Genomic DNA, 71,170 nt, shown 5'->3' on the forward strand with positions numbered 1-71,170 from the left:
TCAAATTTGATAGATATCATTTGATCAATCAAATTGGATCCACTAGTGTATAAAACACTTTAATGGTTGTTTTGTTATTCTTACCCTGGGTGACAGTTATTGAATTGTGAACCTAAGTATTATATTTTAACTCTGCACGTAGATTTGTGTATTTGCCCACTGGTACCATTATAGTTTGAGATCTTTCTATAGCCAAAACCTTTAAAAATGACACATTAGCCAAGTGGGGTGGTGGCATTTAGCCTGCACAAACAATTAAGTTGTGTAACATGCAAAAGTTTCAATTTTCTGAACATGTAATTTTCTGGACAGGGGGGTGGGGTGATGAACCATTAACTGACGACAACATATCTGACATTTCAAGGTATTACATGTTCTGTACGGAAGGTACAAAAAGCATAGATGGTATGTGATATTAATTTATTCAACCATGTATTTATTGTATTTTAAATGTGATTTACAGTTTTCTTATGCCTTTTTCGTTTGTATAAATACGAGTTTATATGTCTCTGTTTTATTGCAGATGCAGAACTTCTGTCTATGATGAACAAGGTTAAGCATGACCGCTCCTTTTATGTTGTGATGGACTTTTGTTTTAGTGGAGGAATTTTCCAAGGGCTCGCCAAAGAACAGCTTAAGCCATACATTGAAAATCCAAAACCAAACAAGTCCCTTTCTTCTAACGCCATAATGATAACAGCTACTAGAAGGACTGAATATGCATGGACGAAACTCTTTAGGAAATGAGGCAAATTAAGAGGTTTGCAATATAATTACTTGCTCCGAAAATTTAAGCAGAAGTATAGGATGAAAAAAATGTCATGGTATATAGGTTGGGGAAAAGTACTGTGTTTGTTGAAACATTCCGTAAAGTTGCAAAGAAATTTGATGGTGACCGGAAGACAAATTTTTTTGTTGAAGCATCGAAGAGATAACAGTGACTAACGTAAATGTCATGAGACCTCAATTGTACTGCAGTGACGTTCAAGCAGATTTAAATTTTTTAGGTTGAGTAGGTATGTGAAGATTTGAGTAGGTATATGAGAGTTACAGATCAACACTACAGTTGTCAAATTACTAATTAGTCTGTAGTTTTGTTTCAAATTTGATAGATATCATTTGATCAATCAAATTGGATCCACTAGTGTGTAAAACACTTTAATGGTTGTTTTGTTTTTCTTACCCTGGGTGACAGTTATTGAATTGTGAACCTAAGTATTATATTTTAACTCTGTACGTAGATTTGTGTATTTGCCCACTGGTACCATTATAGTTTGAGATCTTTCTATAGCCAAAACCTTTAAAAATGACACATTAGCTAAGTGGGGTGGTGGCATTTAGCCTACACAAACAATTAAGTTGTGTAACATGCAAAAGTTTCAATTTTCTGAACATGTAATTTTCTGGACAGGGGGGTGGGGTGATGAACCATTAACTGACGACAACAGATCTGACATTTCAAGGTATTACATGTTCTGTACGGAAGGTACAAAAAGCATAGATGGTATGTGATATTAATTTATTCAACCATGTATTTATTGTATTTTAAATGTGATTTACAGTTTTCTTATGCCTTTTTCGTTTGTATAAATACGAGTTTATATGTCTCTGTTTTATTGCAGATGCAGAACTTCTGTCTATGATGAACAAGGTTAAGCATGACCGCTCCTTCTATGTTGTGATGGACTTTTGTTTTAGTGGATGAATTTTCAAAGGGCTCGCCAAGGAACAGCTTAAGCCATACATTGAAAATCCAAAACCAAACAAGTTCTTTTCTTCTAACGCCATAATGATAACAGCTACTAGAAGGACTCGATATGCAAGGACGGAATTCTTTAGGAAAGGAGGCAAATTAAGAGGTTTGCAATGTAATTGCTTGCTCCGAAAATTTAAGCAGAAGTATAGGATGAAAAGAATGTCATGGTATATAGGTTGGCGAAAAGTACTGTGTTTGTTGAAACATTTCGTAAAGTTGCAAAGAAATTTGATGGTGACAGGAAGACTAACAATTTTGTTGAAGCATCGAAGAGATAACAGTGACTAACATAAATGTCATGAGACCTCAATTGTACTGCAGTGACGTTCAAGCAGATTTAAAGTTTTTGGGTGGAGTAGGTATGTGAAGATTTGAGTAGGTATATGAGAGTTACAGATCAACACTACAGTTGTCAAATGACTAATTAGTCTGTAGTTTTGTTTCAAATTTGATAGACATCATTTGATCCATCAAATTGGATCCACTACTGTGTAAAAAACTTTAATGGTTGTTTTGTTATTCTTACCCTGGGTGACAGTTATTCAATTGTGAGCCTGAGTATTATATTTTTACTCTGCACGTAGGTTTGTGTGTTTGCCCACTGGTACCATTATAGTTTGGGATCTTTCTATAATCAAAACCTTTAAAAATGACACATTAGCCAAGTGGGGTGGTGGCATTTAGCCTACACAAACAATTATGTTGTGTAACATGCAAAAGTTGCAATTTTCTTAACATGTAATTTTCTGGACAGGGGGTGGGGTGATGAACCATTAACTGACGACAACAGATCTGACATTTTAAGGTATTACATGTTCTGTTCGGAAGGTACCAGCATAGATGGTATATGATATTAATTTATTCAACCATGTATTTATTGTATTTTAAACGTGATTTACAGTTTTCTTGTGCTTTTTCGTTTGTATAAATACGAGTTTATATGTCTCTGTTTTATTGCAAGTGCAGAACTTCTGTCTATGATGAACGAGGTTAAGCATGACCGCTCCTTCTATGCAGTGATGGACTTTTGTTTTAGTGGATGAATTTTCCAAGGGCTCGCCAAGGAACAGCTTAAGCCATACATTGAAAATCCAAAACCAAACAAGTCCCTTTCTTCTAACGCCATAATGATAACAGCTACTAGAAGGACTGGATATGCATGGACGAAACTCTTTAGGAAAGGAGGCAAATTAAGAGGTTTGCAATATAATTGTTTGCTCCGAAAATTTAAGCATAAGTATAGGATGAAAAGAATGTCATGGTATATAGGTTGGGGAAAAGTAGTGTGTTTGTTGAAGCATTGCGTAAAGTTGCAAAGAAATTTGATGGTGACAGGAAGACTAAATTTTTTGTTGAAGCATCGAAGAGATAACAGTGACTAACATAAATGTCATGAGACCTCAACTGTACTGCAGTGACGTTCAAGCAGATTTAAAGTTTTTGGGTTGAGTAGGTATGTGAAGATTTGAGTAGGTATATGAGAGTTACAGATCAACACTACAGTTGCCGAATTACTAATTAGTCTGTAGTTTTGTTTCAAATTTGATAGACATTATTTGATCCATCAAATTGGATCCACTAGTGTGTAAAACACTTTAATGGTTGTATTGCTATTCTTACCCTTGGGAACCGTTATTCAATTGTGAACCTGAGTATTATATTTTAAGTCTGCACGTACGTTTGTGTATTTGCCCACTGGTACCATTATAGTTTGGGATCTTTCTATAGCCAAAACCTTTAAAAATGACACATTAGCCAAGTGGGGTGGTGGCGTTTAGCATACACAAACAATTAAGTTGTGTAACATGCAAAAGTTGCAATTTTCTGAACATGTAATTTTCTGAACAGGGGGGGGGTGATGAACCATTAACTGACGACAACAGATCTGACATTTCAAGGTATTACATGTTCTGTTTGGAAGGTACCAGCATAGATGGTATGTGATATTAATTTATTCAACCATTTATTTATTGTATTTTAAATGTGATTTACAGTTTTTTTGTGCTTTTTCGTTTGTATAAATACGAGTTTATATGTCTCTGTTTTATTGCAGGTGCACAACGTCTGTCTATGACGAACAAGGTTAAGCATGACCGCTCCTTCTATGTAGTGATGGACTTTTGTTTTAGTGGAGGAATTTTCCAAGGGCTCGCCAAGGAACAGCTTAAGCCATACATTGAAAATCCAAAACCAAACAAGTCCCTTTCTTCTAACGCCATAATGATAACAACTACTAGAAGGACTGGATATGCATGGACGAAACTCTTTAGGAAAGGAGGCAAATTAAGAGGTTTGCAATATAATTGCTTGCTTCGAAAATTTAAGCAGAAGTATAGGATGAAAAGAACGTCATGGTATATAGGTTGGGGAAAAGTACTGTGTTGAAGCATTCCGTAAAGTTGCAAAGAAATTTGATGGTGACAAGAAGACTAAAATTTTTGTTGAAGCATCGAAGAGATAACAGTGACTAACGTAAATGTCATGAGACCTCAATTGTACTGCAGTTACGTTCAAGCAGATTTAAAGTTTTTGGGTTGGGTAGGTATGTGAAGATTTGAGTAGGTATATGAGAGTTACAGATCAACACTAGAGTTGTCAAATTACTAATTAGTCTGTAGTATTGTTTCAAATTTGATAGACATCATTTGATCCATCAAATTGGATCCACTAGTGTGTAAAACACTTTAATGGTTGTTTTGTTATTCTTACCCTGGGTGACAGTTATTCAATTGTGAACCTGAGTTTTATATTTTAACTTTGCACGTAGGTTTGTGTATTTGCCCACTGGCACCATTATAGTTTGGGATCTTTCTATAGCCAAAACCTTTAAAAATGACCCATTAGCTAAGTGGGGCGGTGACATTTAGCCTACACAAACAATTAAGTTGTGTAACATGCAAAAGTTGTAATTTTATGGACAGGTGACAGTTTGGTGACCTGCCAAAATTAAAACATTAAAAAAAGGAAACATTACAATGAAAAATATTTCACAGCACCCTTAGAAACACGTGCTACCAGCTTGTTCTCACCTTAGTTTTCTTTCCCCCATCCTTCATGTTTGACAGAATTCATCCCCATGTTCTTCATATTTTCAGAAATTTTTAGACTTAATTGCAGTTTTAGCCCCCTAACTTTTCCAAAGTTGCGATTTTGGGCCCCTAAGAAAAAAAACTACAAAACCGCCCCCTAAATTTTGCACCTGTGGCAGTTTTGGCCTCCAAGGCCAATTTTGACTTGGTCTACGCTGACGTGGCACCATAAGTGAGGTGCCACGTGTTATTTTTTTATATTTTTTTTGGCTTTGGGGGGCCAAAACTGTTATAGTTGCAAAATTTAGGGGGCGGTTTTGTAGTTTTTTTTTCTTAGGGGGTCAAAATCGCAACTTCGTAAAAGTTATGGGGCCAAAACTGTAATTAAGCCAAATTTTTACTCACTATCAACCTACCCATTAGCTTATAATAAAATTATGTTTTTCTCTTCTTGGCATGTGTTGGTATTAAGGTTAAATTGCAAGTTTGAATGATTCCTTTTAAGTTTCATTTATTTATATATATTGCAATAATTTGAATAATATACTATTATGAAAGCTTCTTTCCCTAGGACATTTGTTAATTTGCATAAATTTAATAAAAAAATTCTGCTAAATTGTTTTGATGCTGGCCCCTTTAGCAAAATTCTTGGCTCTACTGACATCATGCATCCCTAAAGTTAATTTACTTAAAGTGAAATGATTCTTTGTTCTTGCATGAACTAGCTGACCTAATACACCTCTGAAGAGTCCGCAGAAGATACCCAACTTAAGGAACAAGAGCAATCTTTGTACCATAATTTACCATACAGTTTTTACAATCATTTATGCAAAAATATAAAGACGCAAATGTCAAGTGGGTGACCATACTCTCAAGAAATTGGAATAAAATTAAATGATATTGACCAAACTCTTGGACTTGGACGACAAAGGCCAATTTTTTTCATTCGATAGCATGTGATGTCATATGAGGCTGAGGCAATGTCATGAAATCTCATAAGGTAGTTTGGCTTTTTTGGTTCAATTATAGATACATGGTTGTAGATAGTTCCTCTTTTGGACTCACAAATGCACAAACCGTTTAGGAGATTGGTCCAAACGATATTTTTTTTTGCTTTTAAAGGTTTTGAGAGATAACTCATGAATATTGTTTTTTTAGGATATGGTGCAAATAAAGGGCAGCACTCGTCATTGTTGAATTATAAACTTACATTTGTTTAATTATTGGTTTTAGTGGGTTGCTTACGCTTCACGTATTGAACTGAGTGGCTGTTTTTTTTTTGTTACAATGCATGGGATGGGATAATACTTCAGTGACATAATGTCACGGTGACATTAAATCTGGGCCACACAAAGGTTTGTGTTATGTGGCCCAGATGTGTTGTATGGGTGACATTAAATCTGGATCACACAAATGTGTGTGTTGTGTGGCTCAGATTTAATGTCACGGTGACATTATGTCACCAAAGTGCCACCCCATGGGATGGATGCATTAGGAAATACCGTTGGGGAAATGACCAAAAATGAACTAACTAATATTATATTGCATGTTGGATAGGTTAAGTATTGTCAAATGTCAATCTGTGTTACCTAACTCAAATTTGCGGTAAGAATTTGCTTTAAAATTGGTAATCTAATTAGAGGCTGAGAATCATATTCCAGTTGATTGCTGGCCCAGCTTCATTCCAGTAGAGATTTCCAAAAATATTAATATTAATCAAATTTAATTTACTTTTTTTTTGTGAATTAATCAAATTTTAACTTGAAATTAAAATATTTTCTAAAAATAAAAAAATTAGTTTTACTCAAAAATACTAAAATGCATATGATCAAATTAAAATTTTTATTCCAAGTTTTATTTTTAATCAGTCCAAGCATACCCCTAGAATTAATGAATTTTAACATAAACTAGACTTTTGACCCGTGCGACGCACGGGTCTTCTCGACTATAACAGAGACCAATAAATAATCTTTAACCCATAAGATTATGAGTCGATCAATAAACGCAAATTAGATTATTAGAGATACAATATTACAATCAAATGATAATAAAAAAAGATAAAGAAAAAAGATAAAAAGAATACAAAATTATATTGTTGCACGGGTCAATTTTATTTATTACTTTTATAGTTAGACATAAAAAATTAATGTAGTAAATAAAATAATTTAGATTAATGTAAACAAAATAATATAGAATAAAGTTAATAAAATAATTTAGAATAAAGTAAATAAAATAATTTAGAATAAAGTTAATAACAGCACGTAGCGTGAGTTAAGTCATGCTGCGTGACTTAAGTCACGCAAGTCACGCTACTCTTATAACTGGCGTGAGTTAACTCACGCTACATGACTTAAGTCACGTAGGGGCATTTTGGACATTTACTTTGGGAATGAGCGAAACCATTTGGGTAAAAAACAGAATTCGGCTTGTAGCACATCAACATAAATATAAATAATATTGATGATTAGTCAATTACATACACAATATATATTCCAAAAAGAGAACCATTAGTGCTATACTATATCCGTTAGTGCTATACTTTATCAATCCAAAAAAGAAGCACTATATCCAAAAAAGAACACATCAGTACTCAATAGTTAAATTATTTTAGTTAACATTAATTGGGAAATATCGGAACAGGTATCAGTGCATGATAATTATCGGATACTCTCCTGATACGTATCGGGAAGTATCAGATAATTATTTTTAATTTAATCTTCAGATACTCTCTTGATACGTATCGGGAAGTATCGGTCAGGTATCATTGCAGGATACGCAAGGGATACAATACGTCATCCGTTTTGAAGTATCGGGGCTTCACAATAAAGGCCTAAAGGGTCTTTTTTTTTGTAATATGTCGTAAACATTCAGATTACATAATCCGGAAATCATGGGAGGTGTCTGGAGTATGTAATTCGGACAATGTCAAGATGTTTTTGACGGTGGTCTACACCAAAAGAACCACATTTTTCAAAGATTATGTAATCCGTACCTTTTTTGTTCGTATATTTGTGTGTTTTATTTGCATTTATTTTATGAATTTAGCATCTAAATAATATAAAATAAGGCAAAGTGTAAGAAAAGTGTGTAAAACTGGTAAAAGAGGTTTCCGGATTATATAATCCGGAAATTTTTGGAAAATTATTTATCCGAATTATATAATTTGAAGGGCTTTTTTGTACATTTGCAGGGCGCGCGAGAAACCGACAGGGTTGGAAAAGTGTTGAAATATAGTTAGTTATACTCATTTTAGAGTTAGTTAGTGCACTAGTTCAGTCACTATATAAGTCACTAGTTGACTCTTTTGTATCTCTCTTTCACTTTTGTATCATTTTCACTATTATCAATACAATAACTTTGTAAACTTTTCCTCTCTATTTTCATGGATGACATGTTTCTCAACAAAAAGTAATAGTCTAAAAAAGGGTGTGTCGCGCACAAGGGTAGTAACTCGTAACTCACTAAGATCAAGGTCTACTAGCCCAATTACTTCGAATTTCTATTTGCATCTCCACAAATTGAAAAAATGCTTATACTTCTACGTTAAATGTGTATGTAAATTTAAGCAAACATAGATCACAAACAATTCCTACAAAAGAAAAAGATCATAAATAGTTAAAACGTACTACTTTAAATTTACTAAAGTCAACTTAGGTTTTATTATACTATTAGAGAATAGTATAAATAAGATTGGAGGAAGTATTGTCTATTCTTTTTTTTTTGTAACCAAAAAAAGAGAATAGACAATACTTTCTCCGGTCTTATTTATAAGAAATATTTGACTTTTTAGATTCATTGAGTAATTGATGTATATTGTTTACAATATAGACCAAATATACCATTTAAGCAATGGATCAAAAAGTCAAATATTTCTTATAAATAGGACTGGAGGGAGTATTACACTATCTATCCTCTCTGACGTGTGAGCCTCCTCTAAAAAAAAGTAAATATATATTTTTTAATTTACATTTATGATAATGAAAATACACAAATGATTTTTATTTTACATGAAAAAATCACCAACAATACAAAAATTATATAGTATTTGATAAAATTCATGTGTCCCACCAAATTATGTACGTTCATATGAATTTTAACCAATAAAAAAAAGTGCGTGGAAGTTTTGGTTATCTAATTCCATTTTAGTTCATAAAAAAGTACATGGATTCAATTCTTATTCATTCTATTCTACATCTCTCTTAAAATTTTAATTTCTCAGTTACATAATTAAAAAATAATCAGCGAGCTTGAGAGTAAGAAGAGAGATATTGAGGAGAGTGAATAATTCAATTTTAAGATTGCGTTGGTGTTGAGATATTATTCATGTGGTTTTTTTTGTGGTGACCGGAGTTTGAACCTCAAACCTTACATATATTATGCATTGTCCTTACTAACTATTATTCATGTGTTTTTTATTTTAAGAGAGTGTGTTGATGATATTATTCAAGTAATAAAAATGTTGTTATCTCACGGCAGTGCTCGTGTAATCCAGTTAATTATTATTATATTTATTTTTTATAAATTATTCTGGTTAATTTTCAAAACCACAATTTTCTCATAGCACGCACATGTTAAAAATAGATAGATTTCTGTATTTTCAGGCAAGGGACCCCAATCATTTAATCAAACAATTAATAGACATTACAATAATGCACTTCACATACTGGCTTTCTGGGGTTTGATTTCTTTCAATGAACTGTACTATACTATCTATACTAGTACCACCTTTCATGACACCATGTGAAAAGCCATAGAGTGTGTGCAAAGGTCGTTTATTTCTATTTTCTTTTTCATTTTTTTTTCGTTACATGGAATTTATTTTATTTCATACAACTATAATGTTAGCAATTTATGAGTTGCTATTATAGACAGTATAATTAAAACCACCTGCAAAATTATGTTTAGTTTTCTTTGTTGGTTTTTGAGGAAACAATACTAGATTGAGGTACTATAGGATGGATGTCGTTGTAAAAATAACTGCAGGAGGATATATAGTTTCACTTTTCAACATTCAAAAAAAAAATCGTAATTATTTTATTTTTATTAAGCTGAAAAGTGAATTTTAATGCCCAACCCTATTCATTCAATTTAAAAGCAAATGGTTGAGATTTTGATTCAACTTTACTCTTATGATGACTAAGAAAATTTATTTTGTTTTGTTTTAAAGAGCTTAGTAGCAAAGTTCACACACACAATAATTTGATATTACGAGTTGTTGTTTTTTATGAGATATATTATGCAATTGTGGTAAAGTATTTATACTTAAATGAATATTGTGAGTTTATATATAACTTATAGACATTGTAAGTTTGTTCGTAAATTCATCATTTTATTTTAAACGACTTTAAATTTATGTTATCGATATGCTATATTAACTTAAATGAGTATCATTTATTTTTGTAAAAAATATAAATTAAATTATATAAAATATATTTGTTTGTGAACTAATTAAAAAATGTTAAACCACACATTTTGGAACGAAAATATGAGACGCATTAAAATTTTAGACATGGGTAGACCCAACTCTACCATTATACCAGCATACTAAATTGTTACCAACCCGACAACTAGATAGATAGGCATTGAATAAAATTCATGTTTTTCTCTCTTCTTGGCATGCGTTGGTATTAAGGTTAAATTGCAAGTTTGAATGATTCCTTTTAAGTTTCCTTTTTTTTTATGGGTCTTGTTATCTTGTGCCCTTAGGACACAAGTTAAGGAATCTAAAATTAGAAGTTTTTTATTGAAAAGATCAAAATTTTGACTTTAAAAAATTGAATAAGGTTGAATGCACAACTTTTAAGATCATTATTTCTATTTAAATTCCTTAACATGTGCCCCAAGGGCACATGTTAACATTAGCCTTTTTTTATTTATATATATTGCAATAATTTGAATAATATACTCTTATGAAAGCTTCTTTCCCTAGGACATTTGTTAATTTGCATAAATTCAATAATAAAAAAAAATCTACTAAATTGTTTTGATGTTGGTCCCCCTTTAGCAAAATTCTTGGCTCTAGTGACATCATGCATCCCTAAAGTTAATTTACTTAACAGTGAAATGGTTCTTTTTTTCTTGCATGAACTAGCTGACTTAATACACCTCTGAAGAGTCCGCAGAAGATGCCCAACTTAAGGAATAAGAGCAATCTTTGTACCATAATTTACCATATAGTTTTTACAATCATATAAATTAGGTTTAAATGTGTAATTGGTCCCTGCACTTTCAACATATTTTGGCATTGGTCCCTGCATTTTTTTTTGTTTGGCATTGGTCCCTGCACTTTGTAAAAATATTGGCATTGGTCCATGCACTTTTTTTTGTTTGCCATTGGTCCCTGCACTTTGTAAAAATATTGGTATTGGTCCCTGCACTTTGGACAAATATTGGTATTGGTGCCACGTGGCATGAAATGATTGGGATCAATACCAAAATTTTTACAAAGTGCAGGGACCAATACCAATATTTTTACAAAGTGCAGTGGCCAATGTCAAACAAAAAAAAAGTGCAGGGACCAATGACAATATTTTTACAAAGTTCAGGGACCAATGCCAAACAAAAAAAAGTGCAGGGACCAATGCCAAAATCTGTTGAAAGTGCAAGGACCAATTACACATTTAAACCTATAAATTATGCAAAAATATAAAGACACAAATGCCAAGTGGGTGACCATACTCCCTAGAAATTGGAATAAAATTAAATGATATTGACCAAACTCTTGGACTTGGAGGACAAAGGCCAGAGTGTTTTCGTTCGTTAGCATGTGATGTCATATGAGGCTGAGGCAATTTCATGAAACCTCATTCGGTGGTTTGGCCTTTTTGGTCTAATTATAGAAATATCGATGTAGATGGTTGCTCTTTTGGACTCCCAAATGCGCAAACGGTTCCGGAGATTGCTCCAAACGGCATTTTTTAAATATTTTTAAAGGCTTTGAGAGATAACTCATGAACGTTGTTTTCAAGATAAGGTGTACATAAGGGGTTAAAAGAGCACCCATCACCGTTGAATTATAAACTTACATAGGACCGGTCCTAAGATTTTTGATGTTGTGGACGAAACAATAAAATTGTACCCTTTTGATTATTCCAATAGTTTTATTCTTACATTTTTTGTTGCAAAAGATGAATTTATAATCAAAGTTTTCTAAAAATATATTCTCAATATAATTAATCTAACTGAATTAAAAAGATATATATCTATATAGTACTAACTACTAAGTAAAAATAATAATTTTAGTGCTCCTAAAATAATGGTGCCCTAGGCTGCTACCCCTTCCGCCCACCCTCAGGGTCACCCCTGAACTTACACCTGTTTAATTATTGGTGTTATTAGTGGGTTGCTTACGCTTCACGTTGTTATCGAACTGAGTGGCTGTTTTTTTTTTTTTGTTGTTGTTAGAATGCATGGTATGGATGCATTAGGAAATACCGTTGTGGAAGTGAGCAAAAATGAACTAACTAATACAAGTTTTTAGGGAAAATGATTATTGAGTCACTGCATATTAGATAGGTTAAGTATTGTCAATCTGTCAACCTAACTCAAATTTGCGGTAAGAATTTGCTTTAAAATTGGTAATCTAATTTTCCCGTTCCGAATATATATGATTCTCTTTATTAGAGGTTGGTTGACAATTATTTTCCAGTTGATTGCTAGCCCATCAGAGGTTTCCAAGAATCTAAATATGAATATAATCTTACTTTTTTTTTTTGGTAAATCAATCAAATTTTAACTTGACATAAAATGATAAGATGATTCTACATTAAAAGTCCTACCCAACTAAACAAAAATCAAAACAAACAACATAAAAAAAGAGCCAAAAGACTCAAGCACCAGCAAAACCTAGATGCCCTAGGAGTTGAATGAGTACTACTCATGAAAATCAAAAGAAAAGTCTTTCACATGAGATTTAAGCAACCCCGTGGGAGAAGGTTGATGGTCTCAATAATATGAATCACATTCACTTCATGATTATCAAAGATAATATTCTTCATTGATTTTTAAATAGAGCGAATAGTAGTCAACCAAATTATGATATTAACCTTGTTCAAAAAAGTCACGAAATTTTAAAGTATGATCCCAATATCAAACTTGACCAAATTGAAATTCAAAACATAAATGGTAGAGTAATTCCTCCACACCATAACACATCACACGTGATTGTGAATCCATTGATAAAATGTAACGACTAAACAAATTAACCATCTTGTACATTATTCAACAAACTCCTTACAAATAGACAATTTTTTTAGAAGATTCATTGTTTACACCTTTTCAAAACTATTAATAATGTCTAAAGCACTGTATTTAAGTTGTAACAGAAGATTTAAGTTTGTTATTGTTTTAGAAAGAATTTTTATATATTACTTTTTCTTGTAAAAATTACGGTACAAAAATATTTTTTATTACGAACTTATCTCAAACAACACCTCACAGGTTTCATACACGCACACTTTCTAAATCAAATATGTAAACTATATTTAATAACACAATAGGTCAAAAGGCAAGTATAAGAGAGAAAAAAAAATACAAGTTTAAAGGTGTTTCTAAGTTATATGTATTTGCAACGAAGAGCATTTGAACCAAAATATGATTAATATCTGTTTCTTCACCATCCAAAATAATAATGTAAGAATTCCAACAAATTTTATTCGAACCATCTTCCACGTTTTGTACATGTTTAGTCCCTTCCTTTTCATAAAAAATAATGTTGAAGTAGCATTTTTTACTAAAAGGGTTGTAGCAAGCCACCACATGTTGGAATTCAATGCCTGTCACTAAAAGCGTAAATCAGCAAATCCGTCATCCGTGTACTGTATCACCGGTGCATTACAACGCTGGGCCTCATGTCACATTATTGCTAACGGGGATGCATTGCATAATGTGGTTGACTGAACATGTATTAGTTTGTTAAGATTAAGGATTAATTAAGGATGTACAAACTTGGCGAAAACCTAGGTTTTTAGCATGGACGATCCTAAGAATTTGTGTTCCAAGTCAATCGATAAAGTTGTATCCTTTTAATCATTCAATATAAGTTTTTAATAAAATATATATTCATTCATAATCAAGATTTTCTCAAAATATGTTTTTAATAAAATTAATCAAAACAAGTTAAAAATAAATATATTTATATTGAACCGACTATTAAATAAAATAATAATTTTGATACCTTTAAAAAATGGTGTCCGAGACGGTCTCAAACCATCCTTGATTTTAGGTTAGATGTGATCCTAACCCAAACAAAGTTGAGGGCAAAAATTTGTCCAAAATCTTGCTGTGCAAGAGGGGAGATCGGATCTAGGTTGATCTTTGAGTAATCCATCCCATTGGATAAAGTGGACAAAGAGTTTTTACTACTATTTCACTACTACTACTTATTGCTTACTTATAATTCTTAAATTTTTACCGTCCACATTTTTTATAAGACGTGTAATTCTAAGTTGCGTATTTTATAAGACCACAATGAATTCTTCTTACTTGATTAGCTTCTTCTAAATCTTTCACTCCTATACTATCTCATTCTTTGCCAAAACATCACGAGATGACTTGTCTAGTATTATAAGTTACTTGTTGATTAGTTAATTATTTATTGGGATAATAGTCATTTTTGTTTTTGAATGTGTAACGAGTAGTCACAATAATGGCAAAGTATAGTTTGGACCATCAAGTACATTGCTCCAACTTACACCACCTCAATATAAGCCATTGATATATTATAAATTTATTCTAACGGTCTGGAACATATGATGAAAAACCTGTTACAAAGTGTTATTTTAGTGGTGTAAGTTGGTGCACTCTATTTGGTGGTGTAAACTAAATGGCACCCACAATAATATATCAATGCATCAAAATTTTAAAATAGTCTCTGATTATATGCTTCTTTAGTCAAAATAGTCTTATAATGACTAATATAACAATAACTAAGTATATTGGGAGACTAATTAATTTGAAAATATTAATGAAGCATTTTAATGTCAGAGACTATTTTAACTAATAAAATGCGCAATTAAAGGACCAAAGACCAAAATGACTATTACCCCTTGTTTATTTTGAAAAAAAAAATTATGTAATTACTAGTTAACGACTTATCTTAAGATCATCTAGATTTGAATTCAACTTTTACCTCATGAAATTTGATCGTGATAAAAATACCGTAATAACAACATAAAAAATGTTAACATGTGCCCCATGAACATTTGTCAAGAAACCAAAACAAGTACTAATATTTTATAAGAAGGTAGTGTAATTATTACTTGATCAAAAGAAAAAACTAAAATTTTCAATGTAAAACTTCTATTTAAAAAGTGCCCCAAAGCAGCGGTTAGCACGACTTAATAACATAGGAGTAATTAAAAAGAGATAAAGAGCACGACTTAATAACATAGGAGTAATTAAAAAGAGATAAAGAGGTGTTAAGAAGAGGGAGCGAGTGGGAAAAAGAAAAAGGGAGCGCGCGCGTGAAATATGAATGGAATCCACAGTATTTCCCGCGGCTATTAAATGAGTCGGGTCGTTTTTAACAGCAAACAACACAACCACTATACTGCGCTTTAAGGAAATCACCCACTCACTCTGTAAACTGTGAACTACTACGTACATACATTACTCTCTGTCTCTCTCTCTCTCTCTCTCTCTCTCATTAATACTTCAACTACCTATCCATCCTTCTTCACTCATAACAAGGATCAACAACTACTCTTTCTTCTTCTTCTTCTTCTTCATTCCCTTCATTCATTCCTTCATCTCAATCACATTGTCTCTCTCATTCTACTCTTTTCGCAATGTGGAACTCGGCGGAAAATGCCTTCGCCAGATCGGAGTCATTTAGAGAATCCGGGGAAGACGAAGAAGCTTTACGCTGGGCAGCTTTAGAGAGACTTCCAACTTACAAACGAGCGAGAAGAGGAATCTTCCAGAATCTCGTCGGTGATAAGAAAGAAATCGACGTAACTCAACTCCAAGCGCAAGAGCAGAAACTTATTCTAGAAAGGCTTGTTGATGTCGTTGATAATGATCCTGAGAGATTCTTCCACCGTATGCGAAGCCGATTCGACGCGTAATTATACCTTTTCCTTCATCAATATTCCTTTTCATTTTCGCAAAGAATTCACGTTTCGCGTTAATTATATATGTGTTCATCATGTTGGATATGGCGCTAGTTTGCTTCACTTTTTGTTTGAAATTGAGTTTAATCAAGTGAAAAGTTATTGTTTGGATCATTCGAATTTAGTGTAGTATTATTTTTATTTTTATTTTTATCTTTGTTTATAGCAAACAAAATTCACTGAATATATATATTTGGATTTACTCATGGAAGAGGTAAAACTGATTTCAAGATTTAAAATTGATTTTGGCATCTTTTATGAATTATAATTGATTTTATAATTTGTAGTAACTTTTTGCCAACGAAAGTGATCTTTATACTCAACTCAATTGTTTACTATCCATACAAATATAAATCATTTTAATTAAAATTAATTTTACAAAAATAAATTTAATCATAATCATTTTTTGACACAGAGAGTATGATAAATTCACCACCGTAATTTTGACAAGTTCACTAGGATCAACTTTAACGTCTTACTCGTGCTATTTTGTATCCAAACATGCAATTAGATGGTTCTTTTTTCGATTTTCATTTTCATTTTTCACTCAAAATCTAAATTTAGATAATACTTGATGCATGATCTCCACAGAGTACATTTGGCATTTCCAAAGATTGAAGTTCGATTTCAAAACTTAACAATTGAGACATTTGTACATGTGGGAAGCAGAGCTTTACCTACCATTCCAAATTTCATCTGTAACATGACTGAGGTGAACTTTACCTTTGATTTTTTCTTTCTTTCTTTCTTTCTTTCTTTTGGTTTACAACTTCAATTAGCTTGATAATTTGATCTTGATATTGTGATTAGGCTCTGTTAAGACAATTGAGGTTATACAGAAGAAAGAGAAGCAAATTGACTATTCTTGCTGATATCAATGGGATTATCAGACCTTCAAGGTCAGTGTTGAAAGTTACTACTGTTTTACTAAAGTCACAACCAAGCATGTATTGTTAACCACACTTTGACGTTGTGGGAACTTTTATTCCTGTTGGTTGTTAGTTTGGTAACATAGTTCTCATATAATAATAATCATATGATTTTTCGTTAATCAATCCAAATGGATTTTTTTTATTTAATTAGTAAGGCCTTTTTTTTTTGTATGCCATGTCAATGGAAAGATTAAAAATTAAATTAAACTGTGAAACAATCGATCATCAATTGATAGTAAAAGTTGAATTTAATCAATACCTAAATATTGCTTAAAAAAAAATCAATACCTAAATACATTTGTAGTTCATAAAAAATTACAACTATTTGAATTTAGTCCCTACAAAAAATTTATTCAATTTTAGTACTTATTTTGCTTTTATAGCATGGGGACTAAAAGCATCAAACTTTTTGTAGAAATTAATAAAATGTGTGTAGGGATTAAATCCTAAATCTTACAGAGATTAAGAATAAGATCATACTAACTAGTGTTTTTGGGTATTTGTTAAGGAAACAAAAAAGATAAATTTGTATTGAAAATAATATTTTTCACACTTTTTTTCCATTTTTTTTTACACTTTTAAGATATTGACTAAATAAGTTTCGAGATAGTCTTAGTATATTTGGTTACTTAACAAGTGCCTAGGGGCCACTTGTTAGAATTTTCCTTAAAAATATATTTAACTCGTTAAACAAACTACCTTAAAAGTTAGTTATATAACATCATATTTAAACTTTTTTAAAGGAAAAATAAACATTAAATATATAAATATTTTCCCTCAAAAAATTAAATATATAAATATTTACAAGGTGAATTCTAGGGTGAGGGATCAATTAAGTCCCTCACCGGTGGACCACTTAATTTGAGCGTTAGATTAAAGTAAGACTATGTGATACTGATAGTCATTATCACACCGAATCCAAGTTATTTCTCTCCCCCTTACTCTCTTTCAACCGCTTGAGAGATTTATTGATGTCTGCCGAGTGCCTCTTTCTCTTATTGCCGAGTAACTTTAACAATGGATGAGCTTTTGTATTGCAAAGATTGTGAATTTAGTATATTTTTTGTTTTTAATTTTTGTCCTACCATTTTATTTCACAGAAGAATCAAATTTTAGGAATGTACATTTGAAGTTTAAGATATGATTTTAAAGCTTAAAGCTTCGGGATTAGAGACAATTTTTAGTAAGCAACAACAAATTTTGCAGGATGAATTTGGAGGATTATAGCATGAGAAACTAATAGAAAAGATAGTCAAAACAGGATGAACATTTTATTATCAATGATGTTGGTTTTCATCAGTGCAGTGCATGAAGGGAAACGTGAACACAGAGAAGAGAGAACAGGGAGAAAAATCCAGTGTGGTGATAAGTAATGAAATCATATAGACATATTTAATCTAACGGTGGAATAAAGTGATACACCGGTGAGGGACTTAATTGATCCCTCACCCTAGAATCCACCTATTTACAAATCATAAATAAAAAATTATTACTTAACTAAAATTAATTTTTTAAAACGCATAATTTAAAAAAAAAAAAAATAAAGTAGTATATTTATTACAAATAAAATATTATTTATATCATTAAAACAAATAATTCTTATTGTTTTTAATTTATGTTTCTTATTTTTTTCTGCATTGGTATTACACACATATACTTCTCACTGGAAAATAAGGATAACTATTTTCCATTAAAGAAATATTTTTAAAAACTTCTTTTCCTAATAATTATAATCCTTTCATTGCTTGAATGGTTTGTATGTGGCAATGTGTTATTCTTGTTTCTCTATGTGGTACATGTTTTATGTTTGATAGATTGTTGTTTTGTTATTCTTGCAGGCTAACGTTGTTATTGGGTCCGCCAAGCTCTGGGAAAACAACATTGCTTTTAGCTCTTGCTGGCAGACTAGGACCTGGTTTGCAGGTTTACTAAGCTTTTTAATTGCATTGAACAAATCTGAATACCGTTCCTATATATATGGTCACTCAACTAATATGCCAACATCATAGAAATTCTTGCTAGTCACACTGTTTAATCCTACAGCAAACTATGCAGTACAGAATGATTGTTAAAAACTTGACTGTAAAAAGAAACAATGTAAAACAATACCTGAGTGAGTTGCACATAAAGTTCATTTTGAAAATAACTACCAATCCCTCATTTTCTATTCGACCAGTAACGTTATTTTGTATATCTTTTGTACTAGAGAAAGAATGCTTACACCGAGGCCACAATAGGCTGTTTGGAAATTGGAATTAATGAGAACAACTCTCTCAATTCTTTATAGCCTGAGACACTATTTTTGGTGCCTTGCTACACTCTGCTTGGATTTATCTCTAGTAGTAATAGATGCAGAATAGCATCATTTAGTATAAAAACATCGGTCATAGGTAATTAGTAGAATGGAAGGCTGAAGTGACCAACTAGACTGCACTCCACTCCTTTATGGAAATATAATTTTTTTGTGCATGGGTGCCTTCTCCATTTGATTCAAATGATGATTTCTAAATAAATTAAACAGTGACCTATACTTACTATACTAGTATACTACGATCCTGGATTTAACTTGGTTTTCCTCGCATCTAATTTTTGTTCTTTCACTTCCTTTGAAGATGTCAGGGGACATTACCTACAATGGACATGGTTTGAATGAGTTTGTTCCTCAGAGAACATCAGCTTATGTCAGCCAACAAGATTGGCATGTAGCAGAGATGACTGTGAGGGAAACCCTCCAGTTTGCTGGTTGCTGTCAAGGCGCTGGATTTAAATTCGGTGTGTTTTTTTGTAATCGTGTTAACTTATGCTCAATTTGTTCTTTTAGAGGCTGATTACTAAATTCTGGTGTCTTACCAGATATGTTGATGGAACTTGCTAGAAGAGAAAAGAATGCTGGAATAAAACCTGATGAAGACCTTGATTTATTCATGAAGGCACATACTCATTCTTTTTTTCTTCCCTTTAATGGGAAAATATCTCTTTTTTTTTTTATTTTCAAAATATACATTATAAACTGCATTCATGGACACAAATTAATCTACTCAAGATGCATTTTGCAGTCATTAGCTCTTGGTGGACAGGAAACAAATCTTGTGGTTGAGTACATCATGAAGGTATTCCCTGAATACTGTTACTCTTGGATGCACAGTGAGCTGTCATGTGATTGTGACCTGAAATATTTGTTGCCTGTTTTTTATTTTGGAATACTTTTTCTACTAATGGAATTCGTGATACAAAATAAAATTGTGGAGATACAAATGACTTACAAAGAATCCTAAAAACACAATTGTGGACATCCAATAAAGAAGAAGAAAATATCCCCAGAGCCTAATTCCAACATGTGATTAACTTCTTTGGCAAGTTATCTAAAAAAAAAATTCATAAGATCAATTATGTGTGTATGTATATGATTATTTCATTGTTTAGTTCTAAGTACTAAAATACTTCTCACAAAGATATTAGGTTTGGACATGTGTGGTGACACATTGGTGGGGGATGAAATGCTCAAGGGAATCTCGGGAGGACAAAAGAAGCGGCTTACAACAGGTTAGTGAAGTGTACTAGTGTGTAACCCTGTCTTTTATACTAGCGCCTTAGATACATTTGCAATATGCTAATCAGTTGATGTCTGATTTACAGGCGAATTACTAATTGGACCAGCAAGAGTGCTGTTCATGGATGAGATATCAACTGGTTTAGATAGTTCAACTACATATCAGATTATCAGATATCTCAAGCATTCAACACACGCACTTGATGCAACCACAATCATATCGCTTCTTCAACCAGCTCCAGAGACCTATGAATTGTTTGATGATGTCATTCTTTTGTCCGAGGGTCAGATTGTATATCAGGGGCCGCGTGAGGCTGCTATTGAATTTTTCAAACTTATGGGATTCAGTTGTCCCGATAGAAAAAATGTAGCAGACTTCTTACAAGAAGTGAGTAGCAGTGATATTTGAATGAGTATTTCTAATACATTTTAACTTAAGTGGCTGTTCAGACTTAAGATTCTTATCAACAGGTCACGTCTAAGAAGGATCAAGAGCAGTACTGGTCCGTTCTCGACCGCCCTTACCGGTACATTCCTGTCGGGAAATTCGCCCAAGCATTTTCCTTGTATCGTGAGGGAAAGCTTTTGTCTGAGGAACTAAATGTTCCTTTCAATAGGCGCAATAATCATCCAGCTGCCTTGGCAACTTGTTCCTATGGAGCAAAAAGGGGTGAACTTCTCAAGATTAATTATCAGTGGCAGAAGCTTCTCATTAAACGGAATGCATTTATTTACATTTTTAAATTTGTTCAGGTAATGCTACCATTATAAAATCTACGATACAAGTAATTCTAGTGAAATTACCTCAAGAAAAAGAAAATATTCTTGTAATCTCAGAATCTTCTTTGTTATGTGTTTGAACTCGTGACTCTTTCTTTTCAATATGCGCTTGTAATCTCAGAATATTCTTGTAATTTGACTTCTTCAATATGCGTTTGTAACTATGTAAGGTTTATGTAGCTGATATTTACCTTTACTTACTATTTTCAGCTGATTTTGGTTGCTTTAATTACAATGACTGTTTTTTTCCGAACAACGATGCACCATGATACAATTGATGACGGAGGCTTATACCTTGGAGCACTGTATTTTTCTATGATTACTATTCTTTTTAACGGTTTTACGGAAGTGTCAATGTTAGTTGCAAAGCTTCCAGTTCTTTACAAACACAGAGACTTTCATTTCTATCCTAGCTGGGCATATACACTCCCTTCTTGGTTCCTTAGTATCCCAACTTCTCTCATGGAGGCTGGATGCTGGGTACTGGTATCGTACTATGCCAGTGGATACGATCCTGCATTTACTAGGTAATTAATCTTATGTTCACTTAGTGTTTTCATGTATTCTAAGAGTTTCTCTTGAGTAACTATTTTTGTGTCTATCTTGATCTGCAGATTTCTTCGGCAATTCTTGCTTTTTTTCTTTCTGCATCAGATGTCTATAGGTTTGTTTCGCTTGATAGGATCCTTGGGTCGGAATATGATAGTAGCCAATACCTTCGGATCATTTGCCATGTTGGTTGTAATGGCTCTTGGCGGATATATAATTTCAAAAGGTTAATCTCGAACTGCAATCTCTGGATGTTTCAAAATTCGTTTTGGTAAACTAATTTTCTGACTATAACTTATTTTGAGGCAGACCGTATACCAAGTTGGTGGATATGGGGCTTTTGGGTTTCTCCTTTGATGTATGCACAAAATTCTGCTTCTGTAAATGAGTTCCTTGGACATTCCTGGAACAAGGTATAATCCTTGTTGTGATTGTGATCATTTGTTTTTTTCAGATGATAATGTTGTGAAGTGATGATATGATTTTTACTCAACATGAATTCTCTTCAGCAATTTCCTTACTGCATCTATAACGATTTATGTCACTATTTAATCTCGTTTACAGAATGTTGGAAACCAGACCATTTATCCATTGGGCAAGGCAGTGTTAAAAGCAAGGAGTTTGTATTCTGAGAGCTATTGGTATTGGATTGGTCTTGGAGCATTGGTTGGATACACAGTTTTATTCAACATTCTATTTACAATCTTCTTAGCTTACCTTAATCGTAAGACTCGTCATTCTATATATAATCCCTCTAATTGTCTAATGTTGTGGTGCCTTCTGGAACTTCATAGACCAAAATAACTTTGTTAGAGAGACAGATTTCATAATATCTTGCTCTCTCAATATTTGCTTCAGCTCTGGGAAAACAACAACCCGTCGTCTCAAAGGGTGAGCTGCAAGAAAGAGAAAAAAGAAGAAATGGTGAAAATGTTGTTATTGAGCTGAGAGAGTACTTGCAGCATTCGGCATCAAGTGGTTTGTCAATATAAATTTCAGATTATACATTTAGTTTTTACATGACTGTATGTGTATAGACCGGACATAACATTTTATCCAACTGTCTTATCTTCTCAGGAAAGCATTTTAAGCAAAAAGGAATGGTTCTCCCATTTCAACCCCTTTCTATGGCTTTCAGCAATATCAATTACTATGTGGAAGTTCCTTTGGTACGTAAACAAATGATTTTTATTTTTTTAAAATAAATCCGGTAGACTAAATGCTTTTTTGGTTCATTTATTGCTTCAGGAGTTGAAACAACAAGGGATATCAGAAGATAAACTGCAGCTGCTTGTTAATGTTACTGGAGCTTTTAGGCCTGGTGTGTTGACAGCATTGGTTGGAGTAAGTGGTGCTGGGAAAACCACTTTGATGGATGTATTAGCTGGAAGAAAAACTGGTGGTACTATAGAAGGGAGTATATATATATCTGGTTATCCCAAAAGACAAGATTCTTTTGCAAGAGTATCTGGTTACTGTGAGCAATCTGATGTGCATTCCCCTGGCTTGACTGTCTGGGAATCCTTACTATTTTCTGCTTGGCTTCGATTATCTTCAGATGTTGACTTGGATACACAAAAGGTGAGGCATGGTAACAAACAACAGTGGCCATTCTGCATTTTATAGAGTCAAGCGTGGAATATATTTTAACATTTTTTATCAAAAAATAACTTTTCGAGGGTTTTGATTGCCAGGCCTTTGTCGAGGAGATAATGGAGCTGGTGGAGCTCACACCACTAAGTGGAGCGCTAGTTGGTCTCCCTGGAGTTGATGGTCTGTCAACAGAACAACGAAAAAGGTTGACTATAGCAGTGGAACTAGTTGCCAATCCTTCTATGGTCTTCATGGATGAGCCCACGTCCGGATTGGATGCCAGGGCTGCAGCCATTGTGATGAGAACTGTGAGGAATATTGTAAATACTGGGCGAACGATTGTCTGCACCATCCATCAGCCTAGCATAGACATATTTGAATCCTTTGATGAGGTAGTTTCCTTAAGAGAGGGCACTACAAGCATTTCATTTAAAATTGAGAATTGGAAGTTGTGTCTAATAGGAGGCAACATCGCCTCTCCATCCCTTCCCCTTGCTTACTTTTATGTTGATAGTGTTATGTTATGTATGTTGTTATACCACAATTTCTTTCTATTTTGTTCTTTTGGATATGTAACAATACATGCATCTTTCGTGTATACAAGTTTCTGTTATCCTGTCTCTAATTCGAATTGATTGATGGTTTGTGAGAGGGCATCATGTCATATTTCTATCTGAACTTCTCTATAACACTTAATATAATCTAAATTTTTTGCTGAAATCTCAATTTCTTTTACAGCTTCTGTTTATGAAGCGGGGAGGAGAGCTTATATACGCTGGCCCACTTGGCCCTAAATCAAGTGAACTAATCAGTTATTTTGAGGTCAGCTGAGGCTTGCTTAGGTCTCTTGATTGTTCTATATGGTTTATGGTTCAAAGGTGAATCCTCAATTATTTATGATGTTTATATCTATGTAGGCAATCGAAGGAGTCCCAAAGATCAGATCTGGATATAACCCTGCGACATGGATGCTGGAGGTTACTTCTTCAGTAGAAGAAAACCGTCTGGGAGTTGACTTTGCAGAAATCTACCGCAACTCGAGTTTATATCAGTATGTGTAGTTCTTAGCTGCAACTTTTATGCATGGATTTTTTATATATGTTAATATACCATCTTTTTCTTCAGATATAACCAAGAGTTGGTCGAAAGATTGAGCATCCCATCTAGTAACTCCAAAGAATTGCATTTTCCAACGAAGTATTGTCGGTCACCTTTTGAGCAGTTCCTAACTTGTCTTTGGAAGCAAAACCTATCTTACTGGCGTAACCCACAGTACACTGCTGTTCGCTTCTTCTACACTTTCTTCATCTCATTGATGCTTGGGACGATATGTTGGAGATTTGGTGCCACAAGGTCCTTTTCTTTTTTTTCCCTTTTTTTGTTTAATTTCTTTTTATATATTCAATTTCAAATAACAACCTGTTTCAAATGCTTCATAAGTTGTCCATTTTTTTATTATTTTGTACTTCTCTGCTACGTTTTCCTGCTACAGGTCGGTAGTTATGATATGATGAATCCTATTATTTAGTAAACATAAAAAATCCCTGCAAGTTACTAGTAATGAGTTGACATAATTGGTTGGTTGGTAGGAAAAATGGTAGACAAAAAGGTCGACAAAATGATGTTCAAGATGTCTGGAGGTTCATGGAATGTTTAGAACATTATGCTAATATAGTTTATTTATGCATATTTTATTCTTTTACCATCAACCTTATGCAACACTCATATTTGTATGTTTACAGGGATACACAGCAAGATCTATTTAATGCCATGGGATCTATGTATTCGGCGATCCTCTTCATTGGCATCACAAATGGCACAGCTGTTCAACCTGTCGTTTCAGTGGAAAGATTTGTTTCATATAGAGAAAGAGCTGCAGGGATGTACTCGGCTTTATGTTTTGCATTTGCTCAGGTATTTTTTTTCAGATGGAATTACTTACAAAGTGCCTGGAACCTGCAGTTTTCCATAAGTTGACTAATGTGTTATCCTCCATTGTGCAGGTTGTGATTGAGTTCCCTTATGTGTTTGCACAGGCTATCATATACTCTTCAATTTTCTATTCCATGGGTTCATTTGTCTGGACTGTTGATAGGTTCATTTGGTACTTATTCTTCATGTATTTGACTATGTTATATTTTACCTTCTATGGGATGATGACTACTGCTGTTACACCAAATCATCATGTTGCTGCCATCATCGGTGCTCCATGTTATATGTTGTGGAACCTTTTCAGTGGTTTTATGATTCCTCATAAGGTATGGGAACTGATGCTTTGTTGCTTCCATTTACAGTTTCGGTTGCTCTCATAACAATAACTTTTTGGACTACCTTGATGTCGAAAATTATCATCTAGTATTATACTGATGTAATGTTTTTGAGAATTATCTGTCATCGAATAACTTATTTCTCCTTGAAATTTACAGAGAATCCCTATTTGGTGGAGATGGTATTACTGGGCAAACCCTGTAGCCTGGACTTTGTATGGTCTCCTAACTTCACAGTATGGTGACGATGATAAGTTGGTGAAGCTAACCAATGGAAGCTCGGTACCCATAAGACTCGTACTCAAAGAAGTTTTTGGGTACAGGCATGATTTCTTGTGCGTTGCTGCTACCATGGTAGCTGGTTTCTGCATACTTTTTGCATTTGTATTTGCCTATGCAATTAAATCCTTCAATTTCCAAAGGAGGTGATGGGATGGACTTTGCTATTAGTTTTCCAATACATCGTAAAATAAGTGTCAAAAGTGTATAGGGATATAATTATTTTATAGCAGAGATCTTGTGTGCTTTGTAAACCAATAACAGCACAATATCGAAATTATTTTGTTTTACATAATTCAGAGGCATATTTGTTGTAAAGTGAAGTGATGTATTATTGGTTTGTAGGCTTTCCTGTTAGATATATATAAGTAGTGCTTCAGATTATTTATTTACTCTTTGGTTTAGTGTATACAAGTTTTTCTGCAGTTATATTGAATAATCAATCCTACTCGTGAATATGTCATCTAGTTCTTTACTAATTTAATTTTGTATTTTGTCTCTTATATATGATATGTGAGAGGTAATGTGTGGCAAACATTTTTCTAGTCTCTTTGATGGAGAAAGAAAGACCCAGAAAAAAGTGCTAGGGACTCTCAACAGGAAAGGAAAAAATTACTTGGAGTTCATTCATTGATGTGAATTGTTAACACAAATTGATAGAGACCCGAGTATTAGGGATAAGGAAAAGAAGGGCTATTATGTAATAAAGAGCATGGTGAGAGGTGGGCGAATTTACATCTTTGACTCCTACCTTTTTTTCTTTTAATAGTTTTTTTTTTTTTTTGAAATGGCAAATATTATTCTCGTCGAGTAGATGCAAGAAGCAAAACCATTCGCAGAAAAGCAATAAAATACAACTGACGCCGCAAATATACGGAACGCCACCGGAAAACCACCACCAAAGCGCAGCAAATAATGAGGCCCAAGTATACCAAGACAGACAAAACACCATCTGCATACTCATGCCTCACTGTCGCAAGCAGCTACCACGCAGGGATCCAAACAACACTCCCAGCAAGCTACCAACAACCTTACTAGACTAACAACCCACCTAAGTTACTACCTTCCCTAACAAAAGAAAGGTACTGATAGCACACCTGCCAAAACAACTAAAAACAGAAGCAAAAAAGGTAAAGGCCGCTGAACCAATCCACTCGGCTTGCACTCTAGCCACTCGCTGCCAACAAAACAGAAGCAAACAAGAGCCTAGAAAGGCCTGCCAGCAGCACTACAAACAACAGCAAAGCTTCCCAAAAATCCCTGCCTCCACCAACCATTACATTTGAAGACAAAGTCTAGGATTCCAACACCATTCATAGAAAAGGCACGGATAATTTGTGTGTTATTTTTAACATTTTTCAATTTTGAATAATTGAAATATATTTGAAACATGAACTTGTTTGATTCTTTTGTTTGGACGTAGATGTTAAAGGATGCTATTTGAGACAAAAAAAAAAAAAAAATCTTAAGCTATTAACGTGGCTTAAACTACTCTAGGTAAAAACCACCATCCCAAATTGTTATTTGTTTGAAGGCATATGATTGTATTTTCAAGATTGCCATGTGAGTGCTAACACTATAGTGACTGTAACGCCCACTTTTTCATAATTAATATTTAAGCGATTTATGGCTTTTTTTTATTAGAATATTATGTGAATTATTATATATATGTATATATATATATTGGTAGAAGATATGTTAATAATATAAGTATTTTCTTAAGTGGGGGAGAAATATTGTTATTAGTAGAAATAATTAAATTACTAGGGGAAAGAGTAAGTTGTGGTGAGAAGAGCAATTAGGGAAAGAATAAAAGTCTGTAATTGGGAGAGAAAATGAGAACGCGTACAACAGAGGAAAGAAGAGAGAAAGAAGAGAAAACCAGAGAGAACCCTAAAGAACGAAGAACGCGGCTGTTGGATTTCAGAATCATAATCTAAGGTAAGGGTGAGACTAACTCTCATTATTAACAAGTTTTAATTCATAGAAGTGATCAATTGTTGTAGGTTTAAGGGATTGGGATTAGGTCAAAAATCATTAAAAGTGGAAGAATTAGGTGAATTTTGATGTAGTTTGATGTAGACAGATGTTAATTAGTCATAGAACACGTTTAGATGCTGATTGGTGATGAATTAGAGGGCTGGGTAGTGAGAATTCGAGTGCTGAGATGTGTTGCAGAGCTCCGACAGAACCCTGTTCTGTCATCGCTCGCAACTGCGAGCGTTCCTACTCGCACCTGCGAGTAACCCTTTTAGCTCGCCACTGCAAGCAATGTTGTACGCAACTGCGAGTTGCCCCGTTGAACTCGCCACTGCGAGTTGTTTAGCTCGCAACTGCGAGTTAGTGCAGTACAGACCTGATGTTGTGCGAAATTGTGTCCTTTCGCCCGTATCTTTGATGAATTAGTTCCTGATGTTTATATTATAGATGATGTTGCTAAACACGATGTTCCAGTGATGCTGTTTTGATGTAATGAACTGATGTGGATCAATTGCTAATTAAATTAACATTAAAAATGAGATTGTTGCATTTAGAGTCGAGTTGTTGCATAGTCGGCGATGGGGGCTTAATGCCTGACAGGTTTTTATGACCTTAGCGATGGGGGCTTAATGCCCGACGGTCCAAATATGACCTTAGCGATGGGGGCTTAATGCCCTGGTGGTACCACATGCATGTTGTTGTTGTCTAAGTTGTTGTTGATGTTGTTGTTGCATTGTAGAGTCATCATAACTAAAAATGAATGATGAATATTGTGATGATGTTGCCATTTTGATGCTGTTGTTGCTGTCCCATTATTTATAATGATGTAAATGGAGTGAATTAAGATGAATATGTTACCTTCGAATAACTATGAAGTTGTGGATTACTTAACCTCGTTAAATGATGGCTAAATGATGATATTAATGTTAGATATATGTTGTTGGTTATCTTTTATGAATTATTATTTGTTTTTAATGAATGTGAAATCTCACCCCTTCTGCGTATATGTTGCCTCGACCGTGGGTAATGTGCAGGTAATAAAGACTAGCTGTGTTCGTGAGTAGACTCCTCACTTCGTGTCGTCTAGGATGCTCTGATACGTAACGGGATGGGGGTGTCTGATGATTGTTTTCCTTGTTACGTATTTTGTTTAATAAATGTTGAACATTTTATGAAGACTATTTGAGATGTTAAGTTGTGGCCTTTTATGCCAAGATTTTATGTGACGTTGCGAACTAAATTTCCGCTGCATTTGATTATTGAATTTTATAAAGACAGGTTGCTTAAATAAATAGTATTTTCCCATTATTATATTGTTGTTAAATGGTGTATTGATGTATGTGATGCTCCGTTATGTTGATGAACTCTGATAATTTTAATGAAATTTTTAAGTTGGGAAAACGGGGTGTTACAATTGGTATCAGAGCAGGTCGGTCCGTCCGGCCAAGTAGTGAGTCAAGTTGTGTTATTTTAGCAATTGGAATACCGTTATTATGTTATTCTAAACGTTGTGTGTTGTGCAGTAAAGAAGAGTAGATCTGGAGGCTGCAAACCTTATCTGTTACAAGAGGACTAGAATGGCTGGAAGAAATGATGCTGCGATTGCTGCTGCTTTGGAAGCTGTAGCCCAAGCTGTAGGACAACAACCAAATGCTGGTGTTGGTGTTAATGCTGATGTAAGGATGTTGGAGGCCTTTCTGAGAAATCATCCTCCCACTTTCAAAGGAAGGTACGACCCTGATGGAGCACAGGCATGGCTCAAGGAAATTGAGAGGGTGTTCAGGGTTATGCAATGTACTGATGATCAGAAGGTGCGTTTTGGTACGCATATGCTATCTGAGGAGGCTGATGACTGGTGGGTCTTTTACCTGAATTAGAGCAAGGTGGTGCGGCTATTACTTGGGCTGTGTTTAAGGGAGAGTTCCTAAACAGGTATTTTCCTGAAGATGTTCGTGGAAGGAAAGAGGTCAAGTTCCTTGAGCTGAAGCAAGGAAACATGTCGGTGACAGAGTATGCGGCAAAGTTTGTGGAGCTGGCTCAGTTCTATCCACACTATACTGGAGACAATGCTGAGTTTTCTAAATGTATCAAGTTTGAGAATGGTTTGCGTCCTGATATTAAGCGAGCCATTGGTTACCAACAGATCCGTGACTTTTCTGCATTGGTGAGCAGGTGCAGAATCTATGAAGATGATTCGAAGGCTCATTATAAGATTATGAATGAGAGAAGGGGTAAGCAGCAACAGAATCGTGGGAAGCCTTATAGTACTCCAGCTGATAAGGGCAAGCATAAAGTGAATGATGAGAGGAAGCCTAAGAAGAATGAGACTCCTGCTGGGATTGTTTGTTACAAATGTGGAGAAAAAGGTCACAAGAGTAATGCTTGTGGTGCTACTGAGACGAGAGGGTGCTACCGTTGTGGTGTCAAAGGGCATACAGTTGCAGAATGCAAGCACGATGACACTATTTGTTTCAATTGCGGTGGGAAAGGACATATTTCTGCTCAGTGTACTGAACCAAAGAAGGCCCCGGCCAGGGGTAAGGTTTTTGCTTTGACTGGTACTCAAACTGAGAATGAGGATCGTTTGATCAGAGGTACTTGCTACATTAATGATACTCCTTTAGTTGCTATTATTGATACTGGTGCTACACATTGTTTTGTTGCTTTTGATTGTGTTTCTAAGATGGGCCTTGCTATGTCTGATATGAATGGAGAAATGGTTGTCGAAACTCCAGCTAAGGGTTCGGTGACCACTTCTCTCGTCTGTTTACGTTGTCCCCTGTCTATGTTTGATCGTGATTTTGAGATTGATTTAGTATGTCTACCTTTGAGTGGAATGGATGTGATTCTTGGTATGAACTGGTTAGAGTACAACCATGTTCTCATTAATTGTTTTAGTAAGACGGTGCGTTTCTCTTCTGCTGAAGAGGAAAGTGGCGCGGAGTTTTTGTCTACTAAGCAGTTGAAGCAGCTAGAACGCGATGGAATCCTAATGTTTTCCTTGATGGCATCCTTATCTTTGGAGAATCAAGCAGTGATCGATAAGTTACAAGTAGTGTGCGATTTCCCTGAAGTTTTTCCTGATGAAATTCCTGATGTGCCACCGGAAAGAGAAGTTGAATTTTCTATTGATCTTGTTCCAGGAACGAAGCCTGTGTCTATGACACCTTACCGTATGTCAGCTTCTGAGTTGGCTGAGTTGAAGAAACAGTTAGAAGATCTACTCGACAAGAAGTTTATTAGACCAAGTGTTTCACCTTGGGGAGCTCCAGTGTTACTGGTTAAGAAGAAAGATGGCAGTATGAGGTTGTGTATTGATTATCGACAGTTGAACAAAGTAACTATAAAGAATAGGTATCCACTTCCAAGAATTGATGACTTGATGGATCAGTTAGTGGGTGCACGTGTGTTCAGCAAGATTGACTTGAGGTCGGGTTATCACCAGATTAAAGTAAGAGATGAAGATATGCAGAAAACGGCTTTTAGGACGCGATATGGACATTATGAATATAAGGTGATGCCTTTTGGTGTTAGTAATGCACCTGGTGTATTTATGGAGTATATGAATCGCATTTTTCATGCATTTTTGGATCGCTTCGTGGTTGTGTTCATTGATGATATTCTGATTTATTCTAAGACAGAGGAAGAACATGCTGAGCATTTGAAGATTGTCTTGCAAGTGCTGAAAGAAAAGAAGTTGTATGCTAAATTGTCTAAGTGCGAGTTCTGGTTGAAGGAAGTAAGTTTTCTTGGCCATGTTGTTTCTGGTAGTGGTATTGCAGTTGATCCATCTAAAGTTGAAGCGGTATCACAATGGGAGACTCCGAAGTCAGTTACAGAGATTAGAAGCTTTTTGGGTTTAGCGGGTTACTACCGACGATTTATTGAAGGATTTTCTAAGTTAGCACTTCCGTTAACGCAGTTGACGTGTAAAGGTAAAACCTTTGTGTGGGATATTCATTGCGAGAACAGTTTTAACGAATTGAAGAAGCGTTTGACGACGGCTCCGATTTTGATCTTGCCGAAACCTGATGAACCTTTTGTAGTGTATTGTGATGCGTCCAAGTTGGGTTTGGGAGGTGTACTCATGCAAGATGGTAAGGTGGTTGCATATGCATCAAGACAGTTGAGGACTCATGAACGAAACTACCCTACTCATGACCTTGAATTAGCTGCAGTTGTATTTGCACTTAAGATTTGGAGACATTACTTGTATGGTTCGAGATTTGAGGTGTTTAGTGATCACAAGAGCTTGAAGTATTTGTTTGATCAGAAGGAATTGAATATGAGACAGCGAAGGTGGCTCGAATTGTTGAAAGATTATGACTTTAGTTTGAATTATCATCCGGGTAAAGCTAATGTTGTTGCAGATGCCTTGAGTAGGAAGACTTTACACTTGTCGGCACTGATGGTTAAAGAGATGGAATTGCTTGAACAGTTCAGAGACTTGAGTTTGGTTTGCGAGATGTCGCCAAGGAGTGTGAAATTGGGGATGTTAAAGATCAACAACGAATTTCTGGATAGTATCAGAGAGGCGCAGAAAGTAGATGTGAAGTTGGTGGATTTAATGGTCGCAACCGATCCTGCTGTAGACAGTGACTTTAAGGTTGATGACCAAGGAGTGTTGAGGTTTCGAGGAAGAATTTGTATTCCTGATAATGATGAGATGAAGAAGATGATCCTTGAGGAAGGCCATAGAAGCAGTTTGAGTATTCATCCAGGAGCTGCTAAAATGTATCAAGATTTGAAGAAAATGTTTTGGTGGTCAGGTTTGAAGCGCGATGTGGCACAATTTGTGTATGCATGTTTGACTTGTCAGAAGTCAAAAGTTGAGCATCAGAAACCTGCTGGGTTATTGACACCGCTAGAGATTCCGGAATGGAAATGGGATAGTATATCCATGGATTTTGTGACGAGTTTGCCGAATACCAACAAAGGGAATGATGCAATTTGGGTGATCGTAGATAGATTGACGAAGTCGGCTCATTTCATTCCGATTAATATTACTTTTCCTGTGTCCCAGCTAGCAGAGATTTATGTTAGAGATGTCGTGAAGCTACATGGTGTCCCATCAAGCATTGTGTCGGATAGAGATCCGAGGTTTACATCGAGGTTCTGGAAGAGTTTGCATGAGGCCTTGGGCACTAATTTGAAGTTAAGTTCAGCATACCACCCGCAGACGGATGGACAATCGGAAAGGACAATTCAGTCGCTGGAAGATTTGTTGAGAGTTTGTGTGCTTGAGCAAGGTGGAACTTGGGATAGTTATCTACCCCTGATAGAATTCACGTACAACAACAGTTACCACGCTAGTATTGGAATGGCACCCTTCGAAGCATTGTATGGTCGGAGATGCAGAACTCCGTTGTGTTGGTTTGAATCCGGTGAGAGTGTGGTATTGGGACCAGAGATTGTCCAACAGACTACTGAGAAGGTGAAGTTAATCAGAGAAAAGATGAAAGAATCACAGGATAGACAGAAAAGTTATCATGATAAGCGCAGGAAGGATCTTGAGTTTCAAGAAGGAGACCATGTGTTTTTGAGAGTCACTCCGGTGACGGGTGTTGGACGTGCATTGAAGTCAAAGAAGTTGACTCCGAGGTTTATTGGCCCGTATCAGATTTCAGAAAGGGTCGGAATGGTTGCTTATAGGGTGGGTTTGCCACCACATCTTTCGAACTTGCATGATGTGTTTCATGTATCGCAACTTCGGAAGTATGTGCCGGATCCATCCCATGTGATTCCAAGAGATGATGTGCAGGTAAGGGATAACCTTACAATCGAGACCCTACCGGTGAGAATAGAGGATAGAGAAGTGAAGAGGCTTAGAGGCAAGGAGATACCTCTTGTGAAGGTTGTTTGGGAAGGAGCAGCCGGTGAAAGTTTGACTTGGGAGTTGGAGAGTAAGATGCGAGAATCTTACCCAGAGTTGTTTGAACAAGGTACGTTTACGAGGACGTAAATATTCTAAGTGGGGGAGAGTTGTAACGCCCACTTTTTCATAATTAATATTTAAGCGATTTATGGCTTTTTTTTATTAGAATATTATGTGAATTATTATATATATGTATATATATATATTGGTAGAAGATATGTTAATAATATAAGTATTTTCTTAAGTGGGGGAGAAATATTGTTATTAGTAGAAATAATTAAATTACTAGGGGAAAGAGTAAGTTGTGGTGAGAAGAGCAATTAGGGAAAGAATAAAAGTCTGTAATTGGGAGAGAAAATGAGAACGCGTACAACAGAGGAAAGAAGAGAGAAAGAAGAGAAAACCAGAGAGAACCCTAAAGAACGAAGAACGCGGCTGTTGGATTTCAGAATCATAATCTAAGGTAAGGGTGAGACTAACTCTCATTATTAACAAGTTTTAATTCATAGAAGTGATCAATTGTTGTAGGTTTAAGGGATTGGGATTAGGTCAAAAATCATTAAAAGTGGAAGAATTAGGTGAATTTTGATGTAGTTTGATGTAGACAGATGTTAATTAGTCATAGAACACGTTTAGATGCTGATTGGTGATGAATTAGAGGGCTGGGTAGTGAGAATTCGAGTGCTGAGATGTGTTGCAGAGCTCCGACAGAACCCTGTTCTGTCATCGCTCGCAACTGCGAGCGTTCCTACTCGCACCTGCGAGTAACCCTTTTAGCTCGCCACTGCGAGCAATGTTGTACGCAACTGCGAGTTGCCCCGTTGAACTCGCCACTGCGAGTTGTTTAGCTCGCAACTGCGAGTTAGTGCAGTACAGACCTGATGTTGTGCGAAATTGTGTCCTTTCGCCCGTATCTTTGATGAATTAGTTCCTGATGTTTATATTATAGATGATGTTGCTAAACACGATGTTCCAGTGATGCTGTTTTGATGTAATGAACTGATGTGGATCAATTGCTAATTAAATTAACATTAAAAATGAGATTGTTGCATTTAGAGTCGAGTTGTTGCATAGTCGGCGATGGGGGCTTAATGCCTGACAGGTTTTTATGACCTTAGCGATGGGGGCTTAATGCCCGACGGTCCAAATATGACCTTAGCGATGGGGGCTTAATGCCCTGGTGGTACCACATGCATGTTGTTGTTGTCTAAGTTGTTGTTGATGTTGTTGTTGCATTGTAGAGTCATCATAACTAAAAATGAATGATGAATATTGTGATGATGTTGCCATTTTGATGCTGTTGTTGCTGTCCCATTATTTATAATGATGTAAATGGAGTGAATTAAGATGAATATGTTACCTTCGAATAACTATGAAGTTGTGGATTACTTAACCTCGTTAAATGATGGCTAAATGATGATATTAATGTTAGATATATGCTGTTGGTTATCTTTTATGAATTATTATTTGTTTTTAATGAATGTGAAATCTCACCCCTTCTGCGTATATGTTGCCTCGACCGTGGGTAATGTGCAGGTAATAAAGACTAGCTGTGTTCGTGAGTAGACTCCTCACTTCGTGTCGTCTAGGATGCTCTGATACGTAACGGGATGGGGGTGTCTGATGATTGTTTTCCTTGTTACGTATTTTGTTTAATAAATGTTGAACATTTTATGAAGACTATTTGAGATGTTAAGTTGTGGCCTTTTATGCCAAGATTTTATGTGACGTTGCGAACTAAATTTCCGCTGCATTTGATTATTGAATTTTATAAAGACAGGTTGCTTAAATAAATAGTATTTTCCCATTATTATATTGTTGTTAAATGGTGTATTGATGTATGTGATGCTCCGTTATGTTGATGAACTCTGATAATTTTAATGAAATTTTTAAGTTGGGAAAACGGGGTGTTACAGTGACTACCTAACTTTGAAATCAAAAGGAATAGACCTAATGTCAAAAAAAAAAAAAAACATTTTTAGGAACTGTTTTTAAAAAATTAGTTAAAAAAACAAAACATATCAAAATTACAAAAAAATGATGTGGTAAAAGGTGAAGGGGAAAGGTTATGGTTAGTATTTGAACAAAATATGTAGAGCATATTATATTTCCCAAGCATAATAACAAAACATAGCATTCCTTTCTATTTTCCTGAGGTTTACCACTTTTATTTTATACACTTTTTCTAAACCCAAATGTAAGAAAACCGCATTACTTACATTGGCAAAAATCCAAAACATGCCATTTACTGCTTGTAGCATAAGACCTATATATGAGCAAGTCTGAACAAAAATTCATATACGGAAAACCACTTCCTATGTTTGTTGCCTGAAGGAATGTAAACCTATATTATCAACAGCAAGTGCAAGTCACTTCCAGATCTTGAAAGTCCTATCATGACTAACTGAGGCCACCAATCCAGTAACATCTGATACTGCCAATGCAGATACAAGCTTGTCGTGTGCAGGCACAATAAGTTTTTTGCTCTCCTCAAAGTCCCAGAGCATAAGCGACTGAATTAGAAAGAAAGATAATGAATGTCCTATCGGTCCAGAGTCAAAAGAGTATGTATTATTCTTTGATATAGTAATAATATGACAATAGATAACTTACCTCACTGCAGCAAATGATCAAAATATTGTAGCTAGGATGGAAAACGCAGGTCTTGAATTTGCTCTCAGCTGCATTCACTTGCGTAATACATGCCCCGCTGCCATCAGATCCAATGGCCCAGAGTTTAACCAGATCATTACAAACAGATGCCAGATAATTTCCAGAAGAGTGCCAGCACACTGAACGAACAAGGCTCATGTGGCCCTAAAATTGATAAATCATGGATGGTCAGGAGCTACATTACGAGGAGGGAGAGAAAAAATGAGAGATAGAGAAAGATGACATTGATGGATAACACTTTGATGTTGGAAATGTATTTACTGTTTGTGCAAATTAAAGCTAAGTAAAAGAAATTAACTGATCTTAACCTATTATTTTAGGGATTGGTAGTCAGACTATCATTACCAAGATGAAAAATATAGCATCATTTGAGGTCAAATAAAACTTGAATAAAATCACAAACAGACAAATGCAAATGCAAATGCAAATGCAAACACAAAATTCACAGCTGACCTGCAATTTAAATCTGCAACTCAGAGTTTCTGCGTCAAACATGAGTATTTGATTATTTACTGCTGCTGCAAGAACCTTTCCCAAACCAGGTTGAAATCTCACCTGAGTTACACCACCCTGATAAAGTATTGGAAAATTTAAATTAATTTCAATCAATCTATAATTGTACGTTGGGATCTGCTTCATAATATCTGTTTGAGATTTCTTACCTTGAAAATCCCAATACAACTACCATTTGCAATATTCCAATATCTTATCTCCTTATTATCACAAGAACAAATAAGGCCACGTTTACTTGGATGAAAGTCTAGTGACAGCACAGCTGTATTCCCTGTAAATGTCCGAAGAGAATGACCAGCCTGCAAAGTGTAATAAAAATTTCATTAATATGATAAGAGTAAAAAAAAAAAAACAATCATTTAATAAAAAGAACATCTTAACTGATATAAGAAAAGTCAATGTGATGCACCATAAGACTAAAAAATGATAAATCATACGAATTAAATCTAAAGCAGATCCAGGAGGTCTTTTAAAGCAAGTTAATTTTCAACAGTAATACCAACATAATCAACTTTGCCACTTAGTTGCATAACTGATGCTAAGATTAAGTTACAACCTTGTAACATTCGAATATGTAAGGAAAAACGAAAAAAAATTACTGGCTAGCAAACAGCATGAATGTAAGGGAAATGCAAGAACCAACTACAGGTTGATTATTAGCAGAGGACACTCAAGCCCCTCTATCTTTGACATATATCCTCTACTTCTAATCATTTATTATCAAACACTAGTACTCAGATTAATTCAATAAGTTTTACTTATCAATTTATTAATGACAATATTAGACTATAGTCCCATGCTTAAATTTTAATATAAGACAGAGGAAAAGAGGGTTGTAGAAGAAACAAAAGGTAAATGACAAAGAGGGCGTAAATGTGATGATTAATACAATAAGATGTTATTAGAAATGGGTTATAGTTTTCACGGCAAAGATTTATATCATAAAAGTAAAATCCTGATTATTTTCTCAATCTCTATTTAAATCCAAATTGGTCGATAATTACTATAAAATTGAATTTGAATCATGAAAATCTAAACTTACATTATTAACATCCCAAACCTTTACAGTTTTATCGGCTGAGGACGTAGCAACATAGAACATGCTTGGGCTAAATCTAACATCAGTTATCCGTTGAGTGTGCTCTTCAAGCGTAGATTTCAGGTTGAACAATTTTGTGCACCATAGAGAAGCCTGAATCTCATAGCAGATTAACAAATTCAAATTAACAAACAAAAATTTCTCTAAACAAACTAAATTTAACAATATTGCTGAATAGAGATCATTTCATAATTAAAAGTTGGATTGACCCAGAATATACCTTTTTATCACGACCACCAGTAACAAATAGTTTTCCATCCGAGGAGAAGTGACAACAGTCAACTTTATCTGAACTAGCCAATCCATGCTTGATCTCATTAAATGAGAATCCTAATGAAAAGCAGACCATTCAAATTTGAAACCGTATGCTTTTCCATATAGCCATATAGAATTCCAGTCCATCAAGTGCTATTGAATTGGGATGTTTTTTGGAAGGGGGAAGGGAGGGTGGAAAATTCAAAACTATCAGATTTATCATACCTTGGTCAACTCGTCCATTATGGTCTGAATCAGCAAGAGATGAGAGTAACTCAAAATTGTCCGCCAAAGATCCGTTGCTCTTGAGATGGTCCATATGAGCCTGCCAAATAACAATTACCTTGAGGTCAAGTAGTTTTTTCAGGATGCCTAGATTATTGTATACTCAAGAAATCTTACATGTCCACTATATTAATGGAGTGATGATTACAAAGATAAGCATAACACAAATGTGCTGATATATTTACTCTTAAAAGTCAAGATTTCCTTGTTTTCTAGGGGGGACATGATCATTATGCATGCTAATATTAACAAATAAAAAGTAGCTTTTCAGAGCCTATAAAGAACATTTCATTCTACGGACAATAGAAACATAAGTTTTCAAAAAGGAAATTGTGCAATGTTAGGATGGCACAATCAGGCAATGTATACAGGTAGTATTTTGAGAAATTGCATGAATAGTCTCTGACCAATTGATTCTGTGTTGATGCAAGTGAGCCGAAACCATTCTGTTGCCAAGTTGGCAGTCGTGTCTGCATAGTTGGTGTCGAGGGTGAACCAGAAGATGATCCCATTGTGTTTGCAGTTCCAGAGCTATTGGCAAGACCTGAACTTGATCCTACTTTTCGTTTTTGCTTCCGGTCAACTTGACTTTTGGAAGCCTAAAATTCAGACACACGCTCATTAAAAAACCTAGACATGCATTACAGCTCCTAAATATTGCTCATAGGAAACTTAATGGAATACAATTATAGTGGTGGAAAACTTAATACAACTCAGATATAAGGTTGGTTGATACCTTATGGGTCATATCTAAGTCCAGATGAGGCAATTCAGGGAACCCAATTTGTGCAGGTGTTACAATATTGGGAATGGAACCACCTACAGAATTTGATTGGCCATCGTTCCAAGGAACCATATTTTGATTATGGACAAGCAAACTTGGTCTTTTGCCATCAAAACCACTGACAAATGGATTAACTAAATCCTGCTGTGCCTGAAACATAAGTTGCTGCCGTGGTGAAAATTGATTGGAAGATTGTGAAGGCAGAATCAAATTATGCTTATGAAGAAGTTCCGCATGATGCTCATCCAATCCCTAAAATAATTGAGATCTAATCAGAAATAGGATTGCTCACACAGTGGAAAGAACATTGATGCACCTAAATAACATAGATGGATATAAGAAAAGGTGAAGATGAGAAAGATAGTCTATATTTTGTTGTTTTGTCACTTCCTCACAGCTGAATTTAAGGCCCAATTAATTAATAAACTAAAAAATCCATGATTTCATATCACAACCGATTTTTGGTAATTTTCACTTCACATTGACTTCTTGTATAATAAGTTAAATCTCTATAACAGAAGGTGTAGTTGTTCTGCACAAGCCAAGTAGAGAGAGACTTCCTTATTATTAAACTAGAACGTTGATCAATCAGACAGGTAATGTCCCTTCACTGTTTGATAAAGTTTACTTCATCAGTATATAAAAATTTATTTGTTGTAAGAAAAGTACCGAATAACATTAAATGCATGCATACCATTATTACAAATGATCTAAATGACACTTAGTGTACCTTTATCAATATGAGAAAGTATATTTCAACCTTAAAATGCTAAATATTCAAAACTAATAAGAAAAGTACTAAATATTCAACCTTAAAATGCATCCAAGGACAAAGCTAATAAATATTACTGTGTAGAAAGTTAGACAAGACAATGTTATCTATCGAGTGAAGAATGAAATTTATATAATCCAATGAAGTAACCTCACTGCACCACTGAATGCCATTTTCCCTAATATATCCAGCTTTCTACTTTGAATTTAGCAAATCAATGAACCATGAGAGATAGACTGGGGGAATGTCACGCCAGCCAACAGGAAGAAAGGAAAAAAAAAAATCACAATGTTGTTACGGAGAATTAAGCCAAAATCTTACTGCTAAAGGCCACCCTTTCAGAGTCAAGTCGCTACCACCTTGATTTGAACCTAAAATGAGTTGTAAAGAAAAAATCAAATGTATATCCTAAAATTATGCCATTACAATATAATGCAGATAAAAGAAACATCATTTGAGATGTGTCATATAAAGCAAGTATGCACCAAAGCAAGGAATGTTGAATATTTCAAGAATGGAAGCAAACAATAAAATATGAAAGCTGACATAATCCAGTTAAGGTAATAGAACAAGGCAACTCCCTATCAATCAAGTCTATGTTAGGAGAAGCCAAATAAAGAGGAAAATAGGAAAAATATGTATCTGTCATAGTTGTCAGGTGTTATAAGTGACAGACTGACAGTAGTTAGTTAGGAGGTAGTTAGGAGGAGGGAAAAGTTGTTGCAAGGGAGTCTCAGTTTATTAATCGGAGAGTTTGATAGAGAGAAAGCATCTTTTGTCAAGTAATAGTTGAATGGGAGGTTGCGTTTTCCTCAAACTATTTGTGAGTTCATTGAATTTCAACAATAAAGATTATATACCTTCAGAGGGAATTTTTCTTATATGATATACGATAAGAGTTCAAATCTGGTTGCAGTTCTATCATAAGATGTTCACTCCAATAGCTTAAAATAGCTTAGAAGCACTTTGCAAGTAACCAAGTCCAATTTATAATTTTGCAGAACAACTACTACAACGTAACTATTTACAGCCTAAGATAATATGAATGATGACTTTCAGCCTTTCAGGCAACAACAACAAATAAATCCAGTATCATACACTTTCCAAAAAAGGGACTGAAAATTAGTTGGGAATTAAAAATATTGAAGCCAGTTTACAATAATAGAGAGTGAATATCTTTAAAGGTCCCTTATTGAACATACCGAGTCTGCTATTGAAAGACTAACAAGAAAACGTGAACTAGGTAATGTTAAATTCAACATGAAACAACGAAATCAGTACCATGAACACTGTAAATGGATCCTTCTGAAACAACAGCTTGAGACCTCATCATTGCACTCATGCCACTGTGCATGGCCTGATTCAGAACAAAAGATGGTAAATACAGCAGATCGTTGTGAATTTATATGGGGGTAACACACAAATCAAGAAAAAAGTTATGTTTACGATTACTTGTAACCCTGGAAGTTGCTGGTTTTGATTTTGATCCTGTTGAAGTTTCTCTTGTAAAATGCTAAGTGCACTGGCCAATGTTTGTCTGCAAACAGAATTTTACAACTTGCAAATTCAGCCCAAAATGTGATAAGCATCATCAAGAACAAAATGACATGAATAACTAATAATCTCATCAAAGACAAATGATTAGTAGGCACCCTGAAGGCTGTCCACCAGTTATTGGTGCTATTTCGTTCAACAACAAGGCACAATCCTCGTTTGGAAGCTGACCGCGGGTATAAGCATTCATTATCTGTATATTAAATGGTATAAAGTAGAAACATATGATGTTGTGATAGAAATCATATAAAAAAATCAGGTCTATATTATAATCTTCGAACAAATGTAATACCTTAAAGGTCCTGTCATCAAAAGCATTTCCCTGAAGGGGAGTCTTCAACCTGTCCTCATTTAGTTTTGTTGCCATTGTATTAGAAGTAACCCGGTTCTGCCTCACCATAGGAGCATTGTTTATGGGACAGAGAACATTGGCATTAACACCTTCTTGAGTTTCAGCCCCATATTGCTGCAGCTGAGCAGGGCTCTGCAATATGAACTGGATTTTTTCTATCTCTTCTTCTTGCTTCCGCATTTCTTGAGCCTAAATTTGTTGGAACTATCATTTTTAAATTTATACTAAGCAAATAATTTACGACCTATGGTCGATACTACATACTAAACACATAGAAACAAAGCTTATGCATAGATACATAACATCAACTTCTGATTTTGACAGTGACAGTATCTTAGGATGATAGATGCAAAGTTTAAAATATTAAGCATCATAGAACCACAGAAAATGGTAAATAATGTAATAAAAATAATGGCTAGTAAGTACTCCATCCGATCTTAATTATAAGCAACTTTTCACTTTTTAGATTCATTAAATAAATGATGTATGTTTATAATAAAGACTACATACATCATTTACTCAATAAACCTAAAAAGTGAAAAATTGCTTATAATTGAGACCGAGGCAAGTAAGAATAGTAAACCACATATGTTTTATGCCAATAATGGTCAAATAAATAGATAGAACCCCTTATATTAAAAAATTCCAAAGAGGTGCAATGTAAGAATACAAGTGGTATATATGCTTAACCTTGGTCTCCATTGTCCAATACAAATAGAATGAAGATAACAATGAGCACGATGTATACAAAGAAGTACGCATATAATCGAAAAGGTAAGGGCACAAAGGAATCAATCCACAAAACAAAAATAAAATTGATTGCATCTATTAAAATGGGACAAACGCACCTTAAGGTAAGATAATGCTGGTTCTGAGAGTGAAAAACCTTGTTTGGCCATAAACAATTCCCAGAAAACAGACCACCACTCGAAGAGAGAACAACCAGGTGCATCCATAACTACACCATATACCAAAAATTAAAACTCAAATTCAACAAAACTAGAAGAACATTTACTTTTGCATATAATAAATTTAGTTCCCCTAAAAATGATCTTATTGTCATCTTACCAATATTCTGTTCAACATTGCCTTCATCATGAAATATTCTTGCAGTTTCATACAATTGATTCTTCATGAGGTAATCGTAGATAAAAGCATCTAACCTGTTTCCAATCCCAAAAAAAATATAGAGATAGCTAGTTAGAAATGGAGAGAATAAGTACATGTTTGCTATGAATCATTGACACTGACACGTCGACACCAATAATAATTTTTTTAAAAATGAATGCAATCACATGTATCAGTGTTGTGTGACACCGACACATGTTGGTATCACGGTGGATTTGTCAAAATCACCGTGAGCCGTAATCACGTGTGTTGTGTCGGTGTTAGACACCGACACGTGCTTCAGAGTATGTTTGGTATCACGGTGAGCCGCTTTGTAGCCGCGATTCTTGAAAAGCTACCGTGATATCAAACATGCATTAAGTATAATAAATAATCAAAGTGATAGCAAACAAAATCTAACCTAGAAATTGAAAAGGAACATCAAAAACAAAATAACCAAACGAAAAAAACATTAAATCAATTTAGATTTTGGTTCTAACTAACTTAACCACAAAATCACTTGCATTAACTTCATAAATCTTAGTTACATTTATTTTCCAACGAGAACATTAAAATCAAAAAGTCATGAGAGAAAAAAAAACATCAATGCGAGAGAAACTGTGTACGAAGAAAAAGGAACAAAGACAAGGTAACAAAAATGGCGATGAGTTCAGCGATTTCATACGCTTTATCAGGTTCATCGCATTTGGATTGAGACATGGTTGAAGAGCGAGCAAGAGTAGCAGTGGCTCAGTGGTTTCCCGCTACAAACTGTAATGTAAGCAAAACAATGATATTGCTCAAACTGAAAATAAACTAGTAAACACCCCAATTTATAGACAAATGAAAACTCTAGCTCGCAATTTTCTCACGGTCCAATTCAATGTATGTAAAAAAGTAAATTAGTTTCTCACATTTTTATAACTTAAGGGCTAAGTTGTCTTTGTATAAAAATAATTAATTTAATTATTTTTGAATGACCGATTTGGTTAAAATAACCGACCGATTTGGTTAAAATAACCGTGTACGACCGAATTAAATTTTTAGTCAAAATTAATTTTAAATTTCCTATGAATTAAGATTTTTTTTTAAAAATAAATTTATTTGTGTTGAATTGATTATTTGTTGATTAAAAAGGAAAAAATTTAAAATTAAATTTCCTTTTTTCAAACACAGTTCTTAAAAGAATTATTATGATTTATGACACATTACAGTTGAGAGTATTTATTTTGGTATATCTTTGTTATTTGACGGCACATACATTCTTGTTGGTCACGCAACACAATATTAGTGGACATGCTTCGCAAATGTCTGTATGTAAAGATTTTTCCGTCACTTTTTGTGTGAGTATCCTCTTGGTACATCATTCAAATTAAATCTTTAATTGGGAACTCATGATTCAGCTGTTAAAAGATCAAATTAGATATTTAATATACTCATTTTTTTACGATAGCAAAACTAATTTATCTTGATACTTATATGTAAAACTTATACAAGATTAGTGACATTTTTTAAAATAAGAAATGAGATTTCCGATGCAATCTAGGTCTTAATGCACCTTTATCAAACTATTAATTACAATGCAGATTTTCGATGCAATGACATGATCACTGACATTTTTGAAAATAGCAATTGAGGTTTCCGATACAATGTATGTCTTCATGCACCTCTGTCAGATTGTTAATTACGATGCAACGACAAGATCACTGACATTTTTTAAAATAACAATTGAAGTTTCCGATGTGATGTATGTCTTGATGCACTTTTGTCAGACTATTAATTGCAATGCATATTTTCGATGCAATGCATACCTCAGTGTCTCTCAGTCACATGTAGTAATTACATTGCAGGTTCCCGATACAACGCATGTCTCTACAATTCTTAGTTACACATACTAATTGCAATGTAGGTTCCCGATAAAACGCATGTCACAATGTCTCTCAGTCACCCATACTAATTACAGTGCAAGAATTTCAATTGTAACTAATATGTGTGACTGAGGTGCATTGAGACATACATTGCATCGGGAGCCTTCACTGTAATTAATGTGTTACAGAGGTGCATCGAGACATGAGTTGCATCGGAAATCTACATTGTATTGATACGTGTGACTGATAGACAATGAGATATGAGTTGCATCAAAAATATGTATTGTATTAATACGTGTGACTGAGAGACACTGAGACACGAGTTGCATCGAAAATATGCATTGTATTAATACATATGACTTATTTACAATGTATATTTCCAATGCAAATCAACCACTCAAGTGCAACTTGTGTTTTGAACAAGATATCTATGACTAATTGGCTTACACCAAAAAAAACTATGGCTAATTGATTCATGTCATTTTGTTAATAAGCGGTTGAGCTTAATAAGAATTGTCTTCGGTAGAGGGAGAACAAAATGTGCAAGAGTTGTTAGTTGGCGATGTAACAAAGGCATTAACAAGTGCAACACTGTTTTAAACGAACGTGTATACTCGTTAAATAATGTTCTGTAGAACCTTTCAACTTTTAAACAGATGGTGTATATAAACTCAATTCAAATTTTTGTTGTTGCACAAATCAAGCATCTGCGTAATTAGAGATTAAACAATCATGCTCGAGTAGGATTGAAAGAGTTGGAAAGCTCTCAACAATATTTAGCAGTTATAGAATTTGATTTTTGAATTTGAGATCACCGGTTAAATTAAAAGAGACTAGTACTATCTCTTTAAAGTATTTTAATTTTGCATAAAGCGCTGAAATGTGTGGAACAAAGAAAAAAAAAATGGAGTATAGTTTTAACAAATCTTAAGCTTATAGTATTACACAAATTATATATATGAGTATAATCTCACAAATCTTAACCTCGTTCTCTAAGCTTATGGCATATGGCTAAATTGTGGGGCTTCAACAACTTTAGATAATAATATAATATAATTTCATGGTTACTAAGAAAGAATTAGTTTATAACAATTTGATAATAATTTGTTCATACATTGATAGAATCTTCTTGACACAATTGCTTTAACTGAATATCACTAGTTGAAGTGGTTGAACCACAATGCAAGACAAGACCAATAATTATAATAGAACCGCAATGGATTCGACCGTTCATTGGATCCTACCATGGCAAGAGCTCAGTAGCTAGAGGTTGTCCCTTTTTGTTGCTACATGGGCATATTATTTGTTGCCACTCTTCACACTGGTTTAAATTGTTGCGAGCTTATCCTAAATTCTAAAATACTCTAACATTGCAAGGCTACATGAATTCATAAAACAAAACTTTCTCATCAACCAATGCATAAATTAATGTCTTCTAAACAATGAGCGGAAAATAATTCATAGGGCTTGCAGTGGATAGAAGATATGTCATGATTTTCATTCCTTAAAGTCGTCTTTGTCATCAACGGGAATTGGACTGTTCCTCCAATACACAGCTAGAGCACTCCCACCAAGCTGCATTACGGCAGTAATAAGTAATAATCATTGATAAAATTTAACACTCTTGCAAGAAAATCAAATGAACAAAACCAAAGAGACCGAGAAAAGGAAAAAAAATGTCCTATCTTACCGCCATGCAGACAACACTGACAGCAGAAGGAACAGCTACAAGTGGGTTGGTAAAGTGCTTCTGAGCAAGCAAGAATCCAAGTGCAGAGCTCTGCAAACAAAACAAAAAATGTCAGATTAAACGATCAAGCCTAAAGCACTTACAATTAATATGAACTGAGCATTATTTGATCGTATAAACGTGTATATATTACTGTTGTTGATCACCCCTTCCCCAGAAATTTAGTTCAATGTCATCTTAAATTATTAATCTATTGATCTGGAAATCAGTTGTATACATGCTTTGATGTCAATCTTCTGTAATTTGGCGGTAGGCAAACAACAAGAAAAGCTAGAGGTGGGTTCTCTTGGTATGGGCAGAACGAACATAATTTTTCAGGAGTCATTCATTTCACATTAGTTATAGTTATGAATGAATGTATATTTTTATGCTAAGATGCCAACTCCATAGGTATATATAATCAGCATACATCCTAAAAGCCTAAAAAACATACATCCTAATATTTGTACTCAACAACAGCTATTTGTAGAATTAAGAGGGGGTTTACCTGCATCCCACACTCGATAGATATTGTGCGTGATGTGGATTCACCAAATGATATTCTTGACATCCAATAACCAATAGCAAATGCAGCAGCATGTAAAGCAAGGACTGGCAATATCAATTGTGCTCCTTGAGTTTTTAACACTTCCGCGACTTGCCCGATCTGAAAAGTCAATACATGTCAATTTCCATGCAAAGCAAGAATGACAAGTGGTAATTATACCAAAGTAAACTGTTGGCTAAAAGGGTGGTGAACTTCATATACTATAACTTGTTCAACTTACTGGGCTTGCACAAAGGAGGGTGGTCAGAATAACTCCTATCAAAGGTGTGACCGTGATTATCTTTGAAGTGAACTTGGGAAAGAACTCATTCGCCAAAACTGCCAAATAATAAAGCAAAAACATTTTCAAAATCATCCTAATCATTAAGAACCATACCTTACACCAAGTGGAGACACATTAGTATAAATTCAAGTGCCCGTCCAACAAACTCTAACACATATAACTTGAAAGATACATATCTTACCTCCCACAATTGTAGGGACTAAAACAACTTGAAAGGTGCTAATTGCCAGGCCCTGAAAAAGAGAAAGAGCAACAGTTTCATTCTATTTGTGAAAAACTCAAAATATATATATAAAAGATACAATGGGACTTCTGTGACCGAAAGTATCCTATCCAGATATTAACTTTTTCAAATGATTAGGCGATAGTATGAATTGTATTGTCAAGTGTCAACTATGCATTTTATTAACAGCTTGCTAATAGGAGGTCAGTGTCATATAATTTAAATGAAACAATTTTTTAACACGTCCCTTTCATGCATAAAAATAGGCAAGCCAGAACTTACAGCAGCATCAACAGGAACAAGTTGACCAGCTAGAAGCTTCGTTAGGAGTGGAGTCATAATAATAGCTCCAATAGTTGAACACCTGTAGAATGGTAAATAACATGTTGAGAACCTGATTTCTGAAAACAACTTCTCTTAATATATACGCGATAAATTCATCGCTGCTACAAAATACAAAAATCATAAAGCTAAAATAACTTCATCCAGGGATAACACGGCACAGCTGCAACCATGACACACACAAGAGTAATTGCATATAGTTCTCATATTATCAGCTTTGCGTGTTTGAAGAGGATATTTAGGTAATTAAGTTGCAATCAGAGAAGTACTTTTGCAGGCTCTTCATGTTTATGTAAGATATATACATTACCACAAATTTAGGTGTGTGTTTGGATTGCGGTACAAGAAAGCCTTTTTAGGTGTTTGCAAATTGAATAGGGTCAGTTTTGAAGAAAAAGATAATTGAATCCAATCCTATAAGTTTTACTATTTTACCATATAATTGGTTTCTAATTTATATCCGATCTGATCCAATTCAATCAAAATCAACTTGTATGGGATCAGGTTTCGGTTTTTGTTTTGTTTCCTCTTTTAAAGACAGCAAGCATAAAAAATGCAAATAGCAAAACTGAGTACAGAAATCACCAAATAGCAACCAAAATAAGCCAGAGAAAAAATAAAATACAAAATACATAGGAAACCAAACAAGGAAATGCAAGTTAAACATACGTTGTCATTAGAACAGAGAGAGCAACGTTTCCCTTGGATATGTATGTTGCAACATTTGATGCCTGACCTCCAGGACAACACGAGACCAAAATAAGACCAGTTGCAAGAGGAGCCGAAAGTTTTAGTGTCTGAGAAATAGAAGTTAATGTTAGCAAATTTGGCATGATATAGGTTCTTATGATCCACAGCACAGTGCATCAACTAGTAGTACGAGATAAATTACCAATCTTTCAAATATTTGTCTCTAATTACAATAAATACACTTTCTTTTTAGAAAGCAACATGAACAGAACAAATAAATAGGAGTGGCAGACATCAATATGGATTAAGCAACAGTCTTTTTAACCAAGTAACCCACACAAAGAAACACTGCATATCCCAAAAATGGCCTCAATAAATAACTAGCTATGTTAAGTCCTACAACCAGGTACAAAGCACTATATAATTCAATAGCATAGATATAATTTCTTTGATAACAATCATAAGTCAATGGCATTGATATATTTTCTTTGATAACAATCTTATGTGGTAATTCAAAATATAACAGGGCTGCATAACACATTTCAAAAACAGCGCAATAGCAAAGCATGAAAGTGCCAAAAAAAAAAAATTAAAGAAATACCATTGCAATGAAAAAGCCTAGCACGGGCTTGATCAAATATTGTGCAAGAAACCCCACACCCACCTGCAAAAACACAATAAATCATAATTAGTGGTAGGAGGAACAAACAGAAAGCATTTGTTTTAAACACAAATGTTTGTCCCTTACAGTCCACGGATTTCGCAGACATCGTCTGAAATCGTCAAATGTCAATGTCAAACCCATAGACAGCATGAGGAAACCCAAGCCAAGAGTAAATAGGTCTGTCTCCAACCAAGTTACCTGAAATAAAGTCATAACAATACAGCAGATTAGCAGTTGATAAAAACATTTCACTCAACCATGTAACTAGCTGCAGAAAGACAGTTCTTACAGCAGCTGGCTTGTAAATACCGAGGAGAGCCCCCAAGATGACCTGCGCATACAAGTTAAAGTCAGCCAGCTTTCAACTACTGAACAATTAAGAAATTGGAAAGATGTTAGGTTGAAGAAGAAAAGCCTTAGACTTACCCAAACGGGAAAAAGAGTGGTTAAAGTTTCAATAATTTTCTCATACTGGCTCAGGCCCCCAGCACTTTCAGGAACATCTCCAGATATGTTTGTTGAAGCTGAGCACAATATTTGAGAATTCCTAGACATAGCAATAAACAAGTCATTAGCATTTCAAATAAATAATGTGAATAAAGATATTCAAGCACCAGTAAAAATATCAAAAATTTACCAGAGTACCTAACTTATACAGAACAATAAGTTACAGAGACAATGTCATATAGTAGTTGGAATTTTACATTCCATTTTCCTTTGTTTTTCTGATTTTCATTTTAAATCAATAATGTGAAAATGAACACAATGCTATCAAGCATTTAAGTTCTTTATTCCAGGAAGAAAAGAATGGATGAAAGACACATTAACCTTGAAAAGCACATAGTTATATCCCATCAATGAAATAAATCAGAATCCTAGCAATCTATGGTAAAATTCCGGCAAGATAGATTATATCAATCTAGTCCATAATCTTTGAGACGGAGGGCATAAAGAGTATACCTAAAATTCAGAAATGGAGGATAAGTTCATAGTAAGATTCTTAGAAGTTACATTACTTAATGGATGAAAAAGCAATCCGAGCCTGAGGTTATCTGTAATTGCTTAGATTAAAATTAGCATTAACAGTCGTGGATAGTGGAAAATAGCAGTTTGTTTAAATTCCGCTATGTGGCAATGCTATAGCCGTTACTTGACAGTATTTGCACTTAAATAATAGCATATTGCAGAACAATAGTGATTTGTTCAAATTCCGCTATGCTATAGTCCAGGTATAGTCGGTGTTATGGGAAGAGTGGAAAAGGTGATCCAATGCACTCTTCCCTTGTTCCTACTTTAAAATAGAACCAAGAACTTTAATCTAAAAGGCACAAATTTTTACTTGAAGACAAATTCAATGAATAATACATGTGAAAGAACAGACTAGCCCTTCATACAGGATCTTTAACAGTTTCCCGTCTTTTCAAATGACAAAAGGTTCTATCCATTCAACAATTACAAACAAAAGCCGCCCTAAATTAGCTAACTCGTAACCTGCATAATGCATACGGAAGGCATTACACATCCCTCTCCATATATCAAAACTTCAATTACTAGAAATTATATATCAAAACCATTACACATCCCTCTCCATAATTCTCAGTAAGGCATGCCACTAGGCCCATTGCTTGTATAAGCTATGCAGTACAAACAATTCATATTGAAGGTGTGTCTGGGTCTCGAACACCAACACGAAACTGACGCACGCCATCTTGGTTACATCCAGTTATTTCATTTTTTGTCAAAGTATTACTGATTTCAATGTGTCAGTGTCGTTGTTTTCAGTGTCTAGTTTGAAAAAGATTACCTTTTTGACGCTAGATGGACTAAGGGTAGTTTAGCACCAGTAGCAACAATTGGATTAGGACCCTGCAACTCACTTCTAAATGCAAAGCTTCTTCTTCTCTCTTTCACGTCTGAAAAACACAACCAATAATACAAAACAAGTAAAAAAAAAAGACACACAAGAGAATGAAACAAATAAGAAAACACATGTTCCAGATCAAACGTTACTACAACATACCGAAATGATTATTAAGGATATTCCTCCGAGGTGGATAGGTATAATTTGGCTTAAGAATGGCATGGTCTCTGAAAATAACTCTGGGCATGGAAGCCATGGATAGATTGCTGGAAGAGAAAAGGGGTTTTAGTTTGAAAAGGGTTTATGAATATTCAAGAATGTGGAATGAATGAAAGTGGAGAAAGCGAAGTAGTGAATGAGTAGGAAATTAGAGTGTGAGAATCTGAAATTGAAAATGAGAGTGACAAGTTTGGGTGTTAGTGAAGAATTATTATTGAAGATGGTTGTCGTGGAAAACAACGAACCACAAACGACTCTGCAAATATCCTAAACCATATCTTTTCCTTACACTTTCAAGCCAGCCTGGACTCGCAAACTATATGCATCAAATTCACCTCAATCATTTTTCTAATATTTGACTTTCATCTTACCTTACTCCCTCTCAAAAAAGAAAAATTGTTTACCAATGTTTTTTTTTTTTTTTTCCTCTCGTTCCAATTTTATTGGATCTCCGCGAAGGGGACTACCAATGTTTTTTTTCTATAAATATATTAAAAAAAATTTAATCCTTCTAATTTTTTTTTAAACAAGCCAAAATGGAATATATTAATCAACGAAAATGATTCATCTCGTACAAAGCGTGCAAAAGATAATCATCCAAAACAATTTACATTGTCAAGTCGCCGGTGTTACAACAAGATCACCGTGATGAAGAAAAAACATAATAATAAGAAAATTACAACGTAACACTCATACATGGTAAAGGGTGTCGCCACCAGTCATGATAAATGGTGACTAAAGTAAGCATATTAGACTTAAGCCAAAGGAATGATAGGCATTTCACCTTATAATAGGCGTTTCACCTTGTCTACTATGTTATGTGGATCCAAAGCCTTCTGATGGAAAACGCAATTGTTCTGCTCCTTCCAGGTAACCCAGACACAAGCTAGCCAGATAGTTTTGAGGAACGAATGAGATGATCGCGGTAACCCCGCAAGGTGCCCAAACTAAAGTAAATGATCACAGTCCGCAAAAGGAGCGACGAAAGAAATGCCAAGCCACTGGAAAACTAAGAACCACACGCTACAGAAGGTGCCGCAGCCAAAAAGTAAGTGATTTGCAGTTTCTAAAGACCCGCAATCTCCTACACACACATTATTATAATTATGGAGAACTCGTCGTCGGACCAGGTTGTCTTTGGTTGGAAGTCTATTACGAAAAAGTCTCCAAGCGAACATGGCTATCTTTAACGGTGCATGTTTATGCCACACATCGTCAAATATACCCCTTTCAGGAAGTGCATCTATCACCGTGAGGAACTGGTACGTGCAAAACAATATTATGCAACAAAGCCGAGCACCCCTTAAAACTCTCCTCCTCCCAAGCAAGAAGGCACCTCCTCCACACCCAAGCACCGCCACCATCTTCCCACCCTCTACTCGTCATTTCCTCCACCGTCACCCACCTATTTTTGGACAAAGAAAACAGCCGAGGAAATCTCACACGTAACGGAACTTCACCCACCCAATTGTCCGTCCAAAAAAAAAGTAGTCAACCTCCACCTACCATCCTACGGACATTATACTCAAACCAATTTCCCGCCCCCATCCCTACACCGCCGCGAATACCACAAATCATCCACCACCACAGCGAGCTGTCGCTCCCTCCTTCCTTCAACCGTCCCCCCTCCTCCCCGTACCTAGCCTTTAAGACTCGATACCATAACCCCTCCTTATCCACTAACACCCTCCAACATGATGACAGGTCATCTTACGTTATTCTTAACATGTTTTTCAGTTATTTTCAGTAGGATTTAGCAGCAAAAAGGAGGAGTATTAGAACGATTTCCTATGATTTCGAGACTTTTGTAATGTTTACTATATTTGAGTCTGTAATTCTAGTTTTCCCGAAACATAACAATTTTAGGGGGTTTTTGAAGTAATTCACGAATAAATCATGCAAATCAGCAAATCAAGAACATCTAAAGAACTGTGAAGATTCAGGAAGTCAGAGAATGAAGATTCAATAGGCAGACCCAAATACACAAAAGGTAGACTTCCCATACGACAATTCATCACCATATCGGCCTCGGTCAACCACGAATCGGAAACATTAACATTTGTTAACATACTTTTGTGGAAATTCACCTTCAACCGAGACACCTGTTCGAAAATAAGCAACACCGCCCCCATGGACCGCACATTAGCTCAATTTTTTTCACCAAGTAACAATGTATCGTCTGCAAATTAGAGATGTGAAATAGGGACACCCCCATCATGTCGCCCCACATGGTAACCATGGTACAAACCCGCCGCCACCATAGTCGACATTAGCACATTAAACCCTTCCGCCGTGAGCAAAAAGAGAAACGGGAAAAGGGGGTCCCCTTGCCGCAACTTCTAAAATTTTCTTTTAACTTTTAATCTCTATAAAATTTTCAATCACCATTGATCACTATTTTGAAGTTAACTCATGTACTTTTTTAATAGAATTGTGCAGCAATGTGTAGAACATTGTAAAAATCTCCCCAGAATAATTAAAACTTTTAAACAAAACATGAATTAAATGTAAATTCTACATGTGAATTTACTTTAAAGGAGGGTCCAAAAGTGAAAATATAAAATTTTTGGGGACTAAAAGTCCAAGAAAAATATTAAAATGATTAAAACAAAATTAATGTTTGTATATTTATAGGGACTAAAAACATATTTAACCTTTATTTTTAACTAACAAAGATAGCACATGTTTTTTTTTTTGTGGCCGAGGTTCGAACCGCGAACCTTGTATATTTTATGCATTGTCCATACCAACTGAGCTAAGCTCACGAGACAAAGATAGCACAGGTTTGTTATAAATATCGGGGGTGTTATGCTTTTTTTTTTTTAAAGTAAATCGGGGGTGTTATGTTAAGTGTTAGCAAAATATAGAATTCAATGATAAATATTTCAACCAGTTTTAATGCCCCTGCAGTTGAAAATATAGGACAATTTCTAAAATGCCCAAAATGGGTTCAGCCATGCATTTGGGGACCACGTTTGTTTTTCTTATTAAGTCGATATTAGACTCAAATTAATATGTGATAATTATTCTTATTTTTATGAATTTAATGAAAGCGAGTTGACGGTCCAAAATAATTTTGCACACACAAGTAATCAAAACATTTTAAATTACCACATCAATTAATGTTTTTAATTTACGTTATAATTTAGAATGTTTTGATTAATTGTGCGTGCAATTTTTTTTTTGTACAAGCGTGCAAAATTATTTTAAACTGTGAACTCACCACAATTAAACTGCATTGATACTGTAGGAAAAAATTATTATTTGGAACAATTGTTTTTACATGGCCACTTATAATTTAGGATCGAGAGTACCAAAAAGATCAGACAAACGTAGCATTACAATAACATTTTTTTTTCCAGATAGAACACAATATTACAATACCATTTTAATAATCATTATTTTAGTTAGCAAAGTTTTACTTTATAATAGACTTAATAATCTTAATAATCCCATCAGAGCAGGATTTGGAGGTTTGCTTCGACACCAGACTGGACATTGGATTACAGGGTTTTCAGGTTACATTGCAGGCACATCTGACATCCTTCTTGTTGAGCTTTATGCCATTCATCGAGGGTTGTTACTTGCTAGGGAGATGAACTTTCAAGAGGTTTTCTGCTACATGAATTCTCTCCATTGTGTTCAAATCCTTAAAGAGCTAACCCTTAGATTTCATAAGTATGCTACGTTGATTCAAGACATCAAGGACCTCCTCAATCCTGACTGGCTAGCTTCCATTGATCACACTCTTCGAGAAGGAAACAGTTGTGCAGATTTTCTAGCTAAGATTGGTGATTCTTCTACGCGCGGAGTATGTTGTTCACACCACCCCTCCGACAGGATTATCTGATCTCTTAGCTTCAGACTTTGCGGGAACTTGGTTCCGTAGACTTTAGTCTTTTCTTTTTTGTGTTTTTGTTCTCTTCTTTTCCTCTTGTTTTGCTTAGCTTTGTAACCAAAAAAAAAAAAGACTTATATTCATGCCTTATCACCGATTTATTTTACAAGAGTCTTGCTAACAAATGATTTAAGAGTATTGTTTAAGAAACCACAAAAGAAAATTGTCTTGAACATATAAGTTAAGCATGTTAAATGCATAACTACATAATTTTTAATGTAAAAACTAGAGTCTTTCAAAAGAAAATTGTCTTGAACATATAAGTTAAGCATGTTAAATGCATAACTACATAATTTTTAATGTAAAAACTAGAGTCTTTCAAACGTACCCCTACTATTTATTTTTTATGTCAATCTCTCTTTTAAATTACATATTTTATTTATTTCGACAAATAAAAATGATCACTCCATATTTACACCTTAGCCTTTTGTTAAAATCTCATCTTAAATTTCTCAAAAAAAAGAAAGTCTCATCTTACATGTGCCTAAGACCTAAGTCTAACCTACTCACCAGTACAGTACAACATAGCAACGACAAACACCTTTGTTTTACTTTGTCCCTTTTATTTTTTTGCCGTCTATTCACAATACCATAACCAAGTACCATCTAAATGTAACTTAAAACAAAGATGACTATAAAACACTTGAATATGGAACTTGCTTGCAAGCTGTTATAATCTAATTATCCTTCTCCTATTCTTTTCCTCCAACTCCTTATAAAAAAACAAAAAACTCCATTAATTTTTGTAAGGCCTGCTACACGCAGTGGAAAAGCGCGTGTAAAGTTTGAAAAGGCGTTGTGAATGAAATTAAATAGAAAAGGAAAAAACGTAAGCACTTAGGACCAGTTATCAAGAGTAGTAGCATCACCTTTATTTAGTTTTTCTCTTTTATGAACCTCGTGATACTATACTACACTACACCACTGTTTTGTGGTACCTTTCTCTCTTCTCTTTACATCACATTATACATAACTTCTCTTTCACACAATTCCTATCACTCTTTTTCCATTTTTCTCATGGAAGAAGAACCATTTCACCATTAATTCCAACACACACACAAAAAATGTCTTCTACTTCTTCTAGTGTTGTTATTTTCATTTCCCTTCATTTTATTCTTTTGTTTAGTCTCCGAGTCAACTCGGAGCCGGTTCAAGATAAGCAAGCACTCCTTGCTTTCATTTCACAAACACCACACTCCAACCGGGTTCAATGGAACGCTTCAGACTCGGTTTGTAACTGGGTCGGTGTTCAATGTGACGCTACAAATTCATCTGTTTATTCACTCCGTTTACCCGCCGTTGATCTCGTCGGCCCCCTCCCACCCAACACAATCGGACGGCTAACAAATCTCCGTGTCCTCAGTCTCCGTTCAAACGGCCTCACCGGTGAGATCCCCACCGATTTCTCCAATTTAACCTTTCTTCGTAGCATATATCTTCAGAAGAATAAATTCTCCGGCGAATTCCCGGCGAGTTTAACTCGCTTAACTCGTTTGACTCGGTTGGATCTCTCTTCAAACAACTTCACCGGTTCAATTCCATTCTCCATCAACAATTTAACTCATCTCAGTGGTTTGTTCTTAGAGAATAACACATTCTCCGGTAGTCTTCCAAGTATCACTGCAAATTTGAACGGTTTCGATGTTTCCAATAACAATCTCAACGGTTCAATCCCAAAGACACTCTCCAAGTTCCCCGAAGCATCATTCGCCGGAAACTTAGATCTCTGTGGTCCACCGTTGAAAACATCATGCAGTCCGTTTTTTCCGGCGCCGGCGCCGTCACCGGACAACACTCCACCGGCGGACAAACCAAAGAAAAAATCCAAAAAACTTTCCACCGGAGCCATTGTCGCAATTGTAGTTGGTTCAATTCTCTTCTTAGCAATATTGCTATTACTATTATTACTCTGTCTCAGAAAACGCCGTCGCCGGACACCAGCAAAACCACCAAAGCCAGTAGTAGCAGCACGTTCAGCTCCAGCAGAAGCCGGTACATCGTCTTCAAAAGACGATATAACCGGTGGTTCAGCCGAAGCGGAGAGGGAGAGGAACAAACTGGTGTTTTTCGACGGTGGAATATACAGTTTTGATTTGGAAGATTTGCTTAGGGCTTCTGCGGAGGTATTAGGAAAGGGAAGTGTTGGAACTTCGTATAAAGCAGTGTTGGAAGAAGGAACAACCGTGGTTGTTAAAAGGTTGAAAGATGTTGTTGTTACTAAAAAAGAGTTTGAGATGCAAATGGAAATTTTGGGGAAGATTAAGCATGATAATGTGGTTCCATTAAGAGCTTTTTACTTCTCTAAAGATGAAAAATTGCTTGTTTATGATTACATGCCCGCCGGTAGCTTATCTGCTCTTCTTCACGGTACGTTTCTACTCCGATATCATTTTTTAAATTCATTGAATAACTGATATATCTGGTTCGTACATTTTGATTAATTGTCTGATAATTATGTAATTAATTGATTTTGATTAATTATTCATGTTATTTGATTGTTGTAGACTTTGTAGAACACAGCAAAATTATTTTATTCAAATGTAGTGGAATATGATATGATTTTGATAGTTTCGAGGGGTTGTGTTTCCGACATTTCATTGTGTTCATATCATATGTGGAGATATACCTTTGTGATGGAATTAGTATTGTTTGCTTCTGGGATTTTGACTAAATTTCTGTTACAGCTGTGATAGTAGTGGAATTTAGATTATTTTAATTTAATGGATGGAAATATTATAATGTGGTTATTGTTTTATATATTTGTCAAATAATGTGCGTGCTAAGCGTGTAGTGTAGTGTGTGTTGATGATGATGGAGGGGTATTAGTAATGGCATGGCATCATGTTACTTACTTGTATTGTATATTAATTTAAGAATCAATGAGCTTATTTCTGATAGTTTAATAGGAAGAGTGAGTGTATCGTAAATGGGAAGTTTGTGAAGTAGCGTAGAATGCGCTGTTGTGTTTTCCCCTCCTTAATAATGTTGTAGGACATGCTTCTGAACCAAACATTCTTAACTTTACATGATTGAGTTGAGCTGTGAGGTTGTCTTTTTTATTATATATATTTTTTTGTTTGCCATTGCTGCATTTTCTTCCTCATCCCATGCCCTGATGATATGTCTATCCGACATTATTTCTACCTGTTTTTGTTCTTTTTATCCTTTTCCTTTTTTCTTTAACATAGAAAAGTAAAGGTAGTGTCTAATTGACTAATTTTCTTCTTGATTGATAAAATAAAGTGGAGCGGAAGTTCTGCTTTTTTGAATAACGTTATGTTCACTCAAAGTGAAAGAAAAAAAAAACACAAACTAAAATACAACCTCATGATTGATTCATGCCTTTTACACTATGTTTTGCAGCGTGAACAAATTATTACATTGTGATATGATATACTATTTGAGCCACCTTAATTTTGCAAAACACCTTGTAGTTTGGACAAAGTCACGGTGCCAACTTTATTTTATCTTTGTCAAACCCCACCTTGATGCCAAATAAGCATTTCCAGTTGCCATATGGAACTATGGGAGGATAATATTAACAAAAATAGATTTTTTGTGTGACTTTAGCAGTTGACATGATGTTAATTTGTTAAGATTTCATTATCATTGTAAGCATATCTAGACTAGACCATGATATTGATTTGTTAAGATTTCATTATATAAATACCACATTTGTTAAATTGCTGTTACTATGGTTATATAGGGAGCAGAGGATCTGGGCGAACGCCGCTAGATTGGGACAACCGGATGAGAATAGCACTAGGTGCATCAAGAGGAGTAGCGTGCCTCCACGCATCAGGCAAAGTAGTCCACGGCAACATCAAATCCTCCAACATCCTCCTCAAAGGACCCGACAATGACGCCAGTGTTTCAGATTTCGGCCTCAACCCATTATTCGGAAATGGATCCCCATCAAACCGTGTCGCAGGCTACCGTGCACCCGAAGTTGTAGAAACCCGAAAAGTCACATTCAAATCTGACGTATACAGCTTTGGAGTCTTACTCTTGGAGCTATTAACAGGCAAAGCACCCAATCAAGCTTCACTTGGAGAAGAAGGCATTGATCTCCCAAGATGGGTCCAATCCGTTGTTCGTGAAGAATGGACTGCAGAGGTTTTCGATGCTGAGCTCATGAGGTTTCATAACATTGAAGAGGAAATGGTTCAGTTGCTACAAATTGCAATGGCTTGTGTTTCTATTGTGCCTGATCAAAGACCAAGTATGCAAGATGTGGTACGTATGATTGAAGATATGAATCGTGGTGAAACTGATGAGGGGCTTCGACAGTCGTCGGATGATCCTTCTAAAGGATCTGAGGGTCATACTCCTCCTCCTGAATCAAGGACTCCACCTAGATCACGCACACCTTAGCAAAATTGGTTAAATTCAAGAAGAAAAAAAGAAAGGAAAGTATTTGTTGAATTGAAATTAAAGATCATAAAAAAGAGAAAAGGACAAGGCATGGTGGTGGGTCGCTCTTAAAATTGTGCTTAACCTGCTCTACTGTGTTTGGCGCGCTATTTCTCCATTGGTCTTTCCGGTGGTGGTCCAATTAATGTGTATTTTATTCCTTTCATGTATTTTATTTGATTTTTTTTTTCTATTTTTCTTTTATTGTTATTAGTTTTGATTTTTTTTACAGGGTGGAGAGTTTGAAAATTGTTAATTAAAGTGGGGTTGGGGAGAGGAGAGGAGAGGGACTGTTAGTAGTTCCAAACCAATTAAGATTGACCATTTAATGATTTTTAATTGCCATTTTTCGTAGATTTTTATAGTTAATTGTTCATTATCAGTTATATTTTTAGTACAAAATCAAGCTTATATCTTTCCATTTGTCTTGATTGCTTGTCGTCGTATGTTAATGTGTTTAGCGTGTTCAACATTTTAAACCTAACACAAGCAAGCCGGTTGTTACATAATCATTACATAAAGTGTGCTTATACGTCATCTATTTTTGGTAATTATGCTCAGTGTACCAAACTAACTAATAATGAATGAGTCTGAGCAAAACTAATCAGTAGTAATTGGCATCAAATCAAATAATGAGGGTTAAGGAAAATATGATAAATTTAGTAGTTGTAAAATGAAAGCACGCGCGCTTCTGGTGTGAGCGTGGTCCGCAACATTCACATGTATAAAGTAAAAGAAGTACTACTAACTCACATGGAGTAGTGGTGGGAAATTCAAGGTGAATGAATGACTGAGTTGCCCTTGGGTGTGGTCTGTGCTGTGGTGTGTCCATTTGTGTGGAGTGTTAGAATACAGCAAGAGTTGATCACATTCATTATTCATTATTGTGTAAATAATTATAGTTAATTGTACAATAACTATTCATCATTGTGTAAATAATTATAGTTAATTGTACAATAACTCCCACCTTAATTGGAGTTAATGTATTGTTGTATATATGTTTGCCAAATCAATGAGAATAGACAGGCAGTATAATTCTTACATGGTATCACGAGTCTGATCCTAAAACACAAACCCGCCGCAACTCTCTTTCATTTTCATCAATGGCAGACAACAAAAACTTTCACCCCGCCCTTGCCGTGAACAATATCAAAAACTTCATTCCCATCACTCTAGAAATGGAAACCAATCACTACTCCACATGGGTAGAATTGTTCAAAACTCATTGCACAGTCTACCAAGTCATTGATCACATAATCCCAACCACACCAGAAACAGAATCCTCAAATGAAAAAGATAAAGCAACGGCCGGTAACAAAGAAGGATCCGTTACAGAAAAGGAAAAATCTGCCAAGAGTGACAAAGAACAGTGGTCACGCCTGGATGCAATCGTTCGCCAATGGATTTACGGAACGATCTCCATTGACCTCCTTCACACCATCATGTCACCGGGTTCAACCGCACAGCAAACATGGGAGCGATTGGAAAACATTTTCCAGGACAACAAAGCTTCTCGTGCCGTCCACCTGGAAAACCAATTCACACGCGTCCATTTGGATGACTTTCCCAACATCTCGGCATACTGCCAAGAACTCAAGATGATTGCTGACCAACTGTCAAACGTTGGTTCACCGGTTTCGAACCAAAGGTTAGTTCTCCAGTTAATTGCGGGTCTAAATGAGAACTACGATGGTGTTGCTATTTTTATTCAACAAAGTAATCCTTTGCCGCTATTTCATGAGGCACGATCGAGGTTGATCCTCGAAGAAACCCGCAAGGCAAAGCAAGCTGCTGCCACAGCCAATGCCGCAGGCACCGCTCTCCTCACCACAAATCAATCCAATGATGACACCTCTGGTCACAGTCGTGGTGTTACCCAAGGTTCCAGAAATCCAGCACACCGTAATAATTTTGGTCAAAAACACGGTCAGAACAAAAACAACAATCGTGGTAGATATGGTGGCGGTAGAGGACGAGGTCGTAGGAACAACAATCAAAACAGTGGACAGCAATACAATCCACGTCCATGGCAGCAACAACAGTGGCCATCATACCCACAATGGGGACCGTGGGGACAACAACCATGGGCAGCTCCACCATGTCCTTACCCCACATCCAATTGGGTTCGTCCACCATCAAATCGTTCTCCCGTGGCTGCAGGAACTCGTCCACCACAGGCTTACAGTGCTCATGGACCAACTCCTTCAAACTATGCACCTACAAACATTGATGCGGCAATGCAAAATCTGTCCATGAATGTTCCTGATGAAAATTGGTACATGGACACTGGTGCAACAGCACACATGACTGCATCTCAAGGTACTCTCTCAACTTATTCTAATTTGAGCATTAATAAAAATATCGTTGTTGGCAGTGGACAGGAAATTCCAATTCGTGGTTATGGACAAACACATCTTTCCCCACCTTATCCACCCCTATCATTAAACAATGTCCTTCATGCCCCTAAACTCATTAAAAACTTAATATCTGTGCGTCGTTTCACAATTGATAATAATGTTACCATTGAGTTTGATCCTTTTGGTTTTTCTGTGAAGGATATACAGACGGGGATGCCACTAATGAGATGTGATAGCACAGGGGATCTATATCCTCTCACCACAACCACAAGAAATCAATCCACCTCTCCAGCAACCTTTGCAGCTCTCTCTCCTACCTTATGGCACAACCGTTTGGGACACCCTGGATCAAATGTTTTAAGTTTTCTTAGCAAAAATAAGTTTATTGAGTGTAAACAAATCTCTAGTTCTTCTATTTGTCAATCTTGCATTTATGGGAAACATGTTAAATTACCTTTTTCTATTTCAAATTCTACTACTTCCAAGCCTTTTGATATAATCCATAGTGATTTGTGGACATCGCCAATTTTAAGTTCAGCAGGTCATAAATATTACCTTTTTTTCTTAGATGATTACACCAATTTTGTGTGGACATTTCCCATTGGAAGAAAGTCACAAGTCCCTTCCATTTTTTCCTCATTTCATGCATTCATTAAAACCCAATTTGGAACTACAATCAAATGTTTTCAATGTGATAATGGACGAGAATTTAATAACGAGTACTTTACACAATTTTGTCACAAAAATGGCATGGTATTTCGTTTTTCTTGTCCACACACTTCACCACAAAATGGAAAAGCTGAACGTAAAATACGAGCAATTAATAATTTCATCCGTACTAGCCTTGCACATTCATCTATGCCACCATCATTTTGGCACCATGCTCTACAAATCACCACATACCTTCAAAACATTCTACCCAGCAAGATTCTCTCACATCACTCCCCCACTCAATACTTATATCATAAGGATCCCTCGTATACACATTTACGTGTATTTGGGTGTTTGTGCTATCCTCTCTTTCCCTCTACCACCATCAATAAACTACAAGCCCGTTCCACCCCATGTGCCTTCTTAGGTTATCCACAAAATCACCGTGGTTACAAATGCTACGATTTGTCTAGCAAGAAAATAATAATTTCTAGACATGTCATATTTGATGAGACCCAATTCCCATTTGCCAAAATACATACTCCCTCCACTCACACCTATGAATTCTTAAATGACGGCCTTCATCCAATTCTACACTACCACCTCCAAAATGATTCAAAACAAGATGAACCGGAACCACCTACAGCTGAATCACCACAACCTGCCATAACACAGGCCTCACCCATTAATGTGACAAACCAAAGCATAATACCGTCTTCCCCTATACCTATTAACCCATTACCCCATCCACTCGTCTCAACTGAACTCACATCTCCTATGCATACTCCACAACAAATCCATCAAGAACCAACCCGAACCATGGCAACCCGCAGTATGCATGGAATTCATAAACCTAAAACTCAATTCAACTTGACCACCTCAATTACACCATCACCACTTCCCCACAACCCTAAGGCAGCCTTGTCCGACCCGAATTGGAAAGCTGCCATGTTAGACGAATTTGATGCTCTTATTAAAAATAAGACATGGGAATTGGTACCTCGTCCACAAAATGTTAATGTTATTCGCTCTATGTGGATATTTCGTCACAAAAAGAAATCAGATGGGTCATTTGAGAGGTACAAAGCTCGACTTGTAGGTGATGGAAGATCTCAACAGGTTGGATTAGATTGTGATGAAACATTCAGCCCAGTTGTGAAACCAACGACTATTCGTATAGTACTTACTATAGCTCTATCAAAGTCGTGGTCCATTCATCAGCTAGATGTTAAAAATGCATTTCTTCACGGTGAACTTCAAGAAACCGTATACATGCATCAGCCGATGGGTTTTCGAGACCCAATCCATCCAGATTATGTTTGTTTATTGAAGAAATCTCTTTATGGCCTTAAACAGGCCCCTCGTGCTTGGTACCAACGGTTTGCTGATTTTGCACTCACCATCGGTTTTTCCCATAGTAAATCTGATCATTCTCTATTTATTTATAGGAAAGGAAATGACATGGCATATATTTTACTCTATGTTGATGACATCATTCTTACTGCATCATCTGATGCTCTTCGTCGGTCTATTATGTCACTTCTTGCCTCCGAATTTGCTATGAAAGATTTGGGCACTCTAAGTTATTTTTTAGGCCTTGCAGTTACACATCATGCAGGTGGCTTATTTCTTAGTCAAAGAAAATATGCGTCTGAGATAATTGAACGAGCAGGTATGACCTCATGTAAACCAACAGCTACGCCAGTGGATACCAAATCTAAGCTAAGTACCTCATCAGGTTCTCCATACAAAGATCCTACACACTATAGGAGATTAGCAGGTGCATTACAATATCTTACATTCACGAGACCAGATATATCATATGCTGTACAACAGGTGTGCTTGCACATGCATGACCCAAAGGATGAACATATGAATGCTCTCAAACGCATTCTGCGATATCTTCAAGGTACTCTTGACCATGGCCTACATCTATATAAATCTTCTGTTTCTGGTCTCATCTCCTACACAGACGCCGATTGGGGTGGGTGCCCCGATACTCGACGTTCCACCTCTGGATATTGCATCTTCCTTGGTGACAACTTGATATCATGGTCATCTAAGCGTCAACCAACTCTATCTCGATCAAGTGCTGAAGCCGAATATAGAGGGGTTGCCAATGTTGTCTCTGAATCTTGTTGGATCCGGAACCTTCTCTTGGAACTCCATTGCCCAATTCCTAAAGCTACCTTAGTGCATTGTGATAATATTAGTGCAATATACCTCTCTGGTAATCCTGTTCAACATCAACGCACTAAGCATATTGAAATGGACATTCACTTTGTTCGTGAAAAAGTTTCCCGTGGACAAGTCCGTGTTCTTCATGTTCCATCTCGTTATCAAATTGCCGACATCTTCACGAAAGGTCTTCCGCGCATACTATTTGAAGATTTTAGAGACAGTCTCAGCATACGGCGGCCTCCCGCTTCGACTGCGGGGGTGTGTTAGAATACAGCAAGAGTTGATCACATTCATTATTCATTATTGTGTAAATAATTATAGTTAATTGTACAATAACTATTCATCATTGTGTAAATAATTATAGTTAATTGTACAATAACTCCCACCTTAATTGGAGTTAATGTATTGTTGTATATATGTTTGCCAAATCAATGAGAATAGACAGGCAGTATAATTCTTACATGGATTTTCATAGTCACATTTTTTTTTATAAAATTTGGATTAATTGAATGTCATAGAACATTTATCGACTTTGACTAAATGTAATTACTATCTCTTTATAGGCTATCCCTATAAGTAATTACTACTCTTATACCTATGTGGATATATGACTTTTATGGAATTGAAAACTCATTGGCAGAACCACTAACCACATACTTATATATGAGTATTGTAACTCATAATGATTTGATTAAGTCTATGTTATTTTGGGTTAGTGGGAGTTTGTTATAGCATTTTTAAAATGCTTGGGCTATTCTTTAGTGACATATTCTTTTTAATTCAAACGTGTCACTATAGATTCATCATTTGTTAGAAAAGTGAGTCTTTGATCTGTATGATTTGTTTTCCCTATCGGATTCAATTTCTGCAGCATTAAAGCTTACTTCTCTTTTGAATGATTAGTGCTTTGACCATACATGTAATTTTAAATTTTTAAATTCTTTATGACAAGTGAATTTTTTTATTTTTTCAGTAATTGAGTATTGTCATCCAAGTGGGAGATTGTTGGATTAATTATTTAATTAATCAATTATGGATCGACAATAATCAATTATTATAAGTTGATGTCATAATATAAATTATGGTCTATTGTGTTAAGCACTAATTATATGATGAATTTGAGTGATTGGACTTTTGTTACTAAATGGACCGTGATGGGTTGGACCATTTAGATAAGCCCAATGAGAGGTCCCTGCCCTCAGCCGTTTAGCTATTTAAACGTCATCCCATTAGACGGTTAATTATTCTGAAGATTGGTGAGAAAACCTAGAGCTAGACGGAATGAGGGTAGTTACCCTCTCATAGTTGTCGGCGTTGTCTACGGTTATCCTTCATCAACCTAATTCAAAGGTACACAATCTCTTGTTCTTTTTGTTATTGATGATATGCTATAATTTGTATCTAGTGATCTATGGTTAAACACTAAAACTTTCATCATAGCTATCTTGGAAACAGAAGAGTACGTAATTATAATAATAGTTTGGGAAGTGTTAGCATTTGGCTTAGGACTTTTATAGTTTGGGAAGTTAGTTACTTAGTTTGGTGTACCTAGTTTCTGTTATTGCTTATAACTGAATGTAACTGAATTAGTTAGGTATTAGGAAAGTTAATAAAGCTTATATAAAATTGGTATAATCCTTATTGCTATAATGAGAAGCTATCAGCGGCTTTGTAGTTTGTAGATATCTTTTGGTACTTGATACAATGGTACTAATAGTATTCAGAGCAAAATGTAGCCAAATAATTATTTATCAATGTAAGTAGATCTGGTTTCAAGTTACTCGGTTCATTTAGAGGATTATATATTTGCCCTTTTTAATTGTTTTCTTGAGGAATTGTCTATCGTTATTATATTTACGTTGGGGACATATATTTGAAACAATTTTATCAAGGAATTGGAATTGACAGACATACATACATAAAAATTTATATATTACTATTTACACACTATTTTTTTTTTTACACACTAAAAAACTTTTAGGCGAAGGTAATAATACTTTTGGTTAAAAATAAAGTTAAATATATTATTACCCTAAAATTGTAGAGGGGTGATATATATAACACCAAAAATGACAACTAATCAACAACTTTATACCATTTTTTGTGGTACACTCCTTGTCTCTAAAGCCCACATCGTGGAGTGTATGAAAAGTTAGAAAAATACTATTTTACCGTATTGTTGTCAAAATTCCGATTTAAATCCTAAAATCTAGAATTTTGCGACTTTACTCACCTTCAACGCATAGCAAAATCCCAAAACAGACATAATCCTAGTAAAATCGCATCAAAATCCTAAATTCATACAAATTTGCAGGATTTTGAAAGATTTTGTCCATTTTTTGAGCCATTTAAGTATAAGTATATTGTGGACTTTAAACTGAGTCATTTATGACTATATATTCAATTTATAATATATATTTAGCATTATTTTTGTTTTGGTAGAATCCATCGATTTTGATTGCGATTTTACGATTTTCGATTTTGCTATTCCCTTTCAACCTAAAGGAAAATCCCAATTTTAACAGCCCTTAATCTACCACATACATATACATAGTTGAAAATTATAAATATATTATTAGAAAACAACGACCAATATAATCAATTCACTTGAAAGTTCTTTCAAACAAAAAATTCACTAAAAGTGAAAGTGTGTGTGCGTGTTTGTATAAGTTTACAAATAAAGTAATGCATGTGTGATTAGAAATAAGTTTGTTAATAGTTAGTTTATTTATAGTTAGTTATTATCTTCTTCTCATTTTTATATAAACTATGTACTATTAGTTCATTATTAGATTCTCATTTCTATTTGGTTTTACCAAGTAGTTTATTATAGAGCATAAGTAACTTATAACCAAGTTAGTTAGATTTGTTGCCTGTTTTTATCGGAGTTTACATATTCTTTCTACAAATAGTTTGAGTTTATATCTCTCTATAGGGACGGAAACAAGTTGAAAATAAAATATTACAAACATGAAGTGTTTACAAAATACACACAAATACAATGGTCATATGTACATAAGTATGAAGAAAAAGAAAACATTTAGGGCATTTTCTTTAAATATTGAATTGGGTTAATTAAGTAAATGGTCCCAGTAAATATTCAGAATTTTGTTTTTTGTCCCTATAAAATAAAATCACACTTTTTAGTCCTTATAAAATTTTCCATCAGCATTTTTAGTCCCTATAAAAATTTTCCATTAGCATTTTTAGCCCTTATAAAAAATTTCCATCAACATTTTTGGTCCCTAAAATGCTTAAGGAAAATTTCACAGGGACTAAAAAGTGTGATTTTATTTTATAGGGACTAAAAACAAAACTGTGAATATTTATAGGGACTAAAAACTTAATTAACCCTATTGAATTTAATAAATTAAAGGTTGAGGTATATGATTATTAAAATATTCAATTAATTTGGTTCATGAACTGAACAAATGAGTTTTAAACTATGCTCAAGTTGGTTTGATTCATTGTTAACCTTATTTCTATATAAATAACCCTTTGCCATTGTACTCACTCATCAATAATATGAGAATATGTGTTGTTAATCCCAATTAGTGTTGTGTAGCACCAACCCACTAGCAATAGTGGTATAGCAAGATATATGTTACTGCAAAGACTAAAAACTAGTGTATAAACTATAAATAAATGCTCAAATAAAAAATGGAAAAAGACACAAAACTAAAATACCATCGTGTTTGATTTATGGATAATTTTAATTAATTAAATAAAACATAAGTTAAAATATTGTTGCGCTTATTTTACATATATGAATACATGTGTTATTTGGTTGTAATTGGGAACAATCTGTGATCACTTAGGTTGTTCTTTTCGTAAGCTCGTCGACGGGTTCCTGCCTCAACTGATGTGCATATATATTCTAATCATCATATTAGGTTAAAATATGAATTTACGTTACAATATGTTACACCATGTATATATGATATTTGGGTATCTCTGCTCATAATATGAACACATCGTACATAATAATTAACGAACCTAAAAGTATAGAGCAATAAAATGTAAACAACAAACAAGAACATATCAAAGATGAGCCAAAAGCAGGATAAAGAACGACATGATTGTTTGTGAGCAAGAACGTAAAAAGGGTTTGAACTGAAAGGACAACGGTTTTACAAAAGAATTTGAGGAATTTCGTCTTGAAATCCTAATAGTGGATGCAATAGAAGTCAAGAGCATCATGTCAAACCTTACCATTATTTTATTATTTTGCTATAGGGCACTACTGACAACAAGGATGAGAATATTTAATAATTGTTTCTCGCTATTACAAAGTAACACAAACACAGAAAAATTAGAAAGCCAAATCGAATGAGAAGACCAATTTGAACTTCTTGTCTAATTCAATGTTACACAAGTGAGATGTGTCTTAAGTTATACACGAGTTAGTTTATTTTTTATTTTTTAGTACAATATACAAATTAGTTTATACGATAGAATCAATTAATCATACAATTAAATCAAATGATATATGATGTGACTTTTTTTTATCAAATTCTGAAAAACATGTGCGTTGTGCACAATGTAAGATATTTTATCTGTGCTTATTAGACGAAGTTTAAATTTTCAACTCTATTACTCTCTCGGTTTCACGACTAATATATGTTTGCTCATTTCACTCATATTTAAAATACTAACGACTATATCATTTTTACTAGTAGAAATAATAACTGTAACTTTAAATAAAGAAAAGAGAATAGGAATATTATTAAATTAGAAGAAATTATAACATTTTATTCAACTAGTAGAAATTACAACATTTTTACTAGTAGAAATATTAACTATTTATGTGTTCTTCACTATAATATTAACTAGTATTATTGTTAACTAAGTTTAACATAATGAAATTAAATTAAATTAGTATTAGCATGCAATTGCACACCCATGCGATGAAATAGACGAGAAAATAATAGAAAATAAAGACTCTTTTAAGTAGACCTTGAAAAGTGCATGCTACATTCCGTGTCCGAGAAGTTGTTCGGTTTTTGAGAGGATATTGGCGACGGAAGGTTGGCATATTTTGCTTCTCCGCTTTCAACTCACTCTGCACTCCTTCTGCTTTCAACCGACCTTTCTTCACTCCTTCCGATTCCAACCCACCTTGTTTCCCTCCTTCCGATTTCAACCCACTTTCTGCTTTCAAATCACCCTGCTTCACTCCTTCCATGTTGTCGTGAGCAGACTTTCCGGCGGTTTCGAGATAGGATAAAAGGTTTTCTGCCGTGACCCGACTTTCCGGCGGTTCCGAGATAAAATAACGATAAAATTGTTTCTTTTTACAGTTAGGGTTTGATTGGGGGTTGGGTTTAATTGGGCTTTGTTTTGAACTTGTGTTGAAAATTGTTTTACGCTTAAGGTGTGTTTGGATTAATGATTTAGAAAGGAAAGACTCATTTTTATTTTTTAAACTAGTATGAGAAATTAATTATCTTAATTAATGACTAATATTTGTAAAATTGCACTATTATATATAAAAGTAAAAATACTAATTTATCACATCTTTGAATCAATTTTGATTTAAAATACTCATTAACTAAAAATGAAATAAAATTCATATATGGTAGTTGAATGATCCACAATTACCTTAAAGTTAACTTGAATTTACAATGAACTTTTAATCTCACTGCCAGTTTAATGTAGTTTTATGTTTTTTTTTACCAAAGAAAAATTAATTATTATCATTAATCAACAAATGTTCAATACAAGATGGATAAGAATAAAAAATACGGTGATTAATTCTAGAATAGATCGCCTAACTAAAGTATGAGCAATTATGTTCGCTTGTCTCCTAACAAACAGTTTATTATTTTGTGAGCAAAATATATATGTATTTGAACTTTTATGTGTCGGAAGCGAAAAATCATCTAAAAGAATATGGAAAAAGATAGAATACAGATATGACATTGTTTCTTTTTATATTCGAAAAAAAAGATATGACATCTACAATATAAACAAATAAAACCCTTTTCTTTTTCACTACCAAAAAATGAAACCCTTTTCATTCACAAGTACCTCTAATTCTTCAACAAATTTTGAATTTCGATATGATTGTACAAATTTGTGACATCTCTTGGACTTAAACCATTATTGTTAAATGTGTCAATCTTTAC

General features: G+C 34.9%; 6 protein-coding genes and 2 long non-coding RNA genes across 11 annotated transcripts; 6 read left to right on the top strand and 2 right to left on the bottom strand.

Annotated features, from left to right (window-relative positions):
- Positions 1 to 3,600: 3,600 nt before the first annotated feature.
- LOC146902141 (uncharacterized) lies at positions 3,601 to 4,485 on the top strand. The gene is made up of 2 exons (XR_015021850.1): positions 3,601 to 3,692; positions 3,810 to 4,485. It is a non-coding gene; the product is annotated as an uncharacterized LOC146902141 (long non-coding RNA).
- Positions 4,486 to 15,315: 10,830 nt separating this feature from the next.
- Positions 15,316 to 26,302, top strand: ABCG32 (pleiotropic drug resistance 4). Its single transcript, XM_085739436.1, has 24 exons — positions 15,316 to 15,847; positions 16,488 to 16,608; positions 16,707 to 16,795; positions 18,667 to 18,751; positions 19,441 to 19,600; positions 19,682 to 19,758; positions 19,885 to 19,938; positions 20,281 to 20,371; positions 20,465 to 20,766; positions 20,850 to 21,131; positions 21,369 to 21,685; positions 21,773 to 21,933; positions 22,017 to 22,120; positions 22,272 to 22,431; positions 22,566 to 22,685; positions 22,785 to 22,876; positions 22,956 to 23,288; positions 23,402 to 23,692; positions 24,039 to 24,122; positions 24,218 to 24,351; positions 24,426 to 24,653; positions 25,043 to 25,214; positions 25,304 to 25,558; positions 25,727 to 26,302. The coding sequence occupies exons 1-24, from the start codon at positions 15,573 to 15,575 to the stop codon at positions 25,994 to 25,996; spliced, it is 4,257 nt and encodes a 1,418-aa protein (XP_085595562.1). The 5' UTR covers positions 15,316 to 15,572; the 3' UTR covers positions 25,997 to 26,302.
- A 1,278-nt stretch (positions 26,303 to 27,580) lies between these two features.
- LOC146902143 (uncharacterized) lies at positions 27,581 to 29,137 on the top strand. Its single transcript, XR_015022563.1, has 2 exons — positions 27,581 to 27,787; positions 28,861 to 29,137. It is a non-coding gene; the product is annotated as an uncharacterized LOC146902143 (long non-coding RNA).
- Positions 29,138 to 29,655: 518 nt separating this feature from the next.
- LOC146902144 (uncharacterized) lies at positions 29,656 to 35,514 on the top strand. The gene is made up of 3 exons (XM_085737113.1): positions 29,656 to 29,681; positions 29,759 to 30,420; positions 35,238 to 35,514. Exons 1-3 carry the CDS (start codon positions 29,656 to 29,658, stop codon positions 35,249 to 35,251), a joined length of 702 nt encoding a protein of 233 aa, XP_085593239.1. The 3' UTR covers positions 35,252 to 35,514.
- Positions 35,515 to 35,779: 265 nt separating this feature from the next.
- Positions 35,780 to 43,984, bottom strand: LOC146902145 (transcriptional corepressor LEUNIG-like). 4 transcript variants are annotated; one of them, XM_085739438.1, is made up of 17 exons: positions 43,781 to 43,984; positions 43,057 to 43,151; positions 42,837 to 42,946; positions 41,929 to 42,177; positions 41,735 to 41,829; positions 41,535 to 41,619; positions 41,364 to 41,439; positions 40,404 to 40,453; positions 39,263 to 39,562; positions 38,934 to 39,125; positions 38,467 to 38,566; positions 38,207 to 38,316; positions 37,930 to 38,079; positions 37,037 to 37,186; positions 36,828 to 36,944; positions 36,315 to 36,518; positions 35,780 to 36,214 (listed from the first exon to the last, which is right to left on the bottom strand). In XM_085739438.1, the coding sequence occupies exons 1-17, from the start codon at positions 43,813 to 43,815 to the stop codon at positions 36,071 to 36,073; spliced, it is 2,262 nt and encodes a 753-aa protein (XP_085595564.1). In that variant the 5' UTR covers positions 43,816 to 43,984; the 3' UTR covers positions 35,780 to 36,070. The 4 variants fall into 4 exon arrangements, with proteins under 4 accessions (XP_085595564.1, XP_085595565.1, XP_085595563.1 ...); XM_085739439.1 differs by having other exon boundaries at positions 39,263 to 39,460; positions 43,781 to 43,914; XM_085739437.1 differs by lacking the exon at positions 43,781 to 43,984 and having other exon boundaries at positions 43,057 to 43,213.
- Positions 43,985 to 46,027: 2,043 nt separating this feature from the next.
- BASS2 (Sodium Bile acid symporter family) lies at positions 46,028 to 51,725 on the bottom strand. The gene is made up of 13 exons (XM_085738620.1): positions 51,483 to 51,725; positions 51,267 to 51,375; positions 49,889 to 50,009; positions 49,752 to 49,793; positions 49,547 to 49,660; positions 49,400 to 49,462; positions 48,778 to 48,905; positions 48,049 to 48,130; positions 47,725 to 47,776; positions 47,481 to 47,578; positions 47,201 to 47,359; positions 46,654 to 46,743; positions 46,028 to 46,538 (listed from the first exon to the last, which is right to left on the bottom strand). The coding sequence occupies exons 1-13, from the start codon at positions 51,577 to 51,579 to the stop codon at positions 46,461 to 46,463; spliced, it is 1,233 nt and encodes a 410-aa protein (XP_085594746.1). The 5' UTR covers positions 51,580 to 51,725; the 3' UTR covers positions 46,028 to 46,460.
- Positions 51,726 to 56,437: 4,712 nt separating this feature from the next.
- On the top strand, positions 56,438 to 60,255 carry LOC146902147 (Leucine-rich repeat protein kinase family protein). The gene is made up of 2 exons (XM_085739334.1): positions 56,438 to 57,807; positions 59,147 to 60,255. Exons 1-2 carry the CDS (start codon positions 56,505 to 56,507, stop codon positions 59,812 to 59,814), a joined length of 1,971 nt encoding a protein of 656 aa, XP_085595460.1. The 5' UTR covers positions 56,438 to 56,504; the 3' UTR covers positions 59,815 to 60,255.
- A 491-nt stretch (positions 60,256 to 60,746) lies between these two features.
- On the top strand, positions 60,747 to 62,548 carry LOC146902148 (uncharacterized). Its single transcript, XM_085739335.1, has 2 exons — positions 60,747 to 62,172; positions 62,409 to 62,548. The coding sequence occupies exons 1-2, from the start codon at positions 60,957 to 60,959 to the stop codon at positions 62,441 to 62,443; spliced, it is 1,251 nt and encodes a 416-aa protein (XP_085595461.1). The 5' UTR covers positions 60,747 to 60,956; the 3' UTR covers positions 62,444 to 62,548.
- Positions 62,549 to 71,170: the final 8,622 nt, after the last annotated feature.

This window comes from Medicago sativa, chromosome 8 (genome assembly GCF_051527215.1).
Source record: "Medicago sativa cultivar Bolivia chromosome 8, Bolivia_mono, whole genome shotgun sequence".
Lineage (NCBI taxonomy): Eukaryota > Viridiplantae > Streptophyta > Magnoliopsida > Fabales > Fabaceae > Medicago > Medicago sativa.

What these genes read in the sequence shown, in the direction of transcription:
- LOC146902144 (XM_085737113.1), top strand. Translation starts at nt 29,656, where the DNA reads ATGCTATCTGAGGAGGCTGATGACTG. An exon ending in TCTGAGGAGGCTGATGACTG is followed by an intron (nt 29,682 to 29,758) that starts GTGGGTCTTTTA and finishes GTTCCTAAACAG; the next exon opens with GTATTTTCCTGAAGATGTTC.
- ABCG32 (XM_085739436.1), top strand. Translation starts at nt 15,573, where the DNA reads ATGTGGAACTCGGCGGAAAATGCCTTCGCCAGATCGGAGTCATTTAGA. An exon ending in CTTCTTAGCTTACCTTAATC is followed by an intron (nt 22,432 to 22,565) that starts GTAAGACTCGTC and finishes TATTTGCTTCAG; the next exon opens with CTCTGGGAAAACAACAACCC. An exon ending in GTTTTATGATTCCTCATAAG is followed by an intron (nt 25,559 to 25,726) that starts GTATGGGAACTG and finishes TGAAATTTACAG; the next exon opens with AGAATCCCTATTTGGTGGAG.
- BASS2 (XM_085738620.1), bottom strand. Translation starts at nt 51,579, where the DNA reads ATGGCTTCCATGCCCAGAGTTATTTTCAGAGACCATGCCATTCTTAAG. An exon ending in AGTCCCTACAATTGTGGGAG is followed by an intron (nt 47,579 to 47,724) that starts GTAAGATATGTA and finishes ATTATTTGGCAG; the next exon opens with TTTTGGCGAATGAGTTCTTT. An exon ending in CCCTCCTTTGTGCAAGCCCA is followed by an intron (nt 47,360 to 47,480) that starts GTAAGTTGAACA and finishes TTGACTTTTCAG; the next exon opens with ATCGGGCAAGTCGCGGAAGT.
- LOC146902145 (XM_085739437.1), bottom strand. Translation starts at nt 43,213, where the DNA reads ATGTACTTATTCTCTCCATTTCTAACTAGCTATCTCTATATTTTTTTT. An exon ending in CAGCATTATCTTACCTTAAG is followed by an intron (nt 42,178 to 42,836) that starts GTGCGTTTGTCC and finishes CAACAAATTTAG; the next exon opens with GCTCAAGAAATGCGGAAGCA. An exon ending in CATCAACACAGAATCAATTG is followed by an intron (nt 38,567 to 38,933) that starts GTCAGAGACTAT and finishes GTTATTTGGCAG; the next exon opens with GCTCATATGGACCATCTCAA.
- LOC146902148 (XM_085739335.1), top strand. Translation starts at nt 60,957, where the DNA reads ATGGCAGACAACAAAAACTTTCACCCCGCCCTTGCCGTGAACAATATC. An exon ending in ACACATGACTGCATCTCAAG is followed by an intron (nt 62,173 to 62,408) that starts GTACTCTCTCAA and finishes TTTTCTGTGAAG; the next exon opens with GATATACAGACGGGGATGCC.
- LOC146902147 (XM_085739334.1), top strand. Translation starts at nt 56,505, where the DNA reads ATGTCTTCTACTTCTTCTAGTGTTGTTATTTTCATTTCCCTTCATTTT. An exon ending in CTTATCTGCTCTTCTTCACG is followed by an intron (nt 57,808 to 59,146) that starts GTACGTTTCTAC and finishes ATGGTTATATAG; the next exon opens with GGAGCAGAGGATCTGGGCGA.